Raw genomic sequence first — 72,089 nt, 5'->3', positions numbered from 1 at the left:
TGGGTTCGAAGCTTAACTGTAGTACGACTTACCATCCCTAGACAGATGGTCAGTCGGAACGGGTAATTTAGATACTCGAGGATATGTTGCGCAATTGTGTCATCGAGTTTGGTGGTAGTTGGGAGTGATATCTGCCTTTAGTAGAATTTGCTTACAATAATAGGTACCAGTCAAGTATTCAGATGGCATCGTTCGAGGCACTATATGCTAGGAGGTGTAGGAGTCCTATTTGTTAGTCTGAGCTGGATAAGAGATGTGTTGTGGGTTTGAATTTGATTTGGGAGACCGAGGAGAACGTTAAACTGATTAGTGATAGACTGAAAGTCGCTTCTAATAGGCAGAAGTTTTATGTAGATTTGAAATGTTGTGACATCAAGTTTCAGATTGGGGATCGAGTGTTCCTTAAGGTTTCACCTTGGAAGAAAGTGAAACTGATTAATGATAGACTAAAAGCCACTTCTGATAGGCAGAAGTCTTACGTAGATTTGAAACGTTATGACATCAAGTTTCAAGTTGGGGATCGAGTGTTCCTTAAGGTTTCACCTTGGAAGGAAGTTCTAAGATTCGGATGAAAAGGAAAATTGACTCCGTGATTTATTGGAATCTATGAGATTATTAAGAGGATTGGACTAGTAGTGTATCAAATCAGGTTACTAATTGAACTTGAGCATATACACGATGTATTCCACGTGCCCATGTTGTGGAAGTACCAATTTGACCCGTCGCGTATTGTTCCAATAGAGGAGATTGAGGCTTGACTCGATCTTACCTATGAAAAGGAATTGATCGAGATCCTAGATCGTGAGGTTAAGGAGTTGTGTAACAAGAGCATACCATTAGTGAATGTTTTGTGGCGTAACCACAAAACCGAAGAGACTATTTGGGAAATCAAGAATACAATGAGACGACAATATTCTTCTCTATTCGGTTCAGGTAAATTTCGAGGACGAAATTCTTTTTAAAGGGGGAGAGTTGTCACATCCTGCAAACCAAGATGGTAGAATTGGGTATTAGGTTGTGGGCTCAAGAGAAGAACTGGGTTTAATGTCGTAAAAATTAAAATAGGATAAAATAATTAATTAAATAATAATGGTAATACTAAAATATTAGAATAATTATTGGGTCTAAAATTAGGTGGTGAAAGTTAGGATTAAGTGGTCAGTTATTAAATAACTTAAAATGAACTTTAAAAATAAAATCGAGTTTGAAAATAATTGAGGAAAATGTGTTTACATTAAACTAAGGACTGATTTGAAAAATAAGGGAAAGTTAGGTGTTTTTAAAAGGCAATTTTTCCTTCTCTTTTAAAAAAAAATTGTTCATTTTCCTTCTTTAAAACCCTCACATCCCTTCCTTCCCAATTAGTTTCACATCCAAAAATAAAAAATTCCAAAATTCAAATATAATGTTGTTAGCTCAACAGAAAAAATCGAAAATACCAAGAGGGGGTGAATTGGCCTTTAAAATTTTTGGTGAAAGCAAAGATAAAAAATGAAACAATAAGCACAGAGAATTTAGAGTGGTTCGACCTCAATTGCCTACTCCGAAATTCACTAATTTGTTCAACATTTGAGGACAAGGTTTAACCTTACAACTCCTTAAATTTTCTACCCCAAATCTTAAGTTACAAACCCTCTTAAAGATATACAAATAAGCAAACAAAGTAACAATCCTTACAAAATTAAGTTGTTTGCAAAATGAAGCTCAAATACAATAAAATACATGTGAGAAAGAGAATAGAGATAAAACTCACAAGTGTATGTAAGAAGAATGTGAATAATTAAGCTTTAAGGTTGTTTGATTGATGATTTTTGCTTGAAAGTGTTTTCCTTAATGTTGTAAGTCTTTGGAGGATAGTATTTATACCCCCAATAGATTTCCAACCGTTGAGGTTGTTGGTGTAGTGAATATGGCCGTTGGAGATGTAAAATTAGAGCATTTATTTCACCTGCAACTACGAGTATCGATACTAAATAAAATAGTATCGATAATTTTTGTAATAAATGTTTATTCAGTGGCCGTTGGGATTTATTAATCGATACCAAAAAATATATTATCGATACTTTTTGAAACAGGTATTGATATTGGATCGATACTTTGTAGGGTTTAAAAGAAACAAAATGCTATTTTAGTATCAATTTTAAGAAAGGTATCTATTATTTTCGAAAGTATTGATACTTGGAAAATGATATCAATAATTTTAGGGTTCTTGAAAACAAAATGCATGTTTGGCATTCATTTTACTTTAAGGAAAATTGGTCACAAAAATTTGCATTTAGTTATCATTAAAGAATAATCAATCAATAATCAATCAATTTACCTTAATTTACTTTTTGTTCTCCCCCTTTCATTATATCAAAAGACAAATAAAGCTTAAGGAGAAAGGAGATTAGTCCATAATAAGATATATAGAAAAATGACTAAACATCAATGTATCTAGAAATACCCATAAAGTAAGAAAGTGCAATAAAAACAAAGACAAAGGCATAAACATATAAAGGAAGGTGCAAATGTTATGAAAATGAAATGTGTGTCCTAGAGCTGCTATAATCATTATGATGATGGGAGAAAGTAGGCGTCGAAGGAAAATGTGCAATGAGAGACGCCATTTGAGACTCTAAAATAGATAGCCTAGAGTTAATATCTTTCGTATGAGATCGAACCTCTTCTCGAAGACCTTGAACATTGTTGCTCAAGGAAAGGATAGCATCGAGTTTGGCGCTATTAACCTCGGAAGAGGGTTGAGCAACATGTGAAGAAGAAGCCGGTGGAGGAGTGGGCTCGGGTGCTGGAACATCTTCAAAAGTATATTTGATGTCATCATCTTCATTATCCACCAGATGATTGCTCTTAATCCACATACCGGTGTTGGCATCAAAACGATATCTTGCATGATGAAAGGCCACGTAACTAATTGGTTGGTTTGAGGTAAGGGGAGCGTCTCCATGGGTACTAATACCTAATTGCCTAAAAAGGTATGAAAAATATGTGCCATTAGGAAGAGTGACATTTGTATTCATCCCCCTTCAATAGCTTTAGTAATGTCATTAAACATTATTAGGGCAAGGTCGGGATGCCTATCAAATTTAAAGCAATCAAGCCACCAATAATCGGTGTTTCAAAGCCTGGCATGCTTTTTGATAAGTCTAAGGTTCCAAGTGAGAATTAAATGGAAGTGTAGGATTAAAATGAAATATTTCATCGGATGTCGATCTAGATTGAATAAAAAGTGTAGGATTAAAATGAAATATTTCATCGGAGTTACCTCTAGGGGGCAATTGAAGATAATCGCCAAACTCTTCGATAGTAATGCGTATATGGGTTTTCATTAAAAATGAGGTGATGGCTAAAACGGTATCGTCGGACTCATCATGTTCGAGTTTGGCATTTGAAAAGAAAGCATGAACAAGATTAAGGTAAGTTGGCAAAGAAATATTGAAAAATTCCATCCAACCCCAATTTTGTAAAATAGGGAGATAAAAAAAATTAATAGCCTCTAACATGGCTAAATCCACTTTTTTAGACTCCCAAACTCTTTTTGAAGCAAAATGTGAGTTAAAATGAGATAGAGAGTTTGAGTTTTGAAAGCATCCGCTAAAGGATGACTCCAACTCACTAGATGTATAAGAAGATGATGTACCGGTTCTAGGTCTTTTCTTAGGGGCCATACTAGCTAAAAAGACACTTAGAAGCACTAAAACTCAATAGAAATCTCTTTAGGAAATTTTAACAAACACTTGGTGGTCAAAGGTTTTGGGTAAAAAAGTTAAGAAAACCTTTAAGAATAGGTGATCTCCTACAATGAAACACGATATTTGGAGTTCAAAACAACTCAATAATCCATCAAGAAGCACTATTTCAGCCTACATTTTATAAAATCATCAAGTTAAAGGATTTTGAGTTCTACCTCTAAAGTGTTGAAATAGGCAGAATCTTCAAGCAAAGTTGAGCAAATCTTGTGGAAATGAAGTTTGAATATGGTGAAATCCCAATATTTTTCCAATAAATGAAGAAATTTGAAGAAAAATTGTAGAGGATTTGAGAGATTTTCAGTGAAAAAAAATTAGGTTTTGAGTTTTTTTTAAAAAAACTAGTGCGAGTACCTAAAAATAGCCCATGGTATCGATGTCGTTTTAAAAATATTGATACTTGTGAAAAAATACCGATACCAATATGTGATTTTATTTTTCAAGTGCAGTGAAAAATGCAAAACCGAGATTTTTGAGTTTTTAAAGGTTCTAAAGGTCTTAAAATGACTCTAAGTATATTCCTAAATGTTTCATATGCATGGAAGTTCAAAATACAAGAATGATGCATATAATTTATAAATCAAACTTAGTTTTTAGAGAAAATTCCTAAATTAGAAATAATGTAACTAATTCAATGAGTGCAAAAACAACATAAAAGCAATTCAAGCTAGATAAATAAGGTTAAAAGAGACCAAATTCCCACATAAAACTCCCCCTATCTTTTTGCATACAAGAGCCATGAACATCATACTTATGAAGCTTTTTGCACAAAAAAAAAATAAAGTACATGGAAAATTTTAACACAAAGTCAAGGCAAGGTGGTCAAACCTAGTTCTCTCCTAAGTGTCCAAAATCTTTCCTTATCTAAAGGTTTTGTAAAAATATCAGCTAATTGATTTAAGGTGTCTACATATTTTAGAACAATTTCACCTTTTTCAACATGATCTTTACTGAAATGATGTCTAATTTCAATGTGTTTAGTCCTAGAATGTTTGATGGGATTTTTAGTAAGAGAAATAGCACTAGCATTGTAACACTTAATAGGAACGGTAGCTACATCAATTCCATAGTCCTTAAGTTTTTATTTCATCTAAAAAACTTGAGCACAACAACTACTAACATATATATTCCACTTCGGTGGTGGACAATGCAACATTATTTTGTTTCTTTGAAAACTATAAAATTAACATGTTGCCTAGAAATGGACAAGTACCAGAGGTTTTTTTCCTATCTAATTTGCAACCTCCAAAATTCGCATCCGAGTAAGCATGCAAGATAAAGGATGAGTCTCTAGAATACCAAATACCTAAATTTAAAGTGTCTCTAAGGTATTTAAAGATTCTCTTAAGGGCTTGTAAATGTGATTCCTTAGGAAAATATTGATATCTAGCACACAAGCATACATTAAACATAATGTTGGGTCTATTTTCTGTAAAATAAAGCAAAGAACCAATCATTGACCTATATAATTTTAAATCAACACATTTACCTTCCTGATCTTTATCAAGCTTTGTAGAAGGGCTCATAGGAGTAGCTTATGGTTTGAGAGTGTCCATCCTAAACTTCTTGAGAATTTCCTTTGTGTATTTAGATTGATTTATGAAGATTCATCTTTTCTTTGCTTGATTTGGAGTCCCAAACAGAAGTTTAGTTCTCCCATCATGCTCATCCCAAACTCACGTTGCATTAGCTTAGAAAATTCTTGACAAAAAAGATCATTAGTAGAACAAAAAATAATATCATCAACATAAATTTGAAATACTAATAAATCTTTGTCTTTTCTTTTAATAAAAAGTGTTGTATCAACCTTCCCTTTATAAAAACCTTTTTCAATAAGAAAATTTGATAACCTTTCATACCAAGCTCTAGGAGCTTGTTTCAAACCATATAAAGCTTTTGAAAGTTTGAAAACATGGTTGAAAATTTTGGATCTTCAAAACCAGGTGGTTGTTCAACAAAAACTTCTTCATTTATGAAACCATTTACAAAAGGAATCTTTACATCCAATTGATATAATTTGAAATCATTAAAGCATGCAAAAGCTAAAAGCATTCTAATGGCTTCTATCCTAGCTACGGAAGCATAAGTTTCATCATAATATATTCCTTCCTCTTGAGTGTAACCTTAAGCAACAAGTCTAGCCTTCTTCCTTACTATGTTACCACTCTTAACTAGCTTGTTCCTAAAAACCCATTTAGTACCTATAGTAGATTTATCACTAGGTGTAGGGTCCAAACTTTACTTCTCTCACATTGATTTAACTCTTCTTGTATGGCCAATATCCAATATTCAACATTTAATGCTTCTTTGATATTTTTAGGCTCAATGCATGAGATAAATGCAACATACTTACAAGTATTTCTAAGAGAAGATCTAGTAATTACCTCTTGAGATGGATCTCCCAAAATCATACCATCCTTCACATAGTTGAAATCTCTTGGATGAGTGACTTCCCTTTCCTCAATTGAAAGTTCTTCTAGAGCATCATGTGTTTGTTCTTGAATTTTTTTCATTTGATGATTGATCCTCTTTATCATATAGTAGATTTATCACTAGGTGTAGGGTCCAAACTTTACTTCTCTCACATTGATTTAACTCTTCTTGTATGGCCAATATCCAATATTCAACATTTAATGCTTCTTTGATATTTTTAGGCTCAATGCATGAGATAAATGCAACATACTTACAAGTATTTCTAAGAGAAGATCTAGTAATTACCTCTTGAGATGGATCTCCCAAAATCATACCATCCTTCACATAGTTGAAATCTCTTGGATGAGTGACTTCCCTTTCCTCAATTGAAAGTTCTTCTAGAGCATCATGTGTTTGTTCTTGAATTTTTTTCATTTGATGATTGATCCTCTTTATCATTGTTAAAAATTTTGCATTATCATTATCAACACAAGAATCCTTTCTAGGAGGAAGATTAGAGTCATAAAAAATAACATGTATAGACTCTTCTACTACTAAAGTTATTTTGTTAAAAACTCGATAAACTTTAGAATTTAAAGAATAACCAAGAAAAATTTCTTCATCACTTTTTCCATCAAATTTACCAAGATTATCTTTTCCATTGTTTAAAATAAAACATTTTCATCCAAAGGGATGAAAATAGCTAATGTTAGGCTTTTTATTTTGGAAAAGTTCATATGTAGTTTTCTTTAAACCTAATCATTACTCTATTAACAATATAATAAGCAGTGTTTGTGGCTTCCACCCAAAAATATTTTGGTAAATTATTTTCACAAAGCATGGTTCTAGCTATTTCTTCTAAAGTTCTATTTTTCCTTTCAACAACTTCAATTTTTTGAGGGGTTCTAGGTGCAAAAAAAATTATGGCTAATTCCATTTGAGGTGCAAAAATTTTCAAAACCACGATTTTAAAATTCAGTTCCATGGTCACTTCTAACACTAGTGATAGAGTAACCTTTTTCATTTTGATTTATTTTTAAAAATGTGATGAATTTTTCTAAAGCTTCATCTTTAGTACTTAAGAAAAGAACCCAAGTAAATCTAGAATAGTAATCAACAAGCACAAAAGCATAATGTTTTCCACCCAAGCTAGTTGTCTTAATTGGACCAAACAAGTCTATGTGAATTAATTTAAGAACTCTACTAGTTAATACATAATTAATAGTTTTAAAAGAAATTCTTTTATGTTTACCCTTAACACATGCATCACAAATTTATCTACATAAAAATCAATTGTAGGTAATTCTCTTACTAAGTGCTCATCCTAGCTTGTCCTAGTTTGTCTTAACACATGCAATATGCTCATCCTAGCTTGTCCTAGTTTTCTATTGCATAACAAAGAGTTATTCTCATTTTTAGCAGCAAGGCATAAGTTAGAATTATGCATATCATATAAATGTACCACATATATATTTTCCATCCTATGTCCTACAAGCACAATCTTATTAGAAGCAATGCCAATAACTTTACGACCTTTAGACTCAAATATGACATTGAAACCTCTATCACATAGTTGACTAATACTTAGAAGATTATGCTTAAGACTTTTGACATATAAGACATTCTCAATAATAATTGAAGAGTTTTTACCAATAGAGTCTATTCCTTCAATTTGTTTTCTAGAGTTGTCACCAAATGTAACTTCTCTTCCATTTTTTGGCTTCAAATTGATAAAGTGACTCTTGTCACCAGTCATGTGTCTTAAGAATCCACTATCGAGGTACTATAAGTTTTTCCTTGAATAATCCACCTCAAAACGATGCTCATTTTCCTACAAACATAGAATTAAAGTTTGATTTTTGGTTCCCAAATTCTTTTGGGTCCATAAGCATTAGTTCCTATAATTTTAGTCCCTCTAAGTATCCATTTTGAAATCAAGTTCTTATCTTGTGAAGTTACGAGTCCTTTAGGGACCTATATACTTTTAATGATTTTTTTCATGTAAAATCTTTGGGGACCTTTATGCTTATAGAAATTAAGACTATTTTTAACAAAGTTTTCCTTTGAATTTTCTTATTTTTTGAAAACTTTGTTAAAGTGAGCTTTTTCACTCTTAAGCAACTCAAGTTGCTTTTCTTGATCATCATGAACTTTAGAAAGTAAATTATGCAAGTCTAAATTCTTCTTCTCAAGCTCATTAATTATTTCTTGCATCTTGTTTATTTTCTCTTCAAGTTCATGATTGGTTTTGGAAAGCAAGTCATTTTCATTTTTCAAATTTGAAATATTTTATTATATTCTGAAATCATGAATTCAAATTCCAAAACCAATTCATCATAAGCTTCTTGCAACTCATCAAAAGAATAAGAATTTGAAATAGATGAGTTAGAAGTTACCTCAGAATCATCGATGGCCATGAGACACAAGTTGTATACTTCCTGAGTTTCTTAATCGGATGAGTCCTTATCACTCTAAGTAGAAACATTGGCCTTACGTTTTTGTTTTCTAGACCCCTTCTTCTTCCATTGAGGACAATCAAACTTGACGTGTCTTGGTTTCTTGCACTCATAACAAATGATGAGATCTTTCTCCTTGGTTGATTCAATTTTGAGTCATTCATTCTTTTGGAATTGTTTTCTTTTATTGGACCTCATAAACCTCTTGAATCTTCTTGCAAACATTGCCATCTCTTCATCATCATCATAATTAATAGAGTATTCATCCTTCTCACAAGTTTTTGATTTGAAGGTAACTCCCACTTTCTTTGGAGCTTCTTTAATTTCTTGTGCATTGTGGTTGATCTTCATTCCATATGTTAATAAGGAACCGATGAGCTCATTAAGGGAGAGTGAGTTGAGATCCTTTGATTATTCTATTGTCGTCATTTTAGCTTCCCAAGACGTTGGGAGACTATTCAACATCTCCTTCACCATCTCCTTGTTGGGATAGGTCTTCCTAATGGCTTTGAGACCATTGATGATGTGGGTGAAGCGATCGGATATTTCCTTGATTCCTTTTTCTGATTTTTCCTTAAACAACTCATAATCAAGGGTGAGAAGACTTATCTTGGACTCCTTGACTCTACTTGTCCCTTCATGGGTGACTTCAATCTTTTCCTATATTTCTTTTGCATTGTCACACAAGGAGACTCTATTGTACTCATTTGAACCAATAGCACAAAATAGAGTGTGCATAGCTTTTACATTTAATTGCACCTTGTTAATATCATTATAATCTTATTCACGCTTTTTCTTTGGGACAATAACACCTTCGACTCTCTTTATTGGAATGGATGACCCATTAGTAATTATCCTCCAAAATTTAAAGTCACTAGCTTGGATGAATAACTTCATTCTTATTCTCCAATATGAGTAGTTGGTGCCATTAAATAAAGGAGGGCTCATGGTAGAATCCCCTTCGCCTAGTATTGTGGAATTTTGCTCCAATGCCATGAAGCAAATTTCTTGACTTGTGGCTTCCATTTTGGATATCTTCAGGATCTTCTCTTTTGATGGTAAAACCATCTCTAGAGTTTTAGCTCTGATACCAATTGTTAGCTCGATGAAACAAACCAAAATGCTAAGAGGGGAGTTAATTGGCCTTTAAAATTTTTGGTAAAAGCAAAGACAGCAAATGAAATAATGAACACAAAGAATTTAAAGTGGTTCAGCCGTAATTGCCTACTCCACTACCTTAGCTTTCCACCACTAAGGACTTTTCCAAATTCACTAATTTGTTCAACCTTTGAGGACAAGGTTTAACCTTACTACTGCTTAAGATTTCTACCCCAAATCTTAAGTTACAAACCCTCTCAAAGAGATACAAATAAGCAAACAAAGAAATAATCCTTACAAGATTAAGTTATTTGCAAAATGAAGCTCAAATATAATAAAATACACTTGAGAAAGGAATAGAGATAAAGCTCACAAGTGTATGTAAGAAGAATGTGAATATATTAAGCTCTAAGGTTGTTTGATTGATGATTTTTTCCTGAAAGTGTTTTTCTTAATGTTGTAAGTCTTAGGAGAATGATATTTATACCCCCTAATAGATTTCCAACCGTTGAGGTTGTTGGTGTAGTGAATATGGCCGGTGGGGATGTAAAACCAGAGCATTTGTTTCACCTACAACTACGAGTATCGATACTAAACAAAATGGTATCAATATTTTTTGTAATAAATGTTGATTCAGTAGCCGTTGGGACTTATTAATCGATACCAAAAAATATTTTATCGATACTTTTTGAAATAGGTATCGATACCGGATCGATACTTTGTAAGGTTTAAAAGAAAAATAATGTTATTTTGGTATCGTTTTTAAGAAAGGTATCAATTATTTTTAGAAAGTATCGATACCAGGAAAATGGTATCGGTAATTTTTAGGGTTCTTGAAAACAGAATGCATGTTTGGTCTCGATTTTTTAAGGGTATCGATAATTCCCAAAATACCGATACTTGGCCAATGTTATTAATACTTTTTGGCCTGGAAGTTCTGACTTGTTTTAAAATCATTTTGATGTGTTAAAATGATTTTAACTTGATTGAAATTATTTTGGCTTGGTTAAAACCAATTTCACTTGGTTTTAAAATTGTTTCAAAATTTTCTAAGGATTTAATGTAAATATTCAAAGTTTAATTTCTTAGACTTCAAACTTAAACATCATTTTGTCAATTTTAACTTATATTCAAAAACATTTCAATTTGTTATATCAAAATCTTTTATCAAATAAATCTTGGTTTAACAAATGTTTTCTCTCAAAATTAATCATCCTTAGTGATTTTCTAGCTGTCCAAACACCTAACAGCTTCCAATTTTAAAGAAAAATCATTAAATCCTCATCAAACTCATCATTGTTCTTCTCACGTTCAACTTCAAATTAGCTCCATAATTTGTTGATTTCTTGAAATTAAGGTAATTTCTTCACTTATTATGATTAGATTAAGGTTTTTGTTTTTCTAATTTGGATTTTAACCGAGTGTGTTGAGAGTTTTAAGATTTAAATCTTTTAATAAAATTTCAATTCAAAAATGGTGAAATCTGAAATAACGAGTATACTTACTATTTTTATTTATTTCTAATCTATTTTTAACTAAATAGGAGGTATTTGAACTCAATTTGATAGATCGGTATCCAATTTTAATGAATTTCAAATTTCCCCTTTTATATGTTCATACAACTTTATTTTTCGAAATTTTAAATTCATGAGATTGGGTCAAATTAAAGGTTTACATATTTAATAATATGTTAAATAGGATTTTTAGAAACTTAATTAAGGTTTAGGAACAAAAATCGAGTGAGGAAACCTCATATTTCGGCAAAATGAGTTGATTTTTGGTATGAGAAAAATAAGCTTAGAGTGGTGATTTTGTTGTTTTTTTAGTTTAAGACTATTAATAATGTGTTTTTAATGTATTTAATGTGAATGCAAAGTGTCAGACTCATCGGGAGCTTCTATGAGCAAGGCGAAAGGGAAAGAAAAGCTAGTTTAAGATTCTTGTGCACAAGGCACCAACTAGGTGAGTGATTGGAATTACGACTCTTAGGCATGATTCCTTAGGTTGGTCTAATCACCTAATCTAAGCTTCGAGAGTAAGTATTCTTACTTGATTTGCGTAGTATTAAATTCAATGCTTGTTTATCGTGATATATGAATCATGTGAAATATTAAGCATGTGTTATGTGTAAATGATAATGACTAATAAGTGCTTGTTGGTTTTATGTGCACCTAAATAATTTAATATGATTGTGGTTCTTTTGAGCAATTGTGGTAGCATTTTAGAGTGCATTAATAGTGTTGAGAAAGTGTTGTTAACAGGTGAAAGTTTGTATAAAACGGTGAGTGAATATGTGTATAAGTGGATATGTTGGCATTATGATTATTTGGAACCATTGGATATCATTAGCATGCCAAAGGATTGTAATGACACGCCATTTTTATTATGTGTCAGGGCATTGTGGCCCGAAGATAGTGTTGGAGAGATTAGGGAATGTCGAACATAACTACATTCACCGTAAATAGCGTGGTGTGTTTGGAGAGTGTGAGCCATCGTGCTACACTTACATGGAGATAGTGTACGACTTTGTGAGTCATGAGGAGTGTTTGGAGATTTGTTTATCTAGTGTATTATTGATTATATATATGGAATGTCAAACATAGCTACATTCACCGTAGATAGCGTGGTGTGTTTGGAGAGTGTGAGCAATCGTGCTACACTTACATAGAGATAGTGTACGACTTTATAAATCATGAAGAGTGTTTCGAGATTTGTTTATCTAGTGTATTATTGATTATATATATATTCCATGTCACATTATGCCAATATATCATTGTTTTTTCTTTTTGATATGTTTATTGCTAGGCCATGGTTGCATGATTTAGTATGTTTTCTTTCAACGAAAGATTTTATGTTTAATTGTGGCAATTCTTTATGCACTCACTAAGCTTTACCGAGCTCACACTCCTTACTTTACCTCATAGATAAATAGTTCGCAGGTTAGCGAGGAGGGTGGCAAATTGGTGATCCGTAATCGCAATGCATTTTTTTTAGAGTATGTGTGTTGAACTGTTAAACTCTGAAGTGAAGGCAATATGGGTCGTTCCAAGGGTTTAGTACTAGAATTAGACTTAGACTTTTTAAATAAAATTTTCAACGAGTTGTAAATGAACATTTCAAACTATTTAATTTTTTGGGGGGATTTTGAATGTTTTAATTGTTTGCTTGATTGCTTGTCTGGATGGTTTTATTACTAGTCTAATGTGATGATAATCAAATGAACGAACGATTTTTTTTGCAGCTAAGGGGGATCATCGAGTTTTTAGGTACGCCTTATACCTTATAATTGTGTGAATTAAATAATTAATTTAGAAAAACATGAACTTAAGACTAATTCCTATATGAAATATTTTGCAAATGTGTGGTGTGTTTGGTTGGTTGGTGTGGTTCGTAAAGCTGTAAATGGAGAGTCACCTCAGTGGCAAATATGATGTTCAAAATTTGGGTCAGAACGTCCCGATTGGGTTTGGGGTGTTACAGAACTGGTTCCAACTGAACATGAAGTTGGTGAAGGAGGTGAAGATCCCGATGAAGATGCCAAAGAAGATCCATGGTTCAAGGCGTACTCGCCTCTAGCCCACATGCATAATGTGGACCTATTGGTAGAGGATGGGTTGGATTTTGCAAATCTACCACGTAGGAGGTCGGGCCACGCAAATTTTTCGTTGGATTCAGAGGATTTGGAAGTGGGGAATGAGTCTTCCACTATAGATGGTTTTGTTGTTGCAATGAAGTGATACAACATCAAGAACGGGGTAAACTTCCACGTGGTTAAATCTTGATCTGAGAAGTTCAAGGCAAAGTGTGCAATGCGAGACAATAGATGTGCATGGAAAATCATGGCTTCTGTTAAGAAGACGAGGTTGTGGACGTTAAAGAATTTTTCCGCTTTGTATACATGTATTTTTGCGGGTACTTCCTCAACACCAATATATATTATGACATAGTTGAATTGGTAATTTTAATGTACTCGTGCTGTTGCAGGTATTTCACGGGATCATCTGAAATTGGGTTTGGAGATGATGGCGAACATAAACTACCTATTGTTAAAGCGAGTCCCAATATTGCTGTGTCGATTGTAATTGCAAATATTCGTAGCTAGTTCGATTACATGCCTTTGTACCGCAAGGTGTGGATTGTAAAGCATAAGGCATTGGAGAAGATGCATAGTGAGTGGGACGCGTCTTACAACGAGGTATGGCAGTGGTGTCGGATGCTGGACCGATACGTCTCAAGTTGCATACCCGATCTAGAAATGGGGCCTGTGTACTACAACGATCGGTTGCTCCATGGATGTCAAGTGTTCCTCCGTTTGTTCTAGACTTTCAAGCAATGCCGATAAGCATTCTAGTTGCAAGCCATTGGTACAAATCAACAAGTCTTTTGTGTACGAGAGATATACATGTACTTCCTCAACACCAATATATATTATGGCATAGTTGAATTGCTAATTTTAATGTACTCGTGCTGTTGCAGGTATTTCACGGAATCATCTGAAATTGGGTTTGGACATGATGGCGAACATAATACTACCTATTGTTAAAGCGAGTCCCAATATTGTTGTGCCGGTTGTAATTGCAAATATTCATAGCTAGTTCGATTACATGCCTTTGTACCGCAATGTGTGGATTGTAAAGCGTAAGGCATTAGAGAAGATGCATAGTGAGTGGGACGTGTCGTACAACGAGGTATGGCAGTGGTGTCGGATGCTGGACAGATACATCTCAAGTTGCGTAACTGATCTAGAAATGGGGCATGTGTACTACAACGATCGGTTGCTCCATGGATGTCAAGTGTTCCTCCGTTTGTTCTAGAATTTCAAGCAATGCCGATAAGCATTCTAGTTGCAAGCCACTGGTACAAATCATCAAGTCCTTTGTGTACGAGAGATATACCTATCGGTTGTTGTTGGTTGTGGCTCAGGATAATAGTTAAAAAATCCTATTGATTGCCTTTGCAATAACGCTGGAGGTGTTAGCAGACAATTGGGATTTCTTCCTATCTAGGTTGAGGAGGCATGTTTTCCCTCAACCCGATATATGCGTCATCTCCGATCGAGGATCTAGAATACTAGCCGGAATTGAACGACAAGGAAGCCTCTACGACCACATACACCATATGTATTGTCTAAGGCATGTTGCATTGAACTACTACGGACAATACCCCTCTACTGCTCAACGAGCACAAGTGATCAACATGGGTATATAATCGAAAGTATTAAATATTCTTTGATGTTTAACGGGTCAGTAAATGTTGAGCATTATTGATAAACTATTCACTTCGATCGAAAGGGTACGAGCTTGTGAAAGACCATTTTCGAGAATTGTTGGAGAACTTAAGGACAATTAATGATACAAGGGACGGGTTACCTCTCTAACATGCCCTTCGACCAATGGACACAATCCTTTGAACGGGGTCTACAATATGGGCACATGATGACAAACCTGACAGAATGCATCAATTCTGTTTTGAAGGGAACACGTCATTTCCTGATAACCTTAGTTGTCAAAGAGACATACTTTCGTTTGGCTGAACTTTTTCCAAAGCGAGCGGGAAATTATGTTGCGCAGATGCAAGGTGGCCATATTTAGAGCCATGACGTACTGAAAGAAATTAGGAAGGCTACAACATGAGGGAACTATATGCATCCAGTGTAGCACTCGAGCGAAGAGCTTTGGTTTTGGGTAACAGAGTTCGATAGACCAGACCAAGGTATTGTCTGGGGAGTGTACTGTGTACACCAAAGATAAATAACTTACTATTGTGGGATATTTGACGCGCTTCGTTTTCCATGTTCTCATACAATTACAGCATGTAGCAATCAATGTTTAGATCCCATAAGCTTTGGGGGCAAAGTATACAAACTAAAAAACATGTACGTGTGGAGACACTTATTCCCACCGGTCCCAAATGAACGTAGGTGGCGACCTATATCGAGTGTTCCATATAAGTTGTTACTCGATAGATCATTGCGTCACAAACCAAAAGGTCAATCGACACCAACTCGAATACGCAACAACATGGATATTTAGGAGAGGTCAAACCAACCGAGGTTATGTGGGTGGTATACGAACTCAGGCCATACAATGCCATCATGTCCTCATCGGAGGGATGATACTAGTGCAGCATATCGTTAACATCAATTTTATTCCAATATGTAAACACGTGTTTTTTCGTACAATACAAATCAATAAATTATATAACTTTCTTCCATTGTTCACATACAGTCTTGATTTAATATTACAAAATGATAGAAAATACTAAATTTAATGAAAAAAAGATATTCATTTAAAAACATAATGATGTACATCATCGATACAATAAAAAAATTTGATATTTGTTTAAACGCAAACATTAGAAGCACAATAATAAAGTAAATCACTCCAATCTCTGGTTAGAATTTGTGCCACATGGGGGTGGTCGACGGTTGCATGCTATATTCCTTCTTGGTTCAACTTTCGGTATAGGTTGTGGTCCCAACCTCTCATCTTCTTCACTTTCAGTTGATTGTGATGGGTTGGTCCTCGATTCCCATCATGCATCCTCCAATTTAGGAATAGGAGGTTGGGAAAATGATCCAACTTGGTAGAACAATGATCCCAGATGTGTTTGCGACACCATTAGCATAGGGGTATAACCATGTTGTGTCCCACACATCGATGGAATAACAACTGGACTTTCAGTCAATGCCCGAAACATAGACGGTCTATACGTCGTTGTCAGTATCGTCGTCGTTGAAAATGTAGATGACATGGGCATGTAATACACCGGGGACGGAGGTCCAAAAACAAAACTTGGCATCGAAGTAGAAGCAGAAAAATGATACATATTGACCAGGGGGTGGTGCGGCCATCAATGTTGATTCTTGCATAGGTGCTAATAATAGACCTGTCTCGCCAGTCCTTGGGTGTATAGGCGCCCGTTGTGTCCTCCTCCTATGTAGTTGTCGACTCCTCACCTCTTCCCCATACAAGTATGACTTGACATGGATACTAAACCATGGCATGTACTCCAGATTGCAAGCTAACTCCAGAGTGACAATAGCTTCGCGAGTAGGTAAAAATTCGTACCTATTGTTCCACATGTTCATATATTAGGCATGGAATACCGGCCAATTCTCATCCGTCCTCCCCCGCAAGTAAATAGGATATAAATCATCGAGGTATTAAGGTGCCACTGGAATTGATTGCTTGAAATCAAATTGCCGCAACACTCTATCCGACTCATGCATCTCAATGGTAGCGTACACTACCAAAGGCACCTTCATGTGCCAAATGTTGGGATTTCTCAAAGAATTCCTTATAGATGCATTCTTGAAGTGTCAGATCCTCATATGGTTTCAATTTAAACTATATTAAAGTAATCAAAATTTTAGTTATATATATACTACTAAATCACAAATCAACTATTTTAATATTATATAATTCAAATTTAAAAAATACATACCTCTGCTTCCAATCTTTAGTCTAATAAAATTCGTATATATCAAAGTTTATTAGGCAATCCCACGTAACTTGGCCTATGGTTCCACCTATTGAAATAATTTGTTAGCATAATAATTTAAATTTTAATTAATTTTATTATGGTAAACATATTATCTAATAAAATTTACCTTGTTACGAGTGGGAATGTGTAAGGGTAGTTCGCTCGAGGACGTAAAAATGGGAGTTGATACTGCGCTCACGATTGTAGTAGTAGAATGAAACCATTAATTTTAATTTTTCGTGGTTGCTTCATCCGACACATCTCTCGGTACAAGGTAACCAACACGGCAGACCCCCAACTGAGTTCGCTTGCTTCTCTAAAGTTGATGTGTTTAGTAGCCCCCGATGATCTGAAGGATGTATGCCCAAGTGTGTTGTTCTCTTTCTACTTCAGTCGAATCCTCATCAAGCCTACCAAAATTTCTTCTTAACCAACCGATTTCATTCCGACCTCCATAAATCGTCTCTGGAACCCTCCCCAAGAGTTCCCTATATGAATCTCTCCAATCGGCTGCATGAACTAACCTAGTGACTACTGACCCATCCACCGATAACCCAAGCTATAACTACACATCCTCCAGAATGATAGTACACTCGCTGCATGGAAGATGGAATGTGTATGTCTCGAGTCTCCACCTTTCCACCAACACGCTTACGAGTGTCGAGTCCAACTTACACCCTTACCTACAAGGGCCACGTCCAAAAAACCAACATCTCTCAAGTAGGATTTTATCAAGGATGATGGAGGACCGAGTAGATTACGAATACGACACTTAAAAATTCGATCTTCCACCTATTTAGGAAAAATATATACAAAATATTAAATTCAAATATAACAATAAAATATAAAAATTAAACAACATTGAAATACAATAAAAAAATATTCTTACCATTTGCAATTGATTGATGGGAATGTGGTTGTCATCAAAATGGATTATAGATCCGGCCATTACTAATTTTGAAAAACACCGAATAATTTTTAATATAAAAATAAATTGCGAAAATATTAAGATAATTTTAATAAAAAAATAAAAATTAGTGAGAAATAAAATTTAAGTAAGAAATTAAGAAAGAAATTTGAAAGAGATTTTAGAATGTGAGAGAGAGAGTTGATATTAAATTGTAAGAAAAATGAAAGGGAGATTATATAGGGAAAAAAATTTACCATTGGATGGGTTCCAGCAGCTATTTAAGTAGTCATTGGAGAAAGTAGTCGTTGGAGGTTCCTGTTGGGGAAAACACTTCTAGCTGAAAGCGTTTTAGGTGACTTGGCAAAAAACGCATTAAGCTAAAAGCATTTTTCTGGCAACATGCAGAAGACATTTACAATTGGAAGCGTTTTCGTAAAAATAACCTATTCCCGTAATTTTTCCAAACATCTACTTATTCACATGATTTTTTTTTATTTTTTCAGTATTTTTTAGTAAATTAGTCAAGTATACGCACAAGATCGATTTTTTGAAACAAAATACTTTATGATAGTGTAGTTGTTGAACCTCGAATTCAAAAGGGATTAAAAATGAAAAAGAAAAAGAAAAAAAAAAGTAAAGTACAACCAATCCAATGTCACTTTAAAATAAAATTTGTTCTATTTTGGTCGCTTGGTTCGACGAAATGGCTATTACAGGCTCTATAGTGGTGCATTTGTTTGGTTGAAAATTTGACTGCTGAATTAGTCTTCCCATGCAGGCCTTATTACGTGTGAGCGCTACATACCCATTTAACGGGTCGGGCTCTGAATTGCCTCTATCCAATACCTCTCGTAATAGCTCTCTCTCTCTCTTTTTAAGATGAAATCTCCCCCCACTTTCGCTCATCACTTTCTCCAATCTCTTGAGCTCCATTGATGCCGTTGCATATCAAAAGTCTCAGCTTAAACGTCGAAAAAGACTGAATATCTCGACAATGGGAGAGGCACAAAAGAAATAAAAGAAATATATAGTAAATAGTTAATAGCTCTTGAAAGCAAGAGCTGAAGAAGAAGAAGCCGCCATAGTTGCTGCTTCTAACTTTCGAGCTGGACTTTATGAGCAAATTTTAATTGCATGGATTCTTCTTTAGTTTTCTCTTTGAAACTGAAACTCCACTATCACTCTTTGCCTCTCCAAACCCATTTCTTGAGACGCTCGCCTCTTACTTCATCCAACTTCCACTTAGTGGCGGTCAAGAAACCAACCAGGAAAGTTTACTGTGAATTTGAACCCAAAGTTAATGGTGCTCTCTCCCTGGACCCTGAGTCTTGCTTCCTCGACCGGGTAACCCGGTTTCCTCCTCCTTTTTTTCATAGCTATGGTTTTGGGATTGATTTCAGGTAATGGAGGTTTTTGAATCGTTGGGTTGGTGTGGTGAGAATGATGAAACAAAATAGATGGTGGCGGTAGTTTTAGGGTGATGGCTGAGTAATAATACTGCGGTAAAGATCACGAGGGTGATAGAGTTTGGTAGCAGGCTATGGTGGGGTGAATGGAGGTGAATAGAGTAATAATATGCATTTATATAATATTTTTATCAAAATATTTATATAATTAATATTAAAAATAATTAATTATTATTTAATTACTATTTAATTATATTTTTTATATTAGTAATTATTTAATTTAATGCAAAGTATAATTTAATTTAAATATTTTACAATATATTATTAATATATTTAAAATATTTTTTTATTTTTAAGAGTAAATTTGTCATTGGTGATCTATTCCATATTTATTCTTCTCAACCAAACACATGAGTTATTATCATACTCATTTCATTCCATCCAACCAAATCATTGGTATGCCTATTTAATTCCATTACACCCTCTATTCCATTCTGGTGAACCAAACGTGCCGTAATATTTTTTCTCAAGTTAATCACTCTAATTAAGATAGTTGTTCGAACTAATAACTGCCGCTAAACATCCCATTAATCCATCAATAGATTACTGATGTGGCACATTTGTCAATTGAATAATGAGATGTGATATATTTTTACTTTGGACTAAAACTTAGGGACCTCTCTATAATTATTCCAAAACCTTTTTTTATCTCTCTTCTCCCTGTCGTCAAGCAATGGTCATTTGATGTGCAGTATGGCCATCTCAACTGTCCTTATTAGATGGAGCATATGCGGTGCTAGCATGGCCATTTGATATGCAGCAGCTTTCTTCCCACCACCGCCACCCTCTGTTCTACTCGACTAGCAACTATTCCATCGGTCCCCCAACACCACTGCACAAATATCATTGCATTACCCAACCATTCTGTTTTTACCGAAAAGTTAGCAACCCGTTGTGATGATGATGGAAGATGTCATTGGATAGCTTAGCTCCTAGGAATCACATCCTTTACAACTGATAGGATACAATAGTTTATTTGCAGGATGGTTAAGGGGTTAAAATGCCAGCAAAACAATTAGTTATTCCTGCATTACCACATTGAAACTTGAAGGTTAGATTTTTCATTTAACAATGAAGACCATGAAAGACCGAAAAAGCAGAAACACAGACCACTTGCATCATCGATATTTCAACATGAAAGAGATTAATAATGTCAGCAGCCATCGAAGATGGATTCGACGTCCTCCTGTTGTTACTCGGTGGCAGGGCTTCCATCTTCACGGGCGGGTATTGGTGCTTTGCGAAGGATCCTCGCGGATACCGCCATAGCTGCCACCAACTGGTTTGTGGAGTGGCAAGATGACGATTGAGTGAAGAGAAAGAATAAAAAGGGTTTTGAATAATTAGAAAGAGGTTTCTAAGCTTAGAGTGAAATTGGTCAATTTAATTAGCTAATGTCACACTATAATTTTTTTAGTGGATTAATAAAATTTTTAATAGTAATAATTAATTCAACTAATTGTTTTAATTAGAATGATTAAAAGAATTGACCAAAAAATAGTACAAACTCTATTAAAGTCACTTTGGTATATTTATAAAAAAAAAAGAAGTAATTAAGTTGTTCAATTAAGAAAATTGAAACCGAAAGGAAAGATTCAAGAAACAAAGAGCCCAAGAAGATAGAAGACTCAAGCGAGGCCCCAAACTTTGCTTTGAAATTGTAAAGAAACAAAATGCTAGGGTTTTTTCTATTAGATTTTTTTAATTTTTAAGTTTACTTTTAGTTTTGATAATTTTTTGGGTAAACTTCAAGAATAGTCATTTAACTATGTCTTTAATTTTATTCTGGGCTCCCAAATATTAATTTTTGATTAAATCACTCAACTTTTGAATTAAATATTTTAGTTATTTTTCTATTAGTTCTCATAAAATGAGTGATGGAAAGTTGATATGAGCATTTTTCTTTTATTGGCCTAATAAATAATTTAGCTTTCTAATATTTAAACATTCTATCAATTTGATCCTAAATTAAAAATATTCAACAAATGTAGTCTTAAATGTTTACAAAATTTGACATTTTAGTTCTAATTCTAAAATTTCAAAAAAAAGAAAAATAATATTTTAAAAATTGTTTTTAATATTTCTTAGCGTACCTCTTAAACCTCTTGAACAAGAAAATATTTAACACCATCGGTGTTGTGCTCATTTTAAACTAATGACACATTCATGAATATGGTAAAGATCAAGTTGGCTTAAATCCAACAATCTAAGTGTCATATTTTTATTAATATAATATTATTTAATTAAATTCCTCTAGAAAAATTAACATTTTAAACTATTATAAAAAAATTTATTTCAAATTTTTTTATTTTAAAAATATACAGCGACTAATCTTTGAGTAGAGAAAACAATGCAATGTAAAATCTTTCAAGACCCATCAATAGGGTTGTAAATGAATCGAGTTTGAACGAACAAACCTTTGTTCATGTTCGTTTGTTTATTTTTAAGCTTGTTCGTATCCAGTTTGTGTTTGTTAAGAATTTTAAATTTTTGTTCATGTTCGTTTATTTAAAATTATGTGTGTTCATGTTCATTTGTTTAATGTTCACGAACATGTTCATTTAACTTAATCGAACATGTTCACGAACATTAAACTAGCATGTTCATGAACATATAATTCAACATGTTCACAAACAATGTTAATAAACAATAAACAAACAAATAGACAATAAATACATACACACATATATTGTTTAGATATAAAATAGTCAAATATAAATATTAATAATTATATTATAACTGAAAAAAATACAAACCAAGATAAATTTATTAATATATACTAATGGAATAACAAACGAGTTTTAAGATAATTTTATTACTATATACTAATGGAATTTTTATAAGAAAATATCATTAATAAATAAATGAGTCAATAAACGAGCTTTTAACGAGCTTGTTCGTGAACACAAATTAACCGAACACACCTCAATTCGTGTTCGTTTGTTTATTAAACGAACATAAAAATTTTGTTCATACTCATTTATTTAACTTACTAAACGAACATAAATGAACGTTATACAAAAAATTCACAAACATTTCATCGAACGTTCTGTTCATTTACACCCTACCCATCAATCCATTTTGTGTTCATTTCTTTTGAACCATTTGATATATATATATATATATATATATATATATATATATATATATAAATATGTTTTGGTTTTTATTTATAACTTATTTAGAGTTTTTAGAGTTTTAAGTCATTTTAATGATTTTTAAAATATATTTTTGAAACTTTTAGAATTAGAACGAAAAAGACAAATTTTGTAAATATTTAAGGCTAAATTTGTTGATTTTTAGATTTAAGATTAAATAGGTAGAATGCATGAACATTAGAGGCTAAATTTGTTATTATGCCTATAAAAAGCCTATATCAACTTTTGTTACTCATCTAAAGGCAACTAATAAGAGAATGACTAAATTATTTAATTTCAAAAGTTAAGTGATTAAATAAAAAATTTAATAATTAGATTATGAAAATAAAATTAAAAGCATAGTTGAGAGGTTATTTTTATAGTTTACCCTGCATTTTGTTAGCCCATCATATGAATATTTACAAGTTGATTAATTTTTAAATATTGAGCTTATATAATATATATTGTACTCATCTATGATATATTAACCATATACTCATAGTCTAATAGTATCAGTTTTGGTTAATTAATTAATTCAATTAATTGTTGGATTTGAAATTAAATTAACTAGTAATCAAAATTTTAAAAGTTTTATAATCGAGTGTAATCGAATTAAATTTCGTGATCAACTAATTAATCAAATCAATTTGATTTAGTCTATTAATTTGATTTTAACTAAACACCTAATTCTAATTCCAGATTTATTATAAGTATTTATTGGTCGATTTTGATACATTATTTGTCAGATTTATTAATGGATAAACTAGTCTCTAAGTTTTATTTAAATTTATATTTTGGTCTTTTAACTTTCAAAAGTCATGCAATAGTTACTAATGTTATTAAATTGTTACATTTTTTCACTCGGCTCTTAACTTTCATTAAAAAAACGTTGTACCTAAATTCAAAGGGTTAATAACTAATTTAGCCCCTAAGCTATAATTAAAAATTATTTTGATATTTTAATAATTTTCTTAAAATAATTTTAAAAATCTTAAAATAAATAAACAAATAATTCATATAAAAATTAGTTGCACCAAGGAAAACCAAGAATTTTACAGTTAATTAATTTTTTCATATCCAATCTCATTAGAAATCAGTCTTTGAACTTTCACAAATAAAAATAAAATTAAATACTCATTCACTTTGATCCTACTCGTTTTTCATTTGCTTTGTTGTTTTACACTCTCTTCATTTTCATCTTTCTTTTATCTTTTTTTCCTCTTTTTCATGCAAATTAGTGTCAGCTCCATTTTCTCAAATTATTAAAATAATATATATATGTTTTATTTATAATTAAAAGCAAAACCTTGATTTCAAATTTAAGAGAAGAAATTATGGGTTTTGAGAAGAAGAATAGCACTTTGTATTATAAATAAATAAATAAAATCAAAACTGGAAGTTACTTAAAACTCAATCAATCTAGTAACTGGAGTTACAAAATAAATGACAAGTTTAGAAAAGAAGTAGGGTACTTTGTATTAAAAGAAAAACTCTCAAATTTCAATTTTTTGTAGAAATTTACCAAAGAACCCAACTATATAATAGAACATTTTGCTCTTTCTCTTTTGCCCTCTTCTTTTTAAATTTTTCTCTCTTTTTTTTTTCATAATTATTAGGAAAATCATGTAGATAGGCCTTTGATGATAGAAGTTTTTATGATTCTCAATAATCAAAGTAATGTTGCAAGCTTAGATTTCGTTTCTTGAAAATTCAAGCAGCAATAATTGGTTTAATGGTGAAATACAGACCTTTCATTGAGATGCATTTTGCTAGAGCTATAAAGGCTTTGCGAAAAAAAAAGTTGTAAAACAATTTGTGAGTAAAACAATATGAAGTAGTTGATGTCATTGAAGGTGCTCATCAATAGTGGAAAACAAATAGAAATTTTTTTCTATTATTTTTTCATAATTATCAAGAAAATCATGTAGATAGGCTGTTGATGGTAGAAGTTTTTATGATTCTCAAGAATCAAAGTAATGTTGCAAGCATAGATTTTGTTTCTTGAAAATTCAAGAAGCAACAATTGGTTTAATAATCAAATACAAACCTTACATTGAGACGCATTTTGCTAGAGCTTTTAAGGCTTTGAGAAAAAAAAACTGTAAAACTATTTGTGAGTAAAACAATATAAAGTAGTTGATGTGATTGAAGGTTCTCTTCAATAGTGGAAAACAAATAGAAGTTTTTCTTTTTGTTTTTTTCATAATTAACAGGAAAATCATGTAGGTAGGGCGTTGATGGTAGAAGTTAATCAAAGTAATGTTGCAAGCTTAGATTTGCTTCTTGAAACTTCAAGCAACAACAATTGGTTAAATAGTGAAATACAAACCTTACATTGAGATGCATTTTGCTAGAGCTTTTAAGGCTTTGAGAAAAAAAATTGTAAAATAATTTGTGAGTAAAACAATATGAAGTAGTTGATGTGATTGAATGTGCTCATCAATAGTGGAAAGCAAATAGAATTTTTTTCTCTTTTTTTTTTCATAATTATCAGGAAAATCATGTAGATAGGCCGTTGATGGTAAAAGTTTTTATAATTCTCAAGAATCAAAGTAATGTTGCAAGCTTAGATTTTGTTTCTTGAAAATTTAAGCAACAACAATTGGTTTAATAGTGAAATAGAGACCTTACATTGAGATGCATTTTGCTAGAGCTTTTAAGGTTTTGAGAAAAAAATAAAATAAAATTTGTAAAACAATTTGTGAGTAAAACAATATGAAGTAGTTGATGTGATTGAAGGTGCTCATCAATAGTGGAAAACAAATAGAATTTAGTTTGAAAAGTTTTTTGAAAGTTCAAAGATTGATTTTGATGTGATTGGATATAAAAAAAATTAGCTGTAGAATTCTTGATTTCCTCTTGCTGCAACTGATTTTCTATATGAAATTTTTGATTTATTTTTAAAATTTTGATTTTTTACAATTATTGTTAAGAAAAATTTAAAATATCAAAATCATTTTTAACTACATCTTAAGGACCAAATTAGTTATTAACCTTTTGAATTAAGGTGTAATATTATTTTTTAACGGAGTTAACAGTCAAGTGACAAAAATGTCACAATTTAATAACATTAGTGGCAATTACATAATTTTTGAAAATTGAATGATCGAAATGTAATTTTAAAAAAAATTTAATGATAATTGATGAAGTTTACCCTTTATTTTTATTTTTATTTTTGGTAGAAAAGAACTTAGGACTAGCCTAAGGAAACAACAAGATTACACCCTTTTGTTAGCTTCCAAAAAAGAGATGAATATCGTCCTCCACTAAATCACGAACATAAAGAGGAGGTTTTTCGATGACCACCAATTAATCCAAATCACCTCCAACTGTTTTATTTAGACAGTCAACAACTTTATTACTATCTCTCTAAATGTGTCTGAATTTGACCTGCCAAGTCTTGAAGTAATAGTTGTGAATCATTTTAACTTCATCAACATTACTTGCTGCGAGACCGTTCTGAATAGCTTCGATTAGCAGTGCATTATCGCTTTCCAATTCCACTTGCCTAAAGCCTTGATCCAGGCTAAATTTAGACCTTCAAGCATAACCCGAGCCTCAACCATAAATATATATGCCATACTTGTTACCATTCTGAAGCCAACCAACCAACCACCACGTGGGCCTTTCGCCACTCCACCTACTGTTGCCCTTAAGTTGCAATGGGAAACCGAACCATCAAGGTTAACCTTGACCCAGCCAGATGTTGGTAATTTCCAAATATTATCCATCATATACGCCCAAGAGTATCGCTTAATTGCCCCTTTGAGGTTTAAGGATTTTTTCCATGTGCTACTCGTGGAAATAATCTCACAACTGCTCCTACTAGAATTATTAAAGATAAATCACAACTGCTCCTACTAGAATTATAAAGATAAATTCATTCCTGCCTTTCCAAAAAAACCAATTGACAACAGAGAAAAAATTAGCCCACTCCCTACCCTCAAACAAATAGTTATATTCATTTTGAATATTCTTCATCACCCATATTTCAAGAGGTGAGTTAAAAAAAGAAACCCAAGTCCTTATAGGTATGACAAACTTCCACACAGTCTGTACAAACTCGCAATCCTTTATAGCATGAATTGCAGACTCCACTGTGCTACCACATAATTCAAAAATTGGAAATTGAGACATACCTCGCCTAACTTGTTCCTTATTAGTCAAGAGCCTATCGCGGACAAGCAACCAAAGGAAGACTCTAACCCTCTACAGAGCAACAATCTTCCACAACAGCTTATCACTCACATTATGTCTTGTCACATTAAGAGAAAAAAATATTTTTATATGTTTTCACAAACGAAAACTTCCCCGCCGACATCCACTACCATGTAATACAATCAACACCCGTATACTGAAAAGGTTTTTTGTATGCCAGAATATGATCTACCACTTCCCGTGGGAGAATCGAATATAACCATTGTGACTTCCATATACTTTCCGACAAGATAACGTGCTAACCCGAATTGTCTCATCTAATCTCCCACATCCAATGTAATGATGCTTTAAAGGACCCACAACTCTAAACCAATCATCATTCCAGAAATTGATCAACCTCTCATCCCGTACAGACTTAGCAACCCCTTTCTTAACCTCGCTCCAAACTTTTGTTAATGAACACCAAAATTAAGAACAATTACTACGATGAATATCTCTGGTATCAATCCATGAACACTATATTTATTCCTCAACACTCGGACCCATAACAAATTTAGATTAACGATCAAACTAAAACCAAGTTTTAATAGTAACAGTTTGTTCTGATCTTGCAGACATAGAATTCTAAGACCCCTACTTACCAATGACCTATAGCAATCCTTCCACTGATCAAAGATGGTTTTTATTCTGAACGAGAAGATCCCCACAAGAACCCATGAGCAAGCTTTTCAATTTCTTTACAAATTGAAATTGAAATTCTGGCCGTAGTCATAAAATAATTAGGTATTGTCACCAACATAGATTTCACCAGAATTAGTCGTCCAACCAAGGATAAACTATACACATCCCTATCAGATAGCCGATTTCGAACTTTGTCCAATATAAACTGAAAAGCATTAACCCCCACTCTACCATGTAGTAAATGCATTCAAATATATCTCCCCAAATATCTTACTCTGACGAAATTGAGCTTGGTACAAATGCTTTCTACTACTTCTTTCGATGCATTTTTTTGAAAAGAACACTTGTGTTTTTCGATGATTAACACGATGTACGGAGTAGTGGCAAAAAGTATCTAGGACTTGCTTAAGGAAAATTGCATTTTTATCATTCACTCTACAAAATAGAACTAAATCATCTATGAAAAATAGATGAGACTCTCCTAGTCTGTGTCGAGAGAGCATTAGTGGTTCCTAGAGTTTCTGCTCAACAGCAGATTCGATCAAAGGGCCTAAACATTCCATCCTCAGAACGAAAAGATATGGTGAAAATGGATTTCCTTGCCATAAACCTCTTGCTGGAATAAAAGACTCAGAAAGAAATCCATTCCATAAGAGTTGCATAGATACCGATGACACACACATCATAATCATTCTTACTAAACATTCTGGTAATTCAACATCAAACAGAGTGTTATTAAGGAAATCCCATTGAACCCTATAATAGGCTTTCTCGAGGTCAACCATAATTACCATCCACCCCTTTCTACTCCTAGTGTGCCTCATTGTATGAATTGCCTATTGTGTAACATCCACGTTTTATCTCGGGGTTTGGTATAGTGATGGATCGGGTCAAGAATTAGTGATTTTTTTTTGAAATATAATATATAGGAATTTTGTGTATTAAATTAGAAAGTATTTAGACCCAATAAGAAATTAGAAAATACTCATTGGGTAGGAAAATTTTAAATAAATACATTGACTTAATTGAAAGAATAGAGAATTTGTTGTGGCCAAAGTAGGAAAAATAATAAGTTAGGAGATATATAGTAGTAGAGAGGAAAGGAAGGAAGGATCAAGAAGAAATTTAACCAAAGTGCTGTATAAGTCATCCTAGGAAATATGAAAGATGAGGAAAGACAAAGTGGTAATTAGCCAAGTAGATATTTATTAGGTGTAATGATGATGGGTAAAAGTATAAAGATGGATGGCTTAAGGACTATAACACCCCTAACCCGTATCTGTTGTCGGAATAAGGTTACAGAGTATTACCGTAAAATTGTAACTTTAAAACATACATTTAATACCTCAACATAAACATGGCATAAATCGTTCATCTACATGCATATCATCCCTTAATCGAGCATTCGAGGCCCTAAAAACACTTTAGAAACAATTCGGGCCTAAATTGGAATCATTCAAAAAGTTTAGGAAAAAGTTAGAAAATTTGAACTGCAAGGGTCACATGGCCGTGTGGCCAGGTCGTGTGACTCACACGGTTGAGACACACGCTTGTGTCTCAGGCCATGTAACAATTGAAATAGGGACACATGGTTGTGTCCCAACTCGTGTTCATGCCCATGTAACTTTCGAAGTTGGGTCACACGGCCAAGCCACACGCCTATGTGCTAGGCCGTGTAACTCTCGAAATGGCCTCACACGCTCGTGTGTCAGGCCGTGTGCTAGGCCGTGTAATTGTCTGACTTGCAAACCTTAAAAACTATAAGGGATACATGACCGTGTCGCATGGCCATGTGTCACACACAGCTAAGTAACACACCAGTATCTTAGGCCGTGTGGACATGAAATGGGACAAAATCAAGCCATTTCCATCACCAACCCAAATGTGTAACTACAAGAATTTTGTACACAACTTCAAAGTACGAAAACTTTACCAACACATGCATGAAACAACCAATTCAATAGACCAATAACATTCAACCAATATGCCATACAAGGCACCACAAACACAATCATTCAATCGTACCTAAGCATGAACACTTACCACATCTCAACCATACTCATATAACTCAATACCACTTCCAAAACATATCAAAGTTATGATAATTAGAAATTCCACATAAACATACCATTTTGACCATTAAGACATGCATCAAAACTTAACCATAATAACACATACCAACAAGGCACCAAAAGTACCAAAAATACATCAACCAAAATAACAAATACATGCCAAACTTATCAACTAACATCAAACACAAGTCCACCTATACATGCCATTATAACCTTGGCCAAAACATCAAAAACTACAGATATAATTGCTGGATAGTGTGATAGATCTCCAACGAACTTCCAACTCGATCGAGCTTCTGATTATCTATAAAACATAGGAAAGAAAACTACGTAAGCATATAATGCTTAGCAAGTTCGTAAAGCATGAACATAACTTACCATTTCAATGCATAACCTTAAAATAAAACATGATACAATCCAACCATAAGCTTGGCACAAGCCTAAGCATAATCAACAACACATGTTAGTGCATCAACTCATAATTCACTTGAATTAGCATAAGGTGAGTCATTATCCATGAACAACTTCATTTGAAATCATCATTTTCATGAACATAGGTATACTTTCATTGAACATTTCCTTTTTAATCCTTTCCATAGATTCATGTCAAATTTCATTTGAACACTTACCGTTCATTTCCTTTTCATGCCCGTTGAACCATTTAGAATAACATCGGATACGCGGGAAAGCTCACACGAAGTATGCTAAACATATAATCGTAATCTTTCCTTTTTCTTTACATTGTTGCTCACACAAGTTGTTAAATCGGTCTGCTCACACAAGCTGTAGGTCGGAATGTGAGCTACACGATGCTACTCACACAAGTTGTAGAGTATCCCTAACAAATGCAGGACTTCAGCTATCGGTAGGACATTCAAGACCAGCACTTGAAACATGGTAACCCTAATGACATGTCATTTGTATCCTACGTATTCTTAATGTTCAAACAGGGCTCGATAATCGTCGTAACTTCGTTGGATTTCCACCATTTAATTTCATGGCCAATAATACATGAATATATATATCAATATAACATTAAAATGTTATTTAATCATACGAACTTACATCGATGACAAAGACGTATAAATGGGATCAACTAATCCGAGGCTTTATCTTTTCCCCGATCTTGATCCGTAGAGGTCTATCTTGATGTAAATAGACAAATACAATCCATTTTATACTTGTACTGTTCAATTCAGTCCAAAATTTATATTTTGCAAAGTTACAATTTTACCCTTAATATTTTAACTTCTTTACAATTTAGTCCTTAAGCTCGTAAATTGAAATTTAAGCAATTTCATCCACATTTCATGCTAGCCGAATTCACTAGGGACTTATAGCAACCCATACAAATCAACATTTCATAATTTTACGATGAAATTTTACTACTTTTATAAATAAGTCCTTAAATGACAATTTCATCAAAAATACTTTTACAAAACTTGTTTATTTAACAACAAGAACTCATAATATTCCATCAAACATCAAAAACCATACAAGCATATTCATGGTAAAACCTTAAACCTTTAACAATTTTACAATTTAATCCCTATGCTAGCTAGATTAAGCTACAACGATCCCGAAAACATAAAAATCATTAAAAACAAAGCTTAAAAGCATACCATGCATAGGCTATTCTTAACCAAATCCTCCAAGCACGAAAAATGGTGTTTTTCTTTCTCTTTTTCGGTGGTGAAAGTCACTAAAGAAGATGATATAAAGTTTTACTTAATTTAATTTATCTTAATAATTAAATTAATTATTTAACCTTATTAACATTAAAATCACTTAGTTTTATGTCCATAAATGTCCACTAATAATAATGGTCTAATTGCCATATAAATCCCCTTACTTTAAAATTTCATAGCTTATTATTACCTTAAACTAAGAGAATTTTGCTTTTGCACCTTTTACGATTTAGTTCTTTTCACTTAATTAAACATGCAAACGTAAAAATTTCTTAATGGAATTTTTATACGAACTTACTAACATTCTATAGACATTAAATTAATTAAAATAATAATACTTTAATCGTCAGATCTGTTGTCCCGAAACCATTGTTTCGATTTCACTAAAAATGGGCTGTTATAATGACTTATTAGCAATTTGACCATTTTAATAAAAAAGGTGAGATATTTTAGTGGAATGGTGTAAAAAGTGGGAGAAAAGATGAAAAGATATCATCTTTTCCCAAACACCAAACTGTCACTCAGCCCCTAAACCCATCCAACTTTTCTTTTATTTCTTTTCTTGTCCTTCCTCCATTGTTGAACCATTCAAGCTTCAAACCTTCCTTTTTCTTTCAAATTTCTTTAGTAAAAACTAAGGAGAAGGTTAGAAAATCTTAATCTCATGAGAAAACTTCCATGGATGGGTTAAAAGAGAGAAAAACATGAGTTAGGATTTTGGGTTTTCAAAGAGCTAAAGTAAGAGATGATGAAATTATCATACCATACATGTTTATTTATATTAAATAGTATAGAAAAGTCACTTTATTATGGTTTTTAACATATTAATGTTATGTGTTTGTTATGATAATTGAAGAGAAAGAAAAGAAAGAATGGGACTTAATTGAAGAAAGAGGGAAAGGGAAGGCTAATGAGTGAAGGAAGAAGAGGATATTTCATCTGAAATTTTGTTGTAAGTACTACAAGATTTTTAAATTATTTTATTTAAATGCTTATATTGTAATATGAGATTACTTAGAATAGAAATGTTAAATATATATTTATATTTGTAAATAGATAATAAAAGGGGATTAAATTATGAATTATGAAATTTGTAAAGAAAATTATAAGTGGAGAATATGAAATGGTATATTTGTTTGAACACTAAGTAATGATGTTGTGGTAAAAGTATATGTTTGAAACAGGTTTGATATTTGTGATTTATGAAATGGGGACTAAATTGTAGATGATAGAGAAATGAGAAATCTTTTCTGAAATACTTATGTAAAGTATTTAAATGTATGAAATTCAACTTTAATGCCCAAGTAGACGGAATTTAGAACTACTAGGATATTAGTGGCATGTCATTAAGGGACCTTAGCACGCTCTATGATTATTAGTATATTAGTGCTCTTCGTTTAGCACATTCGTGTTCTCTGTACAGCACAATAGTGCTCCTCATTCATTAGTGCATAATAATGCACCTCTGTATTTGTTCCGTATATCTGGCATGTTCTATAAAACTCTACTATGGGCTAAAGATATGAAATGTAAACAAAGGTGAATCATCAAAGTGTTAAGGTAAGTGTAACACCCCCAACCCGACCTAGACGTTATGGCCGAATCTGACGATGTCACATGGTAGTGCTTTTTGAAAAACATGTCGTCACTAAATCCCCTTTTCTATTTAACCATTTTTTTCATTATCTTATGTTAATTTCAAATCTCGTAGTTCAATTTCAAAACATTATTCATTTACAAATCGTTATTAAATTTCAAAACGTTTTTTTATTGCGAAAGCTTTTAAACAGTTTGCGTATTTGTGGTATTTTTGATAAAATATTAATTTCATTTGAAAACCCAAGCTTTACCTAACACTAGCAGATTTAAATCATAAAACCTTATAAAATCCAAATTGAAACCAAAATCTGTAAAGGCCATAATTACTGCAAAATACTCCCAAATAAAAGTAAAATCATAAATAGGTAATAAACAATGTAAAAGAAGTCGTGTGGCCACCACTAAGTCCTCCGCCGCACCGATCTGTCTATATCTGGGGATTACCTGTACAAATTAAACAGAAGGGGTGAGTTTACGTAAATTCACTGTGCAATCCCCATACAAATGAATAGACAGTAAACAGAAAATCGTAGTCTGGGCTTAAACCATTTTCAGTATTAGTATCAATCCAGTTTGGGCCTTAGCCCATCTCAGTACAAAAACAGTCATGCAGTAGGGCTTTAGCCCATCACAGTATCAGTAGCAGTAACATATATGCAGTCACAAAAATCCTACCCATCCAGCCTCTACACACCAGCTCCATCCAACCCTACACTCCATGTGGGCATATAATCAACCCACCCATCCCTACACTCCAAGTAGTACCGAATGCGGCACTAGACAGTAATTTGTAGTTGAGCTGCCAGTAAATTAGGCTGAGGCCTTTCAGTACACTTCCTCCGAACAATATAATCCCCCAACCCAATGCAATGCAATAAACAAATATGACATGCTATAACATAATATCATGCATGTAAACAGAGCATACATTATCAAATCAGTGGGACATCATCATGCTTAATCTTATCAGTCATACAGTCATTTCAGTCAATTAGGGGTCTAGGTAAGTTTACCAACCTTACAGTAGGTCCACAGTCCACTTGGGCGACCCGTGCAACCTTAGCAATAAAACAGTGAAAATGGGCCTACAAGCCCATGATGTTTGCCTGTGTGGCCCACATGACCCAAATTGGCCTTGGCCTCATGATCCATTTTAATGTAACTCGTGCTAGTTAATTATTCATATGTGTTTCCACTATTTTCTTATATGATCCTTTAAAGTTGTCCACTTGAGTCACTGCTACTAAATTATTTGTATCTTAAGGTACAGAATTCTGAATTAAGATACGTTTGATGTATTTAAAACTAGACTCAAGTATCTTTCTACCATAAAATTTCTAGAATTTTTGGTTCAGCCAATAAGTACAGAAAAATCTTTAAACTTAATCCTATTCTACTGTCTGACAACTTCGACTCTTCTTTGCTAAAAATTAGTTATCTCTTAGTACAAAATTTGGATGATGTTTCCATTTGCTTCTATTGAAAATAGAATCATTAATAGTTTAAACAAGTAAATTTTAACCGCTAATTATTTTTCTCCAATTTTTGATAATTTTCCAAAGTTATAACAGGGGAACCCAAATTCATTCTGACCTTGTCTCACTAAGTTTATTATAACTCATGATTTAGAATTCCATTACTTACACCGTTTCTTCTACGAGAAACTAGACTCAATAAGATTTAAACCTATATTTTTTTCATCCTCTAATTCAATTTCCACAATTTATGGTTATTTTTCAAAGTTGGCCTACTGTTGCTATCCAAACAGCAAGCAGTTTTGGCTTTTTGCCGAATCCCTTATTTTTGTGTTTTGGGTACACAACTAGTTTCGATTCGAAACTAAAGACACCACGAGCACTCTAGAACCTATTATTGACCAAAATTTCTCTCAATTAGTCACTTAAACAATCAAATTAAAATTAACCCTAAAACGAAAAATTCATCTTCCAAGCGAAAAAACCCTTACCTTACGAACTACAGACGCTTCCCTCTATAACTCGGCACCAGCACATCCCCTCACACCAAATTTTCAGCTGTCAACATAGTCAAACAAAGGTTCCCCAATTAATAACTTAAAAACTGGAATTTTAAAGCACCAATATCACTTACCGAATGAGTGTGACTTTATGTTGTGCAATATGACGAATTGAAAACAAAGTTGAAAAGGGAAATGAAGGAAAAAAAAAAGGTGGATTCAGCAAGAGGGAGGGCAAAATTTGACAGCAAAGGAAAAATGGAAAGGAAAACAGCAGAGACTTTTAGCAGGAGAGAAGAAAAAATAACTGGGTAACTCCCAAATCCCCTATTTTGCTCCCTAGTAAACCACATCTGTTTCAACTACTTCAGTATTCCAGACCATCTCAAACACCCACAAGGCATTAGCAGCAAAAATAATGCCCAAGTACATACTCAAACACAAGACCTCCCTCACACCAACACTCCACTTATCCACCAAACCAGCAGGCCCATTTTGACATTATTTTACAAACAACTCTACTTAAACCCTTTAAGCAAGGCTAGAGCTTCAATCATTAAAAATTTCAAAATTTTCCCAAGTCAAGACTTGAACTTGAGACCTCTCACACTCCCCCAGAACACTTAACCACTGAAGCAAATTGATATTTATGTCAATTAATTATAAAAACATAAACATGTATTTTTGAGGCGTTACAGTAAGTTTAGCAACTTTCAATGGTAAGTTAAATTTTGTTAAAGCAAGATATAGTTGTATGAATTTAGTATGTGTGTAAGCATGTATTAAATTGAATAATTTTAAAAAAAATATGTTATGATTCATTTACTTATTTATTCTTGTAGTGCTTTTTAAGCCTTTATTGGCTTACCGTGTTTATTTTAATGCGTAGGCATAGTTAGACTCTAAGAGATAGAGTCGGGCTAGGAGATCTCTCATCTTAGCACATGCTCAAGAGCTACAAGAGTAGATACTATATTTTGAGTTAAAATGGCATGTACATAGGTAGACCAAATGTGTCCCCATGTGTCAGGGGCTAAAATGCTAACTCTTGAAACTCTATCTATTTTGGTTTTACTTGAAGTAATTGGGTTCTAAATGAAATGAATTATTGAAACTATAAGTATGTTTGCAAATGTGGTTTTCTAATATGATTATTATGATTGATTTGGAGTGGTTTTAAGTAGTTTTAATACATTTTGAATTGGTCTTAAGTGTTGAGAAGAATCTAATATATATTGCAGGGGGTTTAGTGAACTTTTAAACTGATTTTTGCCAAAATTTACCCAAGGGTATGGGTATCGATACCTAGGCTTTGAAATACAAAATTGCCAAAACAGAATGTGATTTTGGTATCGTTTTTATCATTGGTATCGATATCGGAGGCTAGGAATTGATACCTAGGCCTAAGGTATCGATACCTTCATCAAAATTTGAATTACCGGAGTTCCAGAATGCTATTTGGTATTGATTTTGTGTAGTGGTATAGATACTTTTTTTAAAAGGTATTGATACCTTTTGTTTTGGTATCGATACTTTTCCCCTGTTTTGAGTAAAAACAATATTAAAATAATTTCCAAACATAATCTAACATCCAATAATGACCCCACATGTTTATATTAATAATTTTTGGGTTAAATAAGTTAAAATACTATGTATAAATGTTTAAATTAAATAGTGTCTAGCCAAAACCGTTTTGGCACCAAATGTAATAGTCTTATACCGGGTCTATATGATTGGACCAGGTATAGGGGTGTTACATATTGAGCAATTATGACATTGTCTGAAATATTGCGTGAAGGAATAAAAATCATATGATTCTGTTTCACCACCATTTGCATAACCCGACAAAGACGAATCACAATTGTTTCTGTAATGATCTTATATAGAATAGTGCAAAGACTAATAGGACGATATTAACTTACAGAGTCCGCATCACTACTCTTGGGGATGAGAACCAGAAGTGTTTGAATACACTTCTGCCTAGTATGTCCCAATGTGCTAGATAGAATTTGGCATGAATCCCATTTACTCTTAGTGCCTTAAGAGGAGTCATGCTGAAAATAGCTTGAAGAACTTCCTCTATACTAATCCCAGTATTGAGGCCTTCCATAATATCATTATCGAATTTCGAAAAATACCTCTTGATAGGAAACTCCCCAATTGAGTAGTTATCAATAGTGTACAGATTCGAAAAGTGTTCAATAGCATGGTTTTTCTAAAAACTCAGCATAATAACACCATCCAATTTCATCTATCTTCAAAGCTTCAATTTTGTTCATTTTTCGCTATTTCAAGGTTAGACTATGGAAGAAGCAAGTGTTGTGGTCACCATTAGAAAGCCAATCACATATCGATTTCTGTACCTATAACAATTCTCCTTGGCTCAGGATGTTTCCAACTTCAAGTCGTATCTTTTTTTCTCTCACCTTTAACTGTGTAGAATTACAATGCTCCAAGGCTCCTTGAATACGTTCTAGCTCCCTCAAAGCTCTTATTTCCCTTACAAATATATTCCCAAAAACAGTCTTGTTCCAATCATGAGCTAAACTAATAAAACTACTCAAGTTCTCAACAACATTACATTCTGCTCTCTAAGATTTGGCAACAATTTCACGAAACTCAGCATGAGTTAGCCAGCTAGTAAGAAATCTAAAGGGCCTCTCCCCCCTCTCCTCCCGCTAGTCGGATTAACAGTCACTAAAAATGGCCGATGGTCTAATTTCAACCTGTGAAGATGCTGGACAAAAGTATTGGGAACAATAGTTTGCCATCGATCATTACACAAGGAACGATCCAATCTATGAAAAAGATGACCCCTATTCCAAGTGAACATGGGACCTTGAAAGCCCAAATAATTTAAGCTAAGACGAAAAACAAAAGAGTTGAATCGGCTACAACCTACATTACGAGATTCAACCCCACCTTGTCGTTCATTGTACCATAAAATGGCGTTAAAATCTCTTGCCATCAACCATGGCTCCACAACATTGATGGCTACTATTTCCAGCTCATCCCACAGATATTCCCTCAGGCTCTTTTGTGGCTTACCATAAACCGCAGTGCATAAGAAAGGCATTTGGCCTTGAGTATCCCATATCCGCACATGCACAAATTGAGGGTGAACCCTCAGCACATCGACTTCAGTCTTATCATCCCATAAAACCCAAATTCCTCTTGCAAACCCTGTAGCTTCAACCCTAAAAGAATTATTGAATCTTAATTTTGTAATGGTCGAATCAACCTTGCTACCACTGATTCTTGTTTTGAAAAGAGCAACAAGACTAGAATGAAATTCCTTTCTGTACTTATTCCAAAAATTACGAAACCGAGGATGACCACACCCTTGGTAGTTCGAAAAACAAGGTACGAAAATTAGGAAACATTAGCACAATTAACAAAAGGCTACTATAGACACTAACTAGGATTCATGCCGACTTAGCATAAACCAGAGTTTCATTATCTGACCCTTGTAACATCGAGATTCCACCTACCATAGATGTGTCATTCTCAACCTCCTGACATAAGCCCTTAATTAAGGCATCAATAGCCCAGTCGATCGGAAGAGCAGATAACTCCCCCTATGATATACCCCTTGGTATTTTTCCCATATCAGCGCTTAACCCTTCTATCTCAGCCGTTGGCCGCTCACTGAACACCTCCCCATTGTCTCCCTTCGAGACTGTGTTGGGAAATCGTTCCATCTCTCTCTTTCCCAAAGAAATCCCTTTGTTTTTCATGAACCTTACGACCAGATTTCTCCTTTGTCTAAATCATGGCTAATCGCTTGAAATCTGATTAGATCAGAACCATTATTAAAAATTTTCAGACCCATTTTTGATCCATCGTTGAATGGGTTATCTACCGACCTAGATTAGGGCCCTTGGTTGTTAGTTGGTTTTAAAACATTTGAATTAGTTTTCGGCCCATTCACTAAAACAATAGCTTTACCTTTGTTCTTTGATGACTTTTTCTTCAACACTTTATATTTGATTTGGAGGTTAGACAATAGTTTCCCCCTAGCTGGCAAAACCTTTCCCAAAATTGCCCCATCAGATCCCTTAATTCCAGTGCTACCATTTAAAGCAGTACATTTGATCCCTTCAACCTCATCGTAATTTTTGCTCAGAACGCTGAACCTTGATCCTTCGGCCCTCGCATCAATGCTGTCGACAATTTCCTTCGTTACCGTCAAGGGCCTCCGTCGTGATTTGCGTTCCACCAGCATCTATGTCCCAAATTGATCCTCTTTGTCACTACCATGTGCTATAGCATCTTTGTTGGAGCTCCTATCCGTAATCCCTCCTTGAGCCACTGTATCATTGTCGAGATTCTCAGCCGTAACCCCTTCAGTTGTTTCTCCTTTCTCAAACCTATGCAGACATGCATCACAAGAGTGTCCGAATCTCCCACACCCGAAGCACACCAAAGACATAGATTCATATTCCACGCGTTGAACTATTCCGTCTAGGGGTGAGCATTCGATCGAATTGAATCGAATCGAATCGAAAATTTTCGAGTTAATCGAGTTTTTCGAATCTCATTTTATCATCCTAACTTTATTTGAAGTTTTCTCGAATCGAGTCGAGTGAGATGGAATTCGAATCGAATCGAATCGAATATATTTGTTCGAGTTAAATTTTAAAAAATAATTTTGGGTCCTTGTAACCATTGTCACCAATCGTAATAAAATCTATCCACCTTAATCAAAATTTTTATTAACTCTCATCACCTCATAATTTATTTATTAATTTTTTATATACTGGTTAGCTTCTTTGCTTGTTTAGTTGTTTCAATTATCTTCAGATTCTTATCACTATATATTTTGGAATTAAAAATATATTAAATGTAAAAATATGATTTTTAATAAAATTTATTTTAAAAATAAAATGTGAAATTGATACCAATATAAAATTTTAACACGAATATTTTATGGCATAACTAATAATTCAATTTTAATATAAATATTCAATATGACTAAACAATTCAATAATATAAATAATATAAAATGTGAAATTTAATTTAATAATATAAATAGTAGATATAAATAAAATTATTACTATTTATGTTTAGTGATTTTTTTTGGGATAATTTTGATTTTTATTTCAGAGCAAAGGGTGAGAAGTAAAAGTTTAGGGGAAAAATAAAAAGTTTTGGAGAATAAAAGTTTGAGGGAAAGTAAATAGGGAGAGTAAAATTTTAGAGGGAAAATATTAAAAAAAAATTGGAGAGGGGAGGGTTTGGGATAGATGGGAGGTGGGATGAGAATGAAATAAAAATTTTAGAGGAAAAGTGAGAGGGAGTAAAAATTTTGGGGGAAAATAAAAGGTTTTGAGGGTTTTTGAGAGTAAAATTTTGAGAAAAAGTAAATGGGAGAGTAAAATTTTGGTGGAAAATGAATTTTGGGTAGATTGGGGGGTTGAGAGGGGAGGGGAGTAAAAGTTTTGGGGGAAAGTGGGAAGGAGTAAAAGTTTTGAAGGAAAAGTAAAAAGGTTTGGGAGTTTGGGGTAAAAATGTAAAATATTATAGTTTGATATTCGAATTATTCGAATTATTCGAGTTATTCGAATTCGAAAACTCAACTCGATTCGAACTCGAAATTCGAAAAAAAATTCGAGTTGATTCGAATAACTCGATAACTCGAATAACTCGATTCGTTTAACTCGAAATTCGATTTTTTTTTATTTTTTCGAGTCAAATCGAGTTTTGCTCACCCCTAATTCCGTCCATTTGCATTTTTGAAACTAGCAATTTCCCAAGGTCAATATAAACCGCAAGTCTCGCAAACTACCTCATAGACTTATTGTCGGTATTGCGGGCTATCTTTGCAACCGGGCCAATTATGCTTCCAATGAATTTTAGAAGGCTTATCGTGTACATGCCCTCCGGCAGCCGAAGCAATTTGATCCAAACCAACAAACTAGTGGGAAACTCTTGATCTGTTGTGAACGAAGGTGCCCACGGCCTTTACAGTGAGATGTTGGCCAAAAATTGTCCAAGGCCCTCCCGACACCGCATGAAGGTATTCATCATCATCCTGAAAATTAACCAAAAAATAATCGTTCTCTAAGTCAATAACTTGTAATGACTACTTAGTTTTCCAAATAGCTTGCAATCTATTGGTCATGGTAATGTATGAAATTTTCCTTCCCAACAATTTGACGACCATAGTCCGGACCATGCACTTGGCAATAAATTGATAAACTTGTTCGGAGAAAGTGACGGAAGGGATGCAATCAACGATTTTTTTTTTTTGCATCACCCTCAAGTAACTCGAAGTCTTCTTCATTCTACAGATTAATCCTTTCAACTGTGGTAACTAAAAGCTTATTTTTCCATGACACCGTTTGAACATCATTCGAGACCACTTTCATACTTTTGTCGTTAACAATAGGATTGTCCGGATTCGGTGGATCCTCCGACCTCCACCTAACCTTTTTTGCGGATCTCCTACCATTGTCTCCCACTGAAGCTGTATCACTCTTCCCAGATTTCATTTCAATTTGAGCTGATTTACCCGTTATTAAGAAACACGAAAAATCTAATAAGCAATTGAAATTGATAAGTAAATGAAAAAACTTAGGGAGTGACAGTCAGACGGGATTCCGCGTTTCCTGCTAGCCAGATTCCAAGTGGCAGCTATCACTCAAATTAGCTAAACGAAAATCACAGCCGTTGATCTCCCCCGTACATTTTCTAATTGATCTCTCTCTCTCCATCTAGGTAAAAAGAAATGAAAAACACACACACACACACTCTCACTCACAAACAATTAAAGAGTGAGCGACTGCCACTGCCATACCATCATCACCAAATTCGTTATCCTCTCAGCTTTCCTTATCATTATCCTTTTGTTTCTGTTTTTCATTTCGATGCGCCGGTGATTGATTTGAAAGATGGCAAATCACCAACGTACATCAAGAATCGGCGTCGGCGGCGGAGGCCCAATGTTTGGAGGTTTTGGCTTTACTGTTAGACTATTGGCTTCTGCCATTACTGTTGCACTCTGTTTCTTTTTTCTTCTTTCTTTTTTCTTCACTTCCCACTCTCATTCTCCTCATCTCCAAACCAACTTTGTAAGTCCTAACTAACTAACTTTATTGACTCGACATTTAATTTCACTCTTTTTCGATTCTAAGATCAATTAAAAGATGAGAAATGCACATTTCCAGGGTGACTGATTAAACGACGTTGTTTTTTCTTCTTTTTCTTTTGGTGTTTTTAGGGTTTCTCCACTGGAATTGGATCCACAAGGAGGTCCGTTTTGGCACTCAAATCCGATCCGCTCAAGCCCCGGCTGGACCAGATCCGGAAACAAGCCGACGACCACCGCTCTCTTGTCCTCGCCTACGCCTCCTACGCTCGAAAGCTAAAGCTCGAAAACTCGAAGATCGTTAGGGTTTTTGCTGATCTATCTCGAAACTACTCGGATCTCATTAGCAAACCATCCTATCAGGCTCTCTTCGAAACCGATTCGCTCTCCATCGACGAGCCCTTGCTACGACAGTTCGAGAAAGAAGTCAAAGAGCGAATCAAAGCCACGCGCCAAATGATCTCGGAAGCCAAGGAATCTTTCGATAACCAATTGAAGATCCAGAAACTAAAAGACACCATCTTTGCTGTCAACGAGCAACTGACCAAAGCCAAAAAGCAAGGCGCATTTTCCAGCCTTATCGCCGCTAAATCGATCCCAAAAAGCTTACATTGTTTGGCAATGAGGTTGATGGAGGAACGAATCTCGCATCCGGACAAATATACAGATGAAGGGAAACCAATGCCTCCGGAATTCGAGGATCCGAAGCTTTACCATTACGCTATCTTTTCTGATAACGTTCTTGCTGCATCCGTGGTGGTGAATTCAGCCACGAAGAACGCGAAAGAGCCATGGAAACATGTTTTCCATGTGGTGACGGACAAGATGAATCTTGGGGCAATGCAGGTTATGTTCAAATTGAAAGATTATAATGGAGCTCATATTGAAGTGAAGGCGGTAGAGGATTATAAGTTTTTGAATTCATCCTATGTTCCAGTGTTAAGACAGTTAGAATCGGCTAATCTGCAGAAGTTTTATTTTGAGAACACGCTGGAGAATGCCACGAAAGATACGACTAACATGAAGTTTAGGAACCCCAAGTATTTATCAATCTTGAATCATTTGAGGTTTTATTTACCGGAGATGTACCCCAAGTTGCATAGGATATTGTTTTTGGATGATGATATTGTGGTGCACAAGGATTTGACTGGGTTGTGGAAGATTGATATGGATGGGAAAGTGAATGGGGCAGTAGAGACTTGTTTTGGGTCTTTCCATCGGTATGCACAGTATATGAATTTCTCGCATCCATTGATTAAGCAAAAGTTTAACCCCAAAGCCTGTGCTTGGGCTTATGGCATGAATTTCTTTGATTTGGATGCTTGGAGGAGGGAAAAGTGTACTGAGGAGTATCATTACTGGCAGAATCTGGTAAGCTTCGAGCGACACTCTTTTGTTTTTCTGATTGCTTTATTATGCCTTGTAGCATCTCTCATGCTACTTTTGGTGCTTGATTTATGCTATTAGATAATGCAGCTTGTTCCATAGTCTAGCTTGAGTAAACCGTTGCTGAACTAAAGTATATTATTTTGACTTTGTTGAAACTGCTATAGCAGCTATTAATACGCCAAAGTTTAATGTGGAAATGCTAGCAGCTTCTGGTTTTAATAGTTTGATGTTGTTGTTTTGTTTTTATCACTACTATTATTGGGCCATAGTAGATGAGGTTATGACTAATTAGCTTCATATTCCCTTGGTTTTGCTTGCAGAATGAGAATAGGACTCTATGGAAATTGGGAACATTGCCCCCTGGTTTGATCACATTTTACTCCACGACGAAACCGTTAGACAAGTCATGGCACGTTCTTGGACTCGGCTATAATCCAAGCATTAGCATGGATGAGATCCGCAATGCCGCGGTGGTGCACTTCAATGGGAATATGAAGCCGTGGCTAGATATTGCCATGAATCAGTTCAAGCCTCTTTGGAGTAAGTATGTTGACTTTGATTTGGAGTTCGTCCAAGCCTGCAATTTCGGTGTCTAAATAAATAAAAAAAAGGATCACCAGCTACAAAAGAGCTTGTTTAACAAGAAGTTCAACCTCACCTTAAGCAAACTATTGTTATTCTGCGTGGAAGGAAATTAGCCTCTACTGTACTCCAGTGTAGCGTGGCATAGCATAGTTATATTAATTTTAGAATGCTTGCTTTTAGTTTGTTCATACAGGTGTTGCAATTAAAATTATTAAGCTGATATTCAACTGTTAAATTATTCTGTAATCATAATGTTCCAAGTTGTTAGTCGTCTAAAATGCAGTATATATTGTTTCATTATTCCTTTCCAACTGTTGGTTCAGTATATCATTCAACGCGGGGGAACAGGCCTAGAGATACCCATTCAAAACTGGAAATTTAACTTTCATACAATTCTAACTGCTATAAACATGATAAAGAAGTTCCATTATTAGAGCCTAAAAGAGGCTCTAAATAAGTAGGAGAGCTATCTAACCTACATAGTTATCAGTCAGCTATAAGATTAAGTGCTGTGCAGATACATTGCAGAAGGAAGGCGTGGACTGAGGATAACTTCAAGTGGGGTAGCCTTGGGCATGGTAATGCCTAACCCTTCACTCATATCCACTGTCTCACCAAAAGGTGTGGATAACTCGAACCCCTGTAGTATGCTGGCAATGGTCAAGTGTGTCATTTGCAATGCCAATGTGATCCCTGGACAAGATCGTCGCCCAGACCCAAATGGGATCAGCTCAAAATGTTGTCCCAGAACATCCACATCTGCATGGCTTGTAAGAAACCTTTCTGGTTCAAACACATCAGGATTTGACCAAACCTGAGGGTCCCGATGCAATTTCCACAGGTTCACAATCACACGAGTGCCCTTCCCAACGTGGTAGCCACCGATGCTACAATCTTCACTTGCCTCATGGGGAACTGATATCGGTCCTGGTGGGTATAGCCGCAATGTTTCCTTGACAACAGCCTGGAGATAGACTAGTTTCTCAATGTCAGAGTCTTGAACCCATTTGTCCCTGCCAACTTTGAGGTCTAGCTCCTCTTGAGCACACTTTAAGGCATGTCTGTTGTTCATCAAGTTTGACAATATCCATGTCAATGTAATGGATGTTGTGTCTGAGCCTGCTAAGAATAAATTCTACACCAGAAAATAAAAATTTCGACAACTTAGCTGGTTGAATGTAAATACTACATCAAAGGGATATCTTTAAAATGTCTAGCTAATGCCATAATGTACATCCTTTGAACTTTGTAAATAACATCCAATTTTCAACTGCTTAATCTTGACAGTAATAAGGGTTAGCTGAAATGTCATTTTCTTGTTTACAATTGTATGGTGCAAATCCTATGCTGAAATCCACTCGAAAGACCAAGTCAAACTGGGAAAGTTAAGGAAAATGAAGGTAGTATGGCGAAGAAGGGTCTGGTTTTGAGTCCAAAGAGTAGAAATAAAGAATATTACCATTACATTAGCCTTGATAATTGTTTCTCGAGAGTAGCCAAACATGGAATCCTCCTCAATTGCAGATAACATTATGTCGATGAAATCCGGAGTGTTTTCTGGTTTTGCTTCAATCTTCAGCCTCTTTAGTTTATGCTCCTCCACCCATTCTCCAACAATGGAATCTATTTCTCTTGCAACACGCTTCATGGATTTCACTTGTCCCATGAACATGGAATCCATCCATCCTAGAAACGGTACCACTTCCGATGGAGATATAAGTCCAGAAACATACATGAAATCTTTGATAACTTTTGCCACATGTGCTGCTTCCTCATCATCTTCCCCATCGGTGGTGTCCCAGAAATATCTCTTGCCTGCCATCAATCTCATGATCGTATTCAAGGTCAGGGCTTCAAGTTTTTGACTAATGACCAACTTTGGGTTGGGATTTTGTTGGTTTAACATGCAAAACAAGTACAAATCTTTGATAAATGCGTTCACCTCGGAGATATGGACGTGCTTTAATGTCTCAAGCCTACGGGTAGAGAGAAGTTCAACCATGGCTAGTTTTCGTACCTGGCGCCAATACTCTCCATAAGGAGCGAAGCCAAAGCCTGCATGATCGTAGCCGAGGTATATTCCCGCATTTGATCGTGGACGATTAGCTAATACCCTGTCGTTGGTAGTGAAGCACTCCTTGACTGCTTCATGATTGCTAATTATAAGGGCAGGGAACACTCCAAGCCGGAAAGTGAAGATAGGGCCATATTTATCAGCCATGACTGCCCAGGTATGAGCAAGGGTTCGTTGACCGCGAAGGAGGAGCATGTGCCCTATGAGTGGCAAGGCTCCTGAAGGTTCTGGGGCTAACACTAGGTGCTTACTTTGGTCGCCTGGAGTCCCTGGCCTCCATAGTTTGTAGAATAGTACCAATCCTAAAATCCCTGCAATTGCCGCTACAGAATATGAGAATTCCATTACTTGAGGTCTAAAGTGAGAGACAGGGATGAGGGTGGTAAGAATAGATTAACTGATTAAGGGTGATTTATTGCTTGGTTTTAGTAGGGGTGGAGCAATGCTTGCAAGTCATATCTGCTTGGGCCTTATGACAATTTCATTGGTTGATCGAAATGGCTGTATTTTATCTCAATCACACAAAAATGAAAAAAAAAATGAAAAAAAAAAAAGAAGAATAAGAGAGCAAAAAGTAGGCAAACTTTGCTGCCAAACTCAATGCACACACTTTATTCATTAGATGTAAATAGACTTGGTCATCAAAGGCTGCACTCAACTATAGCAATCTAATTTTTAAACCAAATGTGCTTATTTTTCAAACCATAGCTGCTAAAAATAAAGAGATTTGTAAGTCAACAGACAAACAGTGGCCATCTTTATTCAAAATTTACATTAATCATTGAATTACCACTGCTACATTTCGAGTCGATAAAGATGACGAGGAAGGCGAGGAGTAAGGACAAGTTGAAGAGTTGTCTTGGGCATGACAGCACCTGTTCCTTCGCTGATATCTACTGGGGCATTGAAAGGTGTAGTTAAGTCAAATCCTTGAAGCAGGCGAGCAATCGTTAAGTGTGTCAGTTGCAATGCCAGAGTCATCCCGGGGCAAGACCGTCCACCGGAACAGAATGGAAGCTCGAAAATTTGTCCCAAAATGTCCACTTTTTCATGACTTCTAAGAAATCTTTAAGGCTGAAATTCCTCAGGGATCGACCACACTCGTGGGTCTCGATGCAACTTCCATAAGTTAACAAATAAACGAGTGCCCTTAGGGATGTGGTAGCCACTAGCACGACAGTCTTCCATTGCCTCGTGAGGAACTGATATAGGGGCTGCTGGATATAGACGAAATGTTTCCTTAATGATGGCCTTGAGATATACCAATTTCTCGATATCAGAATCTTGCACCCATCTATCTCGACCGATTTCGAGGTCTAGTTCTTGTTGTCACGCTTCAAGGCATGTTTGTTGTTCATCAAGTTGGCTAAAATCCATGTCATTGTTACGGATGTGCTGTCACTTGCTGCTGCGATTAAAGTCTAAAATAAGTAAGACATAAATCGAGATCAGTGTGATAATTTATATATGAAATCCAGATTCTTAATTTTTCAAACATGTTTTGATAAATAAAAAGCCAACTACCTTTAAATTACACAATTAGTCACTAAATTAAAAAAAATTACAATTTGGTCATTAAATTATTTAAAAGTTTTCATTTAAGTCGCTGAGTTGTTAAAATTAATGTTATATAGCTTTCTTTGTTCGTCATGCCTGCGCCAATCAAAAGTTATCTTTCCACTTCTCTTCTACAGTTTAATTTTTTTTTTCATGAAATATTTTTGGATATCACGAATTAGTAAACCAAAATTCAAATAGCATTTTTCTCCCATCTCCGACACTGATTGTTAAATTGACTGGGATCCAAGGTGTGCTCTTCTACTCATGATTGGTACTGATCCACTGTACCGATTGTCAAATCGTCGCTTGAAACTCTTTGGCAAAACTTTTTCTGAAATAAAAAAACTTTTGAATGATTCAGTGACTTAAATGAAAACTTTAAATTATTTAGTGACCAAATTATAATTTTTCTAGTTAAGTGACAAAACTAAAATTTACCCTTACTTTAATGATTAGTAATGTAGTTTACCCAATCAATTAACAATTAGTTAAGAAACACATCTTGAATATAACCAATGTGGGATAACAATAAATTTGACAAACTCCGAAGAAGCATTAGGCAAAACAATAGCCAATAAAAAAAAAAGAGTTAACCATCCAATTACCTAAAACTAATAAACAATTAGTAGAGAGGACCAACTTGAATTTAAAGGCTATGTATGTAATTCTGTTGGTGTTTTTCAGCAAACAAAGGAGAAAAGAAGCTAAACGAATGCAAAGAGAATTGAATAAAAATGAAACCTCAAAAATTGATTTCATATTAAAATTTCATTAAGATAAAGACAAGTATATTACATGACAGTTTCCTAATACATAACTGCTCCCACTAATTACTTGACTAAAACAATGCTTGAATTACACACAAAATGTAGCTGATATATAAGCTATTACATCACATTGGAAATCATTCAAATCACCAACTAATATTACTAACTTTAAATACAAATTACATAAAAACTAAAGCTAGTTACATATGAACAAAATGTTGCTGCTGTACTGGTTGAGCTTCAATGCTTCTCTCCTGTTGTATTGCAGGCCAAAGTTCAACACTTCTCCTTGGATTGTATGCTACAAACAACAATACTTCTTCTTAAGTTCTCAACTCTTGTAGCACTGCGAGACTTAGTTAGAATATCAGCAAATTGGTTTTCTGAGCTGCAATGAATCAGATTAACTTCATTTGATTGTTCAGCCTCTCTAACAAAAAGAAATTTAATCTTAAATTGCTTTGTTTTGCCTTGAAATATTAGATTTTTGGCCATGGCAATAGCTGACTGATTGTCAACTCTAATCTTAGTAGCTTCAACTTGATCTTCATTCAAATCACATAAAAGTTTCCTAAGCCAAATGGCTTGATTAACAGCTACAGCAGCTGCAATGTTCTTTGCTTCTGCTGTGGATTGAGCAACAGTTTGTTGTTTCTTTGAGCTCCAACAAAAAACCCTTGAGCCTAAACTGAAGAAATAACTAGATGTACTCTTCATGTCATCCATGGTTCCTGCCCAATCACTATCAGAATACCCTATCAACTTGAGTTCTTTTGCATTCTCAAATTTCACTCCATAATCCAAAGTACCTTTCACATATCTAAGAACTCTTTTGGCTGCCTTAAAATGAACAACATCACATCAATGCATGAAACTAGAAAGAAGACTAACAACAAACATGATATCAGGCCTAGTAGTTGTCAAGTAAAGCAGACAACCTACAAGGCTTCTATACTCTTCCTCATCAAATCTTTCATGGTTGCCATTGCTGTTTAGTTTCTTACCTTGAGCCATTGGTGTGCTAACTGTTTTAACATTTGACAAGCAAAATTTGTTTCAGATCTTCAAGGCAAAGGCCTGCTGACTTATGAAGATGGCATGATCAGTTTGATTCACTTCCATGCCAAGAAAGTAAGCCATTTCTCCTAAGTCAGTTATTTCAAAAACATCTTGCATTTGCATTTTAAACTCTTCAATCAGCTCCCCCTTGCTTCCAATTACCAACAAATCATGCACATAAAATGACACAATCAGTAGGGTTTCATTATCTGATTTCTTCACATAGAGAGTAGGCTCACTGATGCTTTCCTCAAACCCGAGCCTAGACAAATATGTATCAACTCTGTCATACTAGGCCCTTGGTTCCTGCTTTAGACCATACAAGGCATTTTTCAGCTTGTAAACTTTATCCTCTTCATCAGGAACTTTGAACCCTTCTGGTTGTTCAATGAAAATTTCTTGCATGAGAAAGCCATTCAAGAAAGCAGATTTATGATAGAGGGTTGCGCGTGGACCAAGATTGAGTTGCCAAGTCACGCGAAATCTCCTACGAAAACTCTAGACGATCAGATCTGAAACGAAGTAGAAAGATTAACTTTTAGAATTCCCAGATCTGAAATCAAAGAACCCAAAAATAGCAGAAAATAAACCAAGAATCAAAACACTTATTATTAAGTAATTCGGAAGTCAAGAACTCGTAAATAAGCTTCAAAGAAGTCACCAATTCAGCCGATTCTGTCAATTGAACCAAAACAGAAAATTAATTCAGCAGATAAAAAGAAATGAAAATTGAATTAGAATGAGGAATCGTGCAGCAAGAAAGAGGGAAATTAAGGATTAAGAATGATCTTCGATAATTAAGGACGTTTATGAACTTTCCAAGCCGAATCTGAAAAGGTTAAATTCCAAAACAGCAAATCAAACTCTAAATTCCAGCAAACTGAATTTAATCAGAATTGAGAAGAAAAGTCGACAAGATCAATAGAAAAGATGAATGAACGAATGGTTCTTGCTGCCAAAAGAATGCCGATCAGCCTCTTTAATATTGAAGAAAGCTGGAAACACAACAAGAAACCGTAAATAAGTTAGATGATGAAATCGGCCACAAACAAGAATTAAAAGGAAAACGAACAGCAAGAAAATAAAAGATAAAGTCCTAAGAAGCCTTGAAATCCCGAAAGATTTCACAACTCCTTTCAAACGGCTCTAATCTCCCCTCCAATAAAGATCAATGGCAAGAAGAAGACTGAAAATGGCTCCCACAATCAAAAAGATTGTTAAAACTACTTCTAAAGAAAACTCAAGAGAGAATTCGTGGAGAAAACTCAAAGAGAATTTCTACTCAGCAAAATCTGAAATTTTAATGTATTGTAATGTGTTCAATAGGGTGGCCGACCATGCCTATTAATAGACCTTCTATCTATTTCCTAATCTCATTAGGAAAACTTAAAAAAAACCTAATTAATAAATTAAGAGGGAAATTCGGCCAAGGCATTTTAATGGGCTGCTTGGACCGAATTTTGACATATAATAATCCTAAAGTCTAAAAATTAAACTAGATATTTAAACAATTAAAATCTTTTACAAATTGGGCCACTTCAGCAATTTGGCCTGATTTTCAACTAAGTATGGTTTGATTTCTTGGTTGGGCTTGGAATCATCTTATTGGGCCTTGCCTTCAAGAACTTGGGCTTGTAGTCCATCTCCTACCGAAATTGGTTCGTTGATGCTCGTAACGGAGATCCAATGCGCTTTGGCTGTAAGATTTGGTTTCTTGGATCAAGATTTCCAAGATTTGAAATCTTGATTTTCTTGATTCTTGAAATCGCTCCAAACAGCAAAATTGGGCCAAGATTCAGTTTCTTGATTTTCTTGAAAACAAGAAAGTGAATCTTGATTTTCTCTTTCTTTTGTGTATGCATCTAAAGCCTTGCTAACAAATTCCTGAATGGTCCCATTTAGTTTGGAATGCATTTGTCTGGTCTTTGACATCGTTATTAGGCCTTATGGTAATTTGAGCCCATCACATTCTTGAGCTTGGGTTGGGCCTTTGTGACTCGTATCATTCTCCCCTTCCTCAAAAAGATTCGTCCTTGAATCTGAAAAATCAAATGGGGTCAAGTCAGCCACATTAAAAGTAGAACTTACATTGTACTCACTAGGTAGATCTATTTTATAGGCATTATCGTTGATCCGCTCGAGTACTTGGAAAGGCCCATGGCCCCTTGGGTCCAACTTGGTCTTTCTTTTTGTAGGAAATCGTTCTTTCCTCATATGGACCCAAACCCAATCTCCGGGTTCAAAGACAACCCGTTTGCACCTCTTGTTTGCTTTGTTGGTGTTGATGTCATTTGTTTTGGCTATTTGCTGTCTAGCTTTCTCGTGTAAGGATTTCACCAACTCAGCAATAGTGGAGAAATCTTTCACAAATTGTCTATAAAAACTAGCTAAACCATGGAAAGATCTCACCTCAGTTATCCATTTAGGAGTTGGCCACTCCTTGATTGCCTTAACTTTGTCCTCATCGACATGAATACCTTGAGTACTAATTATGAAACCTAAAAATATTAGCTTATCACAACAAAATGTGCATTTATCAAGGTTGTCAAACAATTTTTCAGCTCTTAGAATGTCTAAAACCGTTCTAACATGGAAAACATGATCATTTAATGTTGTTGAGTAAATTAAAATGTCATCAATCCAAGAATGGCAATTATCGACAATAACATACAGTACCTTTTCAAAATTCAAGTCATGAGCAAAGTCATCAATACGAGTTGAATGAAGTTGTTTAGAGAATATAGAAACTTCACCTTGCTTACCATTAGAGGTGGGAAAACGAGGATCAGTTTTACCTTGTTCAATCAATTGAAAACGTCTCTCGGTAGAATGGTAATGAAGCTGGAACCTGCCCATGGGTGGAATCTTGCAAACCTGAAACAAAGAGAAATCACAAGGCGATTTCAAATGGGGATTAGAAAAAATATTCCTCCTTTGTGTTTGAGCACTCTCTTCTTCTTCACTCATTCCTTGTTTAAGCTCTCTCTTTTTCACTCACTTCATTCACATTTTCTTTTGTTTCTCTCTCGCTTTCCTTTTCGCCTTTTTCATTTTCATTTTCTTCTTTTTCACTTTTATTTTTCTCTTCTCCTTTTTCTTTTTCCTCACTTGTTTTAACAACAGAATTTTTCAGTTTGATTTGGTCCTCATGGACTTGTTCCGGAGTGAGCGGCACTAAGGTGATTTTCCTTCCTTGATGCTTGAAAGAATACCTATTGGTACGACCATCGTGGGTGACCTTTCGATCCCTTTGTCATGGTTCTCCTAGCAACAAATGGTAGGCTTGAATAGGCACTACGTCACACACGACTTCGTCTTGATACTTGCCGATAGAAAAGGCGATGCGCACTTGTTGAGTGACCTTAAATTGGCCTTCGTTGCTAAGCCCTTGTAGTTGATAAGGTCGTGGAGTGGTTAAGCAAAGCTTTTCCACCATCGTCGTGTTGGCTACGTTCGAGCAACTTTCACCATCAATAATAACTCTACAAACCTTACCTTGTATATGGCAGCGAGTATGAAAGAGATGTTCTCGTTGCTGCCCACTCTTTGGTTTTGCCAAAGAGGGTTGTCCGCAATCATGAACGTCATAGTCAGTTCTAGGGACACGTCTAGGAGCGTGCCTATGAGCACGAGGCTGGTTATCCACATCATCTTTAATTGGACCTCGATACTGAGGCTCTTGATCCAATCGCATCTCATTGATAGTAGCACTCAATGTTCGAAGTAAGGCAGCCCGTTCGTCTAACTGTTGTTGGATCTTTTTAAATTTATCATGGAAATCATTATGGTCATCATCAACTTGACCAACTCTCGACATTTTTTTTTCCTTTTTCAAAAACCTGCAAAACAAACACTCAACACTCAAAAGGGAAAATTAGCAAATCTCACCGTTAATCACTCAAAAAGGAAAATCAAATTCTCAAAGAGGTAGAATTCAGTCTTGTGAGTTATTTAGTAGAATCTATATCAATCAATTAGAAAGTGTATGAACCGAAACTACCAAAGAATCCTAATTGCGCTAGGAGTTCAAAAACTGACGAGACATCAATTGAATTGTGTTGCACAGAGGAAGAATTGTGCACACTTTAAATCCTACTAACACAAGAAACAAGAAGGTGTTAGATAGTGTAAAGGAAGAATAAAATCAAAACAAATGAACACCTACAGCTAAGAATCAATAAAAATTGCTGAAATCTAAAAACCCGAAAAACTGCGGAGTAACTTGACAACTTCGTTTGAGGTGTTCCCGATCTCCAAAAATCACGAAATTAAATTTGGAATGTCCTTAAATATTGAATTTTTGATCTGGAAATTTTGGGCACAAAACTCAACCCGCTGAATATTTTTTTTAATTTTTATTGGATTTTGTCTTTTTCAAATTTTTTTGACATTTTGACTGTTTTTTTTGCGGGAAATATTTTTTATATTCAATCTCAGTGCCACAAATATGCATGTAAAATTTCAAATCAATCGGAAAATGTTTACCCATTCGAATGAATTTTTTTCCAAAAAATTTTCTGGGTAAAACTACTGTTTGTTGTTTAAAAAAAAGAGATCAGTTTAGAAATCAACCAAGAATACCCAAAACGCCCAAAATCTGATACCAAATGATAGAGAGTTGCGTGCGGACCAAGATCGAGTTGTCAAGTCACGCGAAACTCCTACAAAGAAGGCTAAACACTTGGATCTGAAACGAAGCAGAAAGATCAAATCTTAGAATTTCCAGATCTGAAATAAAAACTCTAAATCAGCAAAGAGTAAACCAAGAATCGAAACACTTATTATTAGGGAATTCGGAAGTCAAAAACACGTGAATAAGCTTCAAAGAAGTCTCCAATTCAGCCCATTCTGTCAATTGAACCAAAACAGAAAATTAATTCAGTAGATCACAAAAAAAAAATGAAAATTGAATTAGAGTGAGGAATCGTGTAGCAAGAAAGAAGGAAATTATGGATTAAGAACGATCTTCGATAATCAAGGACGTTTATGAACTTTCCAAGCCGAATCTGAAAAGATTAACATCCAAAATAGCAAATCAAACTCCAAATTCCAGCAAACCGAATTTAATCAGAATTGTGATGAATAGACGGCAAGATCAATGGAAAAGATGAATCAATGATCGATTCTTGCTTCCAAGAAGGGTGCCGATCAGTTTCTTTAATGTTGAGGAAGGCTGGAAATGCAACAAGAAATCTTAAACAAGTTAGATAATGAAATCGACACAAGCAGAAATTAAAAAGAGATTGAACAGCAAGAAAATAAAGATAAAGTCCTAAGAAGCCTTGAAATCCCGAAAGATTTCACAACTCCCTTCAAACGGCTCTAATCTCCCCTCCAATAAAGATCAATGGCAAGAAGAAGACTGAAGATGGCTCCCGCAATCAAAAATATTGTTAAAACTACTTCTAAAGAAAACTCAAGAGAGAATTCTTGGAGAAAACTCAAAGAGAATTTCTACTCAGTAAAATCTGAAATTTTAATGTATTGTAATGTGTTCAATAGGGTGGCCGGCCATGCCTATTAATAAGCCTTCTATCTATTTCCTAATCTCATTAGGAAAACTTAAAAAAAAACCTAATTAATAAATTAAGAGGGAAATTCGGCCAAGGCATTTTAATGGGCTGCTTGGACTGAATTTTGACATATAATAATCCTAGAGTCTAAAAATTAAACTAGATATTTAAACAATTAAAATCTTTTACAAATTGGGCCACTTTAATAATTTGGCTTGATTTTCAACTAAGTATGGTTTGACTTCTTGGTTGGGCTTGGAATCATCTTATTGGGCCTTGCCTTCAAGAACTTGGGCTTGTAGTCCATCTCCTACCGAAATTGGTTCGTTGATGTTCGTAACGGAGATCCAATGCGCTTTGGCTGCAAGATTCGGTTTCTTGGGCCAAGATTTCTAAGATTTGAAATCTTGATTTTCTTGATTCTTGAAATCGCTCCAAACAGCAAAATTGGGCCAAGATTCGGTTTCTTGATTTTATTGAAAACAAGAAAGTGCATCTTGATTTTCTCTTTCTTTCGTGTACGCATCTAAGGCCTTGCTAACAAATTCCTGAATGGTCCCATTTAGTTTGGAACGCATTTGTCTGGCCTTTGACCTCGTTATTTGGCCTTGTGGTAATTTGAGCCCATCACATTCTTGAGCTTGGGTTGGGCCTTTGTGACTCGTATCAACTTAACATCCAACTGATGCACTATCCGGTTCTTTTGTACAGCCAAGGCAAACCGAAGCCTTATTGTATCTAACCTTGCAATAGGGGCGAAGCTTTCTAGGAAGTCAATGCCATACTTCTGGCTGTATCCCTTCACCACAAGTCTTGCCTTGCGTTTTATTGGAGACCCGTCAGCATTGTATTTGACCCTAAACACCCATTTCACACCAATAACTCTCTTTTGGTCTGGTCTGTTAATCAATTCCCAAGTATTGTTCTTTTGTATCATCTCCGTTTTAGCTTTCATGGTTCTTTTCCAACACTTTTCTTTAACAGCTTCATCATAACTTGAGGGCTCCAGTATTGCCACATCACATCTTCGATAGATGTCAGTGCTGGTTCTTGTGCCTCTCACAGGTACATCATCAAAATCATCACCAATTACCTCTTTTTCTTCAGCTGGTTGCAGATCACTATCTTGCTGACCTTGTTCACACAAGCTTACATCTGCACCATTCCATTTCCATAAACTTTCTTCATCAAATTTCACATCCCTGCTCACCATAATCCTTTTGGTGGAGGGATCAAAGACTTTATAGCTTTTCTTTGTGCTGTTGTAACCAACAAAGATCCCTGTCACAGGTCTTTTCTCCAGTTTGGTTCTCTTCTTAGCTGGGATAAGTGTATAGCAGACACAGCCAAACACCTTTAGATGTGAGACGTTGACTTAAGTCCAAACCAGGCTTTAAAAGGACTTTTTCTTTGATAGTATTAGTTGGTAATCTGTTAAGCAGGTACATTGAAGTGTTCACAGCCTCAGCCCAAAACTTGCTTAGTAATTTGCATTCAACCAGTAGACATCTTGCCATGTCAAATACTATTCGATTCTTTCTTTCACTAACTCCATTTTGCTAGGAGTATGGATTGTTGTTAACTGATGTTGAATTCCAGCCTACTCACAAAGCTTCTAAAACCTATCTGACAGGTATTCAGTGCCATTGTCTGATCTCAAGGCCTTAATCTTGCAACCTGATTGATTCTCATCTAAGGCTTTGAACTTGCTAAATATTTCAGGTACTTCTGACTTTTTTTTTTTCAAAAAATTGACTCAGTAAAACCTTGTATAATAATCTATAAAAAACACAAAGTATCTGCTGTCATTCAAATAAGTGGTCTTCATTGGCCAAGAAATGTCAATATGGACCAATTGAAGTTTGTCTCGAGCCCTTCATGCCTTGTTACCTGGAAATAGCAGTCTCACTTGCTTCACAAGCTGACAAATTTCACAAACTCTGTCTTTGACTTCAACCTTGGACATGTCTTCAACCAGATTGAATTTGTGTAGCAATCCAAGTGATCTATAATTGACATGGCCTAACCTTTTATGCCATAAACTAGCTTTATTAGCAAGACTAGTATAGGCTTTCTTTTCCAGTTGATTCACATGTAGCAAGAAGCATCTCTTAGTCATGGCTACTGTGACTAGTTTTTGACCAAATGTGTCCTCAATAACACATGAGTTATTATTGAAAACAAGTGAATAACCCTTTTCTATTAACTGACCAACACTAAGCAAATTTTGGCCTATATTAGGTACAAAAAAGGACATCGAAAATTGTTTTGTTACTTGACTTTGTGTTGATCACAATATTGCCTCTACCTCTGGCCTCAATAAGGTTTCCATCTCCAATCCTGAATTTAGAAACAAAGCTTCTATCGAGATATTTGAATAACCCTTCTTCTAATGCCATGTGATGAGTGCAGCCACTATCTTACTAATTAGTCTCTTTTGACTTTGCTTGAAGTTGCAAAACAGGATGCAGTGAAAACATGCTCCTCTTGAACTTGAATATCCTTAGCAGCCTGAGCTTAATTCTGATGCTGAGTTTGTGCCCTTCCTTTGTTCTCGGACACTTTCAATGTAACCAAACTGCTTGCAGCTCCTGCACTAAATATCAGGCTTGTACCAGCAGTACCTCTCCAAATGTGTGGACTTTTTGCAATGAATGCATGGTGAGAAAATTTTCTTCCCAGCGTCCCTCATTGGTTTCTCCCTCTTGTCAAGCCATGGTTGCTTTCCTTTATAGCTCGGACCTGAGCTTTCTTTGAATTTTGCTTGGAAAGCTCCTTCGGATGTTCTTCCAGCCTGTTGGTCATTCTCTGCTCTAGTGCATAAAGAGGATTTATCAACTCAGACAATGAAATAGTTGATAAGTTTCTCGAATCCTCCAATGAGGAGATTTTTAACTCAAATTTCTCAGGAAGGGTTGTAATGACCTTTTTAACAACTCTGCTCTCACTGAATCATCTCCAAGGAGCCTGATGTTGTTGACTGTGGCCATTATTCTATTAGAGTACTGCTTGATGGTTTCAGATTCTCTCATATTCAAGTTCTCAAAATCCCTCTTGAGGTTGATCAGCTGCTACTGCCTAGTTTTGTCTGACCCCAAGAACTCTTCCTTTAGCTCCTCCCAAGCTTGCTTTGGAGTACTATAGGCCATTATCCGAGAGAAAATCACATCAAACACTCCATTTTGTAGGCATGTCATTATTTTGTGCTTCTTAGCACACTCTTCACTATGTTGTCTGATTTGTGCAATAGTGGGATTGGCCCTCAGTGAAGCTAGTTCGGTCTCATTCTCCACCACATTCCACAAGTCATGTGCTTGGAGGTAAGTCTTCAATTTTACTACCAAAATATGGTAGTTGTCACCAGTAAAAGACAAGTGGTGGTGGTGGTGGTGGTTGTGTAAAGCTCATCTTTCAGCAACAATAAAAACAACAGCTTCAGTTCATTTTCCTTTAAAGTTTTTTTTGTAGAAAACAGCTACCAACAACAATGGCCCTCAAAGATGACAGACCTTGTATACCATTTGTTGGTGTTTTTCAACAAAACAATGAAGAAAAGAAACTAAAAAAATAGATGCAAAGAGAACTGAATAAAAATGAAACACCAAAAACTGGTTTCATATTCAAATTTCATTAAGATAACGACAAGTATATTACATGACAGTTTCCTAATACATAACTACTCCCACTAATTACTTGACTAAAACAAAGCTTGAATTACACACAAAATGCAACTAGCATATCAGCTATTACATCACATTGGAAATCATTCAAATCATCAATTCATCTTATTCACTCTAAATACAAATTACATAAAAACTAAAGCTAGTTACATATGAACAAAATGTTGTTGCTATACTGGTTGTGCTTCAATGCTTCTCTGCTGTTGCATTGCAAGCCAAAGTTCAACACTCCTCCTTGGACTGTATGCAACAAACACCAATACTTCTTCTTAAGTTCTCATATCTTGTAGCATTGAGAGATTTAGTTAGAATATCAGTAAATTGGTTTTCTGAGCTGCAATGAATCAGATTAACTTCATTTGATTGTTCAGCCTCTCTAATAAAATGAAATTTAATCTTAAAATGCTTGGCTTTTCCATGAAATATTAGATTTTTGTCCACGGCAACAGTTGCGTGATTGTAAACTCTAATCTCATAGCTTCAGCTTGATCTTCATTCAAATCACATAAAAGTTTCCTAAGCCAACTGACATGATTAACAGCAATAGCTACTGCAATGTACTCTGCTTCTGCTGTGGATTGAGCAATAGTTTGTTGTTTCTTTGAACTCCAATCGGATGTACTCGTCATGTCATCCATAGATCTTGCCCAATCACTATCTGAATACCTTATCAACTTTAGTTCTTTTGCATTCTCAAATTTCACTCCATAATCCAGAGTACCTTTCACATGTCTAAGAACTCTTTTGGATGCCTTAAAATGAACAACATCACAACAATGCATGAATCTAGAAAGAAGACTAACAACAAACATGATATCAGGCCTCTTAGTTGTCAAGTAAAGTAGACAACCTAAAAGGCTTCTATACTCTTTCTCATCAACTTTGTCATGGGTGCCATTGTTGGTTAGTTTCTTACCTTGAGCCACTTGTGTGCTAACTATTTTACAATTTGACATGCAAAATTTGTTTAAGATCTTCAAGGCAAAGGCCTGTTGACTTATGAAAATGGCATGATCAATTTAACTCACTTACATGCCAAGAAAGTAAGTCATTTCTTCTAAGTCAATCATTTCAAAAACATCTTGCATTTGCATTTTAAACTCTTAAATCAGCTCCTCCTTGCTTGCACTTACCAACAAATCATGTACATAAAATGACACAATCAGTAGGGTTTCATTCTCTGATTTCTTCACATAGAGAGCAGGCTCACTGATGCTCTTCTAAAACCCAAGCCTAGACAGATATGCATCAACTCTGTCATACTAGGCCCTTGGTGCCTGCTTTAGACCATACAAGGCCTTTTTCAGCTTGTAGACTTTATCCTCCTCATCAGGAACTTTGAACCCTTCTAGTTGTTCAATGAAAATTTTTTCCTTAAGGAAGCCATTTAGGAAAGCAGACTTAACATCCAACTGATGTACTCTCCACTTCTTTTGTGCAGCTAAGGCAAACAGAAACCTTATTGTATCTAACTTTGAAACAGGGGCAAAAATTTCTAGGAAGTCATCCCTTCACCACAAGTCTTGCCTTGTATTTTTTTAGAGACCCATCAACATTGTATTTGACCCTCAACACCCACTTCACACCAATAGCAGGCACAGCCAAACACTTTAGATGTGAGACTGTTGCCTTAAGTCCAAACCAGGCTTGAAAAAGAGTTTTTCTTTGATAACATTGGTTGGTAATCTGTTAAGCAGGTACATTGAAGTGTTCATAACTTCAGCCCAAAACTTGCTTGGTAATTTGCTTTCAAACAGTAGGCATCTTGCCCTGTCAAATACTGTTTGATTCTTTTTTTCACTAACTTGATTTTACTGAAGAGTATAGATTGTTGTTAACTTATGTTGTATTCCAGCCTGCTCACAAATCTTCTGAAACCTATCTGACAGGTACTCAGTGCCATTGTCTGATCTCAAGGCCTTAATCTTGCAACCTAATTGATTCTCAGCTAAGGCTTTGAACTTGCTAAATACTTCAAGTACATCTGACTTTTTTTTTCAAAAAATTGACCTAGCAGAACCTTGTATAATCATCTATAAACAACACAAACTACCTGCTGTCATTCAAAGAAGAGGTCTTCATTGGCCCAAACATGTCAACATGGACCAATTGAAGTTTGTCTCAAGCCCTCCATGCCTTGTTACCTGGAAATGGCAGCCTCACTTGCTTCCCAAGCTGAAAAATTTCACAAACTCTGTCTTTGACTTCAACCTTGGACATGTCTTCAACCAGATTGAATTTGTGCAACAAACCAAGTGATCTATAATTGACATGACCTAACCTTTTATGCCATAAACTAGGTTTATCAGCAAGACTAGTATAGGCTTTCTTTTCCAGTCGATTCACATCCAGCAATAAATATCTCTTAGTCATGGCTACTGTGACTAGTTTTTAACCAAATGTGTCGTCAACAACAGAGGAGTTATTCTTGAAAACAAGTGAATAACCCTTTACTATTAACTGACCAACACTAAGTACATTTTTGTCTATATCAGGTATAAAAAGGACATCAGAAATTGTTTTGTTACCTGACTTTGTGTTGATCACAACATTGCCTCTACCTTTTTCCTCAATAAGGTTTCCATCACCAATCCTGACTTTGGAAACAAAGCTTTTGTCAAGATATTTGAATAATCCTTCTTCTGATACCATGTGATGAGTGCAGCCACTTTCTACTAACTAGTCTCTTCTGCCTTTGCTTGAAGTTGCAAAATAGGATGCAGTGAAAATAAGCTCCTCCTGAACATGAATATCCTCAGCAGCTTGAGCTTGATTCTGATGCTGATTTTGTGCCCTTCCTTTGTTCTCGCACACTTTTCAATGTGACCAAACTGCTTACGGCTCCTACACTGAATATTAGGCCTGTACCAGTAGTACCTCTCCAAATGTGTGGACTTTTTGCAATGAATTCATAGTGGGAACTTTTTCTACCCAACATCCCTCTTTGGTTTCTCCCTCTTGTCAAGCCATGGTTTCTTTCCTTTGTAGCTCGGACCTGAGCTTTCTTTAGCCTTTGCTTGGAAAGCTCCTTCAGGATACTCTTCCAGCCTATTGGTCCTTCTTTGCTCTAGGACATACAGAGCATTATCAGCTTAGACAATGAAATGGTTGATAAGTCTCTTGAGTCCTCCAAAGAGGAGATTTTTTACTCAAATTTTTCAAGAAGGATTGTAATGACCTTCTCAACGACTCTGCTGTCACTGAAATCATCTCCAAGGAGTCTGATGATGTTGATTGTGGCCATTATTCTATCAAAGTATTGCTTGATGGTTTCAGGTTCTCTCATATTCAAGTTCTCAAAATCCTTTTTGAGGTTGATCAGCTGCTACTGCTTGGTTTTGTCTAACCCCAAGAACCCTTCCTTTAGCTCCTCCAAGCTTGCTTTGGAGTGTCACATGCCATTTCGAGTGAAAATCACATCAGACACTCCATTTTGTAAGCATGTCATTGCTTTGTGCTTCTTAGCACACTCTTCACCATGTTGTCTGATTTGTGCAATAGTGGGATTGGCACTGAGTGGAGCTAGTTTGGTGTCATTCTCCCCCACATTCCACAAGTCATGTGCTTGGAGGTAAGTCTTCATCTTTACTACCCAAATGTGGTAGTTTTCACCAGTAAAGACAAGTGGTGGTGGTGGTGTCAAGCTCATCTTTCAGCAACAATAAAAACAACAGCTTCTAGTCCTTTTTCTTCAAGGTTTTTTTACAGAAAACAGCTATCAACAACAAAGGCACTTAAAGATGGCAGGTTGTGTATACCATTTACTTGTGTTTTTCAGCATAACAAAGAAGAAAAGAAGCTAAAAAAAATGGATGCAAACAGAATTGAATAAAAATAAAAGCTCTAAAACTGATTTCATATTCAAATTTCATTAAGATAAAGACAAGTATATTACATGACAGTTTCCTAATACATAACTACTCCCACTAATTACTTGACTAAAGCAAAGCTTGAATTACACACAAAATGTAGCTGACATATCAGTTATTACATCACATTGGAAACCATTCAAATCATCAATTACTCTTACTAACTTTAAATACAAATTACATAAAAACTAAAGCTAGTTACATATGAACAAAATGTTGCTGTTGTACTGGATGAGCTTCAATGCTTCTCTACTGTTGTATTGCAGGACAAAGTTTAACACTCCTCCTTGGACAGTATACAACAAACACCAATACTTCTTCTTAATTTCTCAAATCTTGTAGCACTGAAAGGCTTAGTTAGAATATTAGAAAATTGGTTTTCTGAGCTGAAATGAATCAGATTAATTTCTCTTGATTGTTCAACCTCTCTAACAATATGAAATTTAATCTTAAAATGCTTGGTTTTGCCATGAAATATTGGATTTTTAGCCATGGCAGTAACGGACTAATTGTCAACTCTAATATCAGTAGCTTCAACTTGATCTTCATTCAAATCACATAAAATTTTCCTAAGCTAAATGGCATGATTAACAGCTGCAGCAGCTACAATGTACTCTACTTTTGCTGTGGATTGAGCAATAGTTTGTTGTTTCTTCAAACTCCACCCGAATGTGCTCTTCATTTCATCCATGGATCCTGCCCAATCACTATCAGAATATCCTATCAACTTGAGTTCTTTTGCATTCTCAAATTTCACTCTATAATCTAAAGTACCTTTCACATATGTAAGAACTCTTTTGGCTACCTTAAAATGAACAACATCACAGCAATGCATGAATCTAGAAAGAAGACTAACAACAAACATGATATCAAGCCAAGTAGTTGTCAAGTAAAGCAGACAACCTACAAGGCTTCTATACTCTTTCTCATCAACTCTTTCATGGTTGCCATTGCTGGTTAGTTTATTACCTTGAGCCACTGGTGTGCTAATTATTTTGCAATTTGACTTGCAAAATTTGTTTCAGATCTTCAAGGAAAAGGCCTACTGACTTATAGAGATGGCACGATTAGTTTGATTCACTTCCATGCCAAGAAAGTAAGTCATTTCTCCGAAGTCAGTCATTTCAAAAACATCTTGCATTTGCATTTTAAACTCTTCAATCAGCTCCCACTTGCTTCCAGTTACCAACAAATCATGCACATAAAATGACACAATCAGTAGGGTTTCATTCTCTGATTTCTTCACATAGAGAGTAGGCTCACTATTACTCTTCTCAAACCCGAGCCTGGATAGATATGTATCAACTCTGTCATACTAGGCCCTTGGTTCCTGCTTTAAACCATACAAGGCCTCTTCATTAGGAACTTTGAACCCTTCTGGTTGTTCAATGAAAATTCCTTCCTTAAGGTATCCATTCAGGAAAGCAGACTTAACATCCAACTGATGCACTCTCCACTTCTTTTGTGCAGCAAAGGGAAACCGAAGCCTTATTGTATCTAACCTTGCAATAGGGGAAAAAGTTTCTAGGAAGTCAATGCCATATTGCTGGTTGTATCCCTTTACCACAAGTCTTTCCTTATGTTTTTTTGGAGACCCATCGGCATTGTATTTGACCCTAAACACCCATTTCACACCAATAACTCTTTTCTAGTCTGGTCTATCAACCAATTCCAAGTATTGTTCTTTTGTATCATCTCCATTTTAGCTTCCGTGGTTCTTTTCCAACACTTTTTTTTACGAAGGCTTCAGTATTGCCACATCACATCTTTGATAGATGTCAGTGATGGTTCTTGTGCCTATCACATGTACATCATAAAAATCATCACCAATTACCTCTTTTTCTTTAGCTGGTTGTAGATCAGTATCTTGCTGATCTTATTCACACAAGCTTACATTTGCACCATTCCATTTCCATACACTTTCTTCATCAAATTTCACATCTCTGCTCACCATAATCCTTTTGGTGGAGGGATCAAAGACTCTATAGCCTTTCTTTGTGTTGTTGTAACCAACAAAGATCCCTGGCACATGTCTTTTCTCCAGTTTAGTTCTTTTCTCAGTTGGGATAAGTGTATAGAAGACACAGCCAAACACCTTTAGATGTGAGACTGTTGGCTTAAGTCCAAACCAGACTTCAAAAAGAGTTTTTCTTTGATAGCGTTGGTTGGTAATCTATTAAACAAGTACATTGAAGTGTTCACAGCCTCAGCCCAAAACTTGCTTGGTAATTTACTTTCAAACAGTAGACCACTTGCCATGTCAAATACTGTTTGATTCTTTCTTTCACTAACTCCATTTTACTGAGTAATATAGATTGTTGTTATCTGATGTTGAATTCCAGGCTGCTCACAAAGCTTCTGAAACCTATCTAACAGGTACTCAGTGCCATTGTCTGATCTTAAGGCCTTAATCTTGCAACCTGATTGATTCTCAGCTAAGGCTTTGAACTTGCTAAATACTTCAGGTACTTCTGACTTTTTTTCAGAAAATTGACCCAACAGAACCTTGTATAATCATCTATAAACAACACAAAGTATCTGCTGTCATTCAAAGAATAGGTCTTCATTGGCTCAAAAATGTCAATATGGACCAATTAAAGTTTATATCTAGCCTTCTATGCCTTGTTAACTGGAAATGACTGTTTCACTTTCTTCCTAGGCTGACAAATTTCACAATCTCTATCTTTGACTTCAACCTTAGACATTTCTTCAACCAGATTGAATTTGTGTAGCAAACCAAGTGATCTATAATTGACATGGTCTAATCATTTATGCCATAAACTAGTTTTATCAGCAAGACTAGTATAAGCTTTCTTTAAAACAAGTTAATAACCCTTCTCTATTAACTAACCAACACTAAGTAAATTTTGGTCTATATGAGGTACAAAAAAGACATCAGAAATTGTTTTGTTACCTGAATTTGTATTGATCACAACATTGCCTCAAACTCTTGCCTCAGTAAGGTTTCCATCTCCAATCCTGACTTTGGAAACAAAGCTTCTACCAATATCTTTGAATAACACTTCTTCTGATGCCATGTGATGAGGGCAGCCACTGTCTACTAATCAGTCTCTTTTGACTTTGCTTGAAGTTGCAAAACAGGATGCAGTGAAAACATGCTCCTCCTGAACTTGAATACCCTTAGCAGTCTGAGCATGATTCTAATGCTGAGTTTGTGCCTTTCCTTTATTCTCGCACACTTTTCAATGTGACCAAACTACTTGCAGCTCCTACACTGAATATCAGGCCTGTACCAGCAGTACCTCTCCAAATGTGTAGACTTTTTGCAATGAATGCATAGTGGGAACTTTTTCTTCCCATCATCCTTCTTTGGTTTCTCCCTCTTGTTAAGCCATGGTTTCTTTCATTTGTAGCTTGGACCTGAGCTTTCTTTGGCTTTTGCTTGGAAAGCTCCTCCAGGATACTCCTCCAACCTGTTGGTCCTTCTTTGCTCTAGTGCATACAGAGCATTTATCAACTAAGATAATAAAATGGTTGATAAGTCTCTCAAATCCTCCATTGAGGAGATTTTTTACTCAAAATTTTCAAGAAGGGTTGTAATGACCTTCTCAACAACTCTGCTCTCACTGAAATCATCTCCAAGGAGCCTGATGTTGTTGACTGTGATCATTATTCTATCAGAGTACTGCTTGATGGTTTCAGACCCTCTCATCTTCAAGTTCTCAAAATCTTCTCCAAGAAACCATGGCTTGAGGTTGATCAGTTATTGCTGCTTGGTTTTGTCTGACCCTAGAAACTCTTCCTTTAACTCCTCCCAAGCTTGCTTTGTAGTGTCACAGGCCAATTATCCGAGTGAAAATCACATCAGACACTCCATTTTGTAAGCATGTCATTGCTTTGTGTTTCTTAGCACACTCTTCACTATGTTGTTTGATTTGTACAATAGTGGGATTGACCCTCAATGGAGCTAGTTCGGTGTCATTCTCCACCACATTTCACAAGTCATGTGCTTGGAGGTAAGTCTTCATCTTTACTACCCAAATGTGGTAGTTTTCACCAGTAAGGACAAGTGGTGGTGGTGGTGGTGGTGGTGGCGGTGTAAAGCTCATCTTTCAACAAAAATAAAAACAACAGTTTCAGTTCCTTTTTCTTCAAGGTTTTTTTATAGAAAATAGCTACCAACAACAAAGGCCCTCAAAGATGACAGGCTCTGTATACTATTTGTTGGTGTTTTTCAGCAAAACAAATGAGAAAATAAGCTAAAAAAATGGATGCAAAGAGAATTGAATAAAAATGAAACCTCAAAAACTAATTTCATATTCAAATTTCATTCAGATAAAGACAAGTATATTACATGACAGTTTCCTAATACATAACTACTTCCACTAATTACTTGACTAAAACAAAGCTTGAACTACACACAAACTGTAGCTGACATATAAGCTAGTACATCACATTAGAATTCCTTCAAATCATCAATTAGTCTTGCTAACTTTAAATACAAATTACATAAAAACTAAAGCTAGTTACATATGAACAAAATGTTTTTGCTGTACTGGTTGAGCTTCAATGCTTCTCTGTTGTTGCATTACAAGCCAAAGTTTAACAAATTCAATATTGAATTGATATTTTATAACATACCTTGATAAATGATAGCCAATTAACGAAAATATTAAAACACAAAGCATACCGTTGTAGTTGCCTAGATAACCTTCTCGCGCGGGTGGCCGCACATGATATCATCCTTCATTGTAGACAACATGACGTCAATGAAATCTTGGTCGTCGTTTGGTCCAGCTTTAGCCCTATTTACTAGATGTTCATCAACCCAAGTTTCATAAGAGTACTCACCTCTTTAGAAGCATGCTTCATGGATTTGACTTGCCAGCTCCAATTATCCATCCATTTCAGAAACAAAACTGCTTCTAAAATCGCATTAACACCCATCAAATATGAGAACTATTTGTAAACCTTCATTACAAGATTCGTTTCCTTGTCGTCTTCACCTTAGCATTAGAGAAATATCTCTTCCCTGTAACTAATCTTAGAATCATGTTTAACTTTAAGCTTCCACACATTAAGATGGCCTGCTCCTTTTTCTTGCAAAAGGAGTACGAATCCTTCATCAACGCAGTCACCTCCGACACCCTAACATGATTTAGCCTTGCTAACTTATGGGTAGACAGAAGTTGAACCACAGTAAACTTATGCATCTCACGCCAAAATGGTTTATGGGGAGCAAACCCAAAGCCTGCGTGGTCATAAGCGAGGTACTTTTCTGCATTTGATCCTGGGCAAGTGGCTAAGACTTGGTCATTAGAGGTTAAACATTCTTTAACAATTTCACAATTGCTAAGGACAAGGGTTGGGAATAGGCCAAATCGGATCATGAAAACAGGTCCATATTTATCCACCATAGCCGCAAGGGTTCGAGCAAGGGTTGGTTGGGCAGCAAAGTAGGTGAATGTGGCCTATGATGGGCAAGACACTTGATACTTGTGGGGCATGTAATTTGCCCTCATTGTACTTATGCCTTTCCTCCATATGGAGTAAAACATCAATAGTCCTAAAGGGATCCCAAGGATTGCTGGAAGATAAGACAAGAAATCCATGATATGTATGGTAGAGTAACCCTGTCATTATTCTAGCAGGAGTAGAGATGTAGGGACTCAACTAGATTTCGCTACGATTTTATTAACATTGAAGCATAAGATTGAAGGGCAAAGATTAAAGAATGAATAATGGAAGGAAAGTGAATAAATGACAAAAGAAAGTTTGACTATATATATATTGCAATAACATAACAATATCGCCATACACAAAGAATTGTATAAAATAGGGATATTATTTATTTCCAATAGTTTAATGCCATATCAACAATTTCGTCTTAAATTCCAAATCATTTGGATTTGATTTTTTAGGATGAAAATGATGATGTGGCATTAAACTATTGGAAAAAGGATATAGATGACGTGACGTCACTGTTTTATACAATCTTTTCCCTATCGGAATAATGCTGAATATGGCGTTTGACCAAAAATAAAGAAAAATGCTGGCGGTGGAGAGGTGACCCTTGCTAAGTCAAAATTGTATTTTATTATTACCAAAAATAGCTACTCAAACTATACAACCTTTTCCATTTAGATGAAAGAAAGTAGGTAACTTTTTATCAAAAACAAAAAAGAAAAGAAAGAAAGTAGGTAACTAAAGTTTTATTCGATTATTATCCAAACTATTGGTGTAGAGGAAAGATATAGTTAAATTTTATATAAATTATTTCAACTGTTTCTCTATTTTTATAGCATGTCTTTTTGGTTTTCTTTATCTACACTTGTAGCACTTTTTTTTTATCCGGAGTGTTTTCATCTTGATAGAAATTGCAAATCTGAATATTGTTGATGGGAGGAAGAGTCATGGAAAATATAGTTTGAGGAGGGGGAAGCAAAAGGAGAGTTTTAGTTTTGTTTGGAGGGTAGTTTCCTGGCGATAAGCATGATTTAGTTCCAATCAATGTTGGTAATGCTAGAAAACATTTGGCATCTGCTAGGGGGTTTTTATCTCAAATTTAGGGTAGAAATGATTTTTGTTTCGATTTTATTATGAGGTTGATGTTGAATGTGTAGTGGATGGTAGCCCCCAGACTTTCAATAACCATTTCTTGAGTTTTCATCATTTGCAATAGGAAGAGGATCAAATGCAAGTCCTGTTACTTTTGTTGATTTTTAGGTTTAGAATCTGAAGCTACTGAGTGGTCTCTTTTTAGAACCAATGGCCAAGCAATTTGGAAACTTCATTGGTGTTTTTGTCGACTATGATGGTAAAAGTGTAAGTAGGGGCTTCCGGAACTATATGTCGGTGCGAGTTAAAATTGATGTAGGAGCCTTTGAAGTGGAAAAAAGAAAATGTTGGTTCTGGATAATGGGACATCTATGCTTAGTTTAGATATGAACATCTATCCCTTTTCTACTTTTTGTGTGGCTGACTGGGTTATAGTGAAAGTTACTGTCTAATTCATTTAGTGCACAAGAAAATGATGGGATATTTTCCTATGGGCAACTCCTGGACGGGTTTAGAAGCCATCAAGTACCTGGCTTCGGGATGAAAGTATAGATAGATATTGTCCGTTTGGAGAAATTAGTGGGGATAAGGGGTTATCTCCAAGAGATTTTCGAAAAACAAATTTTTATATTTCCTTAAACTTAGGAATTAATTTGGTTGGAAATTCAAAAATAAAAGTGGAAGGAAATAATGGGTTGTGAATCAGAGGACATTCAATGGATATGGTCATTGGGAAAAACATCTGCGTTGGCATCGGATTGCGGCTACCATTTTTTTTACAGGAAGGATTAAGTATCTTTTCAATAATTCACAATTTACTTAATCATGGAGTTAGTCAACAAGAAGTACTATGATTGAAAACTCCTTGTTGTATAATCATTACGAAAGCAATTTATCGAACTATTTTGTCCAATGACCTCGTCATGTGTGTGTTACCCTCATATGATATCCTTGATTCATTTAAGTTAAATTCGTTCACTCGATACAATCCTATTTTATCTCATTGTCACCATTGTGTCTTATTAATGATTAATATGATTACTGCCAACAAATGACTATGAAAATTTGCTTGTTCGAGAATAAGCAACCCATTGTCACGTTTCATATTTATCAATCCATACAATGTCAATGAGAGGATGTCATTAACTCTTTAATTGAGCTATGAATTCCATTATTGCTAGTAAAGTCATGCCATACACAAATTATGTACCCAACATAGGTTATGAGTTTGATCATCATTAGAGCATAAGCCTCCACTTATATTAAAGCACATGAGTTACATACGCATGATCAGTGACTAACTCAAGATTTAGGTAAATCACACCATGAACGTCACAAGTGAATTAATTCAAAAACGGATTTAGAATTAATTCAACTTGGGTCCAGTCCAATGTATCATTCTTCCAATGAATACATCTATGTCTCTACCCGCGGAGTCAGCTTTTATGGTAGGAAAGACTAGTCATCTCCCCAATTGGAATTGTAGACGACATAATAATCCTTCTAAGTATTTGAATCAAATGCTCACTTTGATTCTTTTACGGGATTACAGACTCGTTTAGATTATCTATTGAAGTAAATTGTCTTTCTTGCAAAGTAAATGTTCTTATAGTGCCACTTATCATCAGTTTGAACTTAGACAATCAATGAGCTAATATTTGTTTGTCATAATTTCACTATGCATGCAAAACATGAAAGACAGAAACACAAAAGACATAATAGTGAAATTTGAAATTAACATTGTACAGCCCAATTTTGCCCCAATCCCACTACCCAAAATTTCAGACCCAAATGGCCCAATACCCAAACCCACCTAAATCTACCCAAGCCTAACACAAATCACCTAGCCCAAAACATTTTAATAGACACAATCATTAAATCGAAAAATAACAAAAAGGGTAACCTAACCCTAGGTCCGCTGCACCTAGGGTCGCCCACTTGCTCGCCTAGACTTGCCCACCGCCATGTCACGTCATCACTTTGTGCCACCTGCTTCACCTGCAAAGAAGAAACAACAAGCAAAGACAGAAAACAGTAACAAAACTAGGCTATAAAAGCCGAAAGAAATGTAACTTAAAGGGGGGGAGAGAATCGATCTGGAGGTTTTGTAAAAAAGGAGTCTCTTCCTCATTTTTTTTACAACCGTTACTTAGAAATAAAAAGAACAAAAAGAAACAGATTTAAAACAAAACATTCAAGGTGACTTTTCATTTTTTTTCTTTTCTATACGCATTTAGTTTTTTTTATTATTTTATTTTTTTCTCTCCTAACAACAACATATATTAGTACAAGAGTATTTAAATAAAAAAAATAAAATTTTACCTTTTTTTTGAAAATTTAGGCCACCGTGCACAGTGGCCGGTGCAACGCCGGGGCGGCGGCGACATGGCGGCCCTGTTCGCCGGTTTCTAGGCTCTGGCCGGAGGAGGGGAGAGAGTTTCTAGTGTTTTTTTGGGAAGAAAAGAAAAAATGAAAATTTTGAAAGAAAATTGGCTTAAATAGCCGAACAAAACGGCGCCGTTTTGATGGAGTCAGGAAAGCCCCAAAACAACGTCGTTTTGGGCTCCTGACCCGAGACCCGACCCATCTGCCCCAGGGGATCCGCGTGTTTTGGACGGAAGGGCTAATTGCACGTTTAGCCCTTCCGCTTTTTAATGCTTTTTAAATTAGGTTCTTTTAATTTCTTTAAATTTTACCCAGAAATTTATTGCGTTTTCAATTTACTCCCTACTGGAACTCTACGCTTTGCAAGAATGGGATTATTTCCCATTTGCCCCTCCTAGGTTTTCAGCGCGTTCAGTTTGGTCCTTTCTCTTTTATTTATTTGCGATTTAACCCCGAATTTCGTTTTAAATTTTTAATTTAGTCCTTTTGTTATTTTGTTTATTTTCTTAATAAATTTCATATTATTATTATTATTGATCATTATTAGTTTTATTTTTATTTTATTTATTCATTATTATTGTGATAATATATTAATTAGTTTTATATTATTTTTAGTTTTAATTTTATTTCATATATATATACATACATATATGTATTATGCCCGTACATATATATATTTTTATTATATAGTATTTACACATACCTACATATAT

The 72,089-nt window shown here is 35.1% G+C and overlaps 2 protein-coding genes and 1 pseudogene across 2 annotated transcripts; 1 reads left to right on the top strand and 2 right to left on the bottom strand.

Moving 5' to 3' along the window:
- Window positions 1-41,627: 41,627 nt before the first annotated feature.
- Window positions 41,628-44,247, top strand: LOC105799402 (galacturonosyltransferase 8). Its single transcript, XM_012629935.2, has 3 exons — window positions 41,628-41,959; window positions 42,109-43,347; window positions 43,686-44,247. Exons 1-3 carry the CDS (start codon window positions 41,780-41,782, stop codon window positions 43,959-43,961), a joined length of 1,695 nt encoding a protein of 564 aa, XP_012485389.1. The 5' UTR covers window positions 41,628-41,779; the 3' UTR covers window positions 43,962-44,247.
- A 60-nt stretch (window positions 44,248-44,307) lies between these two features.
- On the bottom strand, window positions 44,308-46,517 carry LOC105799408 (cytochrome P450 CYP82J17). The gene is made up of 2 exons (XM_012629949.2): window positions 45,410-46,517; window positions 44,308-45,085 (listed from the first exon to the last, which is right to left on the bottom strand). The coding sequence occupies exons 1-2, from the start codon at window positions 46,367-46,369 to the stop codon at window positions 44,453-44,455; spliced, it is 1,593 nt and encodes a 530-aa protein (XP_012485403.1). The 5' UTR covers window positions 46,370-46,517; the 3' UTR covers window positions 44,308-44,452.
- Window positions 46,518-46,669: 152 nt separating this feature from the next.
- Window positions 46,670-68,045, bottom strand: LOC105799412 (cytochrome P450 CYP82D47-like; annotated as a pseudogene).
- Window positions 68,046-72,089: the final 4,044 nt, after the last annotated feature.

This window comes from Gossypium raimondii, chromosome 7 (assembly GCF_025698545.1).
Source record: "Gossypium raimondii isolate GPD5lz chromosome 7, ASM2569854v1, whole genome shotgun sequence".
NCBI classification, from domain to species: Eukaryota; Viridiplantae; Streptophyta; class Magnoliopsida; order Malvales; family Malvaceae; genus Gossypium; species Gossypium raimondii.
The sequence above is the reverse complement of the archived record's forward strand: the minus strand, read 5'-3'. Positions and strand labels throughout refer to the sequence as shown.

Excerpts from the sequence above, each read along its gene's own strand:
- LOC105799402 (XM_012629935.2), top strand. The coding sequence starts at position 41,780 with ATGGCAAATCACCAACGTACATCAAGAATCGGCGTCGGCGGCGGAGGC. Across the intron at positions 41,960-42,108 it reads CTCATCTCCAAACCAACTTT|GGTTTCTCCACTGGAATTGG; the intron begins GTAAGTCCTAAC and ends TGGTGTTTTTAG. Across the intron at positions 43,348-43,685 it reads ATCATTACTGGCAGAATCTG|AATGAGAATAGGACTCTATG; the intron begins GTAAGCTTCGAG and ends TTTTGCTTGCAG.
- LOC105799408 (XM_012629949.2), bottom strand. The coding sequence starts at position 46,369 with ATGGAATTCTCATATTCTGTAGCGGCAATTGCAGGGATTTTAGGATTG. Across the intron at positions 45,086-45,409 it reads TTATCAAGGCTAATGTAATG|AATTTATTCTTAGCAGGCTC; the intron begins GTAATATTCTTT and ends TTTCTGGTGTAG.